Raw genomic sequence first — 69,090 nt, 5'->3', positions numbered from 1 at the left:
TACGATATAACTGCATGTTATAAAGGAGCGACTTAATGAAGTTTTAAGATCTTTTAAAATGGCAAGAGGTAGCTAATATACCTATGGCACTAAGAGTGACAAACTTGTTCTCTCTGGGGTTGATGTTGGTGTCGTAGGGCCGGTTGCCCCACATGTGGGCAGCACTGTTGACCAGCCAGGTAGCGTTCAGTACCAGGGTGTATCTCAGCAGACCTGGCACGAAGTAGCCCAACCACAGGCTCTCTCCCCACAGGCACCAAGGAACAAACATGGGGATGAAGAAGCACATCAGCACCACTGACATCTTGTAATACCTGTGGAGAAGACCAGAGTTCAGAGACATATCCTCCATGACATCTTGTAATACCTGTGGAGAAGACCAGAGTACAGAGACATATCCTCCATGACATCTTGTAATACCTGTGGGAAGACCAGAGTACAGAGACATATCCTCCATGACATCTTGTAATACCAATCATACGGAGGCAGCACAGATGATACATGTCTATTCAAACTGTCAGTGTAACAGCAGCTACTCCTCGTGGCGTCCGGCAACATTAAGGCAGTTATATGAAAAACACTACAATACATTCATAACAGATTTCACAACACACTAAGTGTGTGCCCTCAGGCCCCTACTCCACTACCACATATCTACAATACAAAATCCATGTGTACGTGTGTGTGTGTAGTGCGTATGTTATCATGTGTGTACATATCCATGTATCTGTGCAGATAGACTGTCAGTCTAACAGACCTCTCTCTACAGGACCCAACACAGCAGATAGACCTCTCTACAGGACCCAACACAGCATCTCTACAGGACCCAACACAGCAGATAGACCTCTCTCTACAGGACCCAACACAGCAGATAGACCTCTCTCTACAGGGCCCAAACACAGCAGATAGACCTCTCTCTACAGGGCCCAACACAGCAGATAGACCTCTCTCTACAGGACCCAACACAGCAGATAGACCTCTCTGTACAGGAACCCAACACAGCAGATCAAGGACAACAACCACCCGAGCCACTGCCTGTTCACCCCGCTATCATCCAGAAGGCGAGGTCAGTACAGGTGCATCAAAGCTGGGACCGAGAGACTGAAAAACAGCTTCTATCTCAAGGCCATCAGACTGTTAAATAGCCATCACTAACACATTAGAGGCTGTTGCCCTATATACATAGACCTGAAATCACTGGCCACTTTAATAATGGAACACTAGTCACTTTAATAATGTTTACATGTTTTGCATTACTCATCTCATTTGTATATACTGTATTCTATCCTATTCTACTATATCTTATTCTATGTCGCTCTGACATTGCTCGTCCATATATTTATATATTCTTAATTCCATTCATTTACTTTAGATTTGTGTGTATTGTTGTGAAATTGTTAGATATTACTTGTTAGATATTACTGCACTGTTGGAGCTAGAAACACAAGCATTTCACTAAATCCGCAATAACATCTGCTAAACACGTGTACGTGACCAATAAAATTTGATTTGGAGAATATTGATTAATCAATAGAACTTCATCATCCAAAGACAGACAAAAAGGTCAACGGAGAAGAGCTAGTTAGAACATCAACCTACTTCTGCTTCCAGCAGTTGCAGTTCTAAGAGTATGATGCTGGGGTTGTGGGTTCGATTCCCACACGGACCAACATACTGAACAGGTGTCACTGTCCACGCTGACCGTTCTAGAAGCCATGGAAGCGTCTGCTAAATGACCATGTTATTCTCATACTATTAAGTGAACGTACTCTGTTGTTTCTCCTTCCAGCAGTTGTTTCTGAGGTTGGAGATGTAGTCATCCTCCACACTCCTCTCCACAGTCTTCAGATTCAGTCCGTTGTACTCCCTGGAAAAGTGGTCTCCCACATAGTACGGCACCCTCAAGGTCTCTGTGTACCTCTTGTGGGTGTGTCCAATAGACCTGAATTTGATGGAGATAGATACAGAGAGAGATACAGAGAGACAGAGAAAGATACAGAGAGACAGCGTAATGAGTGAATTTTTATTTTATTTAACTAGGCAAGTCAGTTAAGAACAAATTCCTATTTACAATGACGGCGTAGGAACAGTAGGTTAACTGCCTTGTTCAGGGGCAGAATGACAGATTTCTTTTACCTTGTCAGCTCGGGGATTCAATCTAACAACCTTTCAGTTACTGGCCCAACGTTCTAACCACTAGGCTACCTGCCAACCCAGTGAAGCAGCTTCACATGAACCCAGCAACACCAATCCCTTTATCGTGGGATATGACAGTGGACTACTCTCTGACACAATCACTATAGTCTCCCACACGACAGTAACAGTGGTGATAACAGACAGACAGAGGAGTAGAGTATTGGTGGTGATAGCCTGGTGGTTAGGTGCGTTGGGCCAGTAACCGAAAGGTTCTGGATCTAATCCCCGAGTTGACATGGTAAAAATCTGTCGTTCTGCCCCTGAGCAAGACAGTTAAACCCACTGTTCCCCGGGCGCCGATGACGTGGATGTTGATTAAGGCAGTGGCCCGCACGTCTCTGATTCAGAGCGGTTGGGTTGAATAAGAATGACACATTTCAGTTGAATACATTCAGATGTACAACTGACTAGGTATCACACTTTCCCTGATTGCACAAGTTGACTGCAGGTATTCATTTAAAAAGTAGTTACAAATATTTACATTTATTGAGAAATTACAAATAAATAGTTTTGACGGTATTGAAAAACCCTACTGTGGCTTTTTCTAAATACCCTGGTATACTGCCCAAGCCTACCAGCCATCGCCGGGTCTTAACCACGGGCCAGCCATCGCCGGGTCTTAACCACGGGCCAGCCATCGCCGGGTCTTAACCATGGGCCAGCCATCGCTGGGTCTTAACCAAGGGCCAAAGAGCCCCTGCTGACGACTACTTTCCCCTAAAGTCAATCTATGACCTGTGACCTCCCTAAAGACTACCAGGCGGTGTCCCAAATGACACCCTAGTCCCTATTTAGTGTCCTACCATTGAACAGAACCCATAGGGATAATGCACTATATAGGGAATAGGGTGCCATCTCTCCACCTCAGTCAAACTAATGCATCTAGCAAACACAAAAAAAACTGCTGAAAAACCACCTTCCCAAACAATTTCCAGAAATAATCATTACTAGAGGATTACCAAATTGTGAAATGCATTGTTATAGCAGGATAACATAGCAACTGGAGGATAATCCGTCCCATCCAAGGCAGTTCAGCATTTTGTAATACAAAGAAAGAAGAATCATCAAATGATTGCATTACTTTGGCGGAAGTTGCTTAATAATACATCATAGTCAAATGTCTGACTATACGACTTTAAGACAGCACAGCTAGGGTTGCAAAATTCCAGTAAATTAGCCAAAATTCCAGATTTTCATTCATCCTGGTTGGAACATTCCCAAAACCTCTCTCATCATCACTCAATGCCTAGGTTTACCTCCACTGTACTCATATCCTACCATAACCTTCTCTGTACATTATGCCTTGAATCTATTTTTCCACGCCCAGAAATCTGCTCCTTTTACTCTCTGTTCCGAACGCACTAGATGACCAATTCGTATAGCTTTTAGCCGTACTCTTATCCTACTCCTCCTCTGGTGATGTAGAGGTTAATCCAGGCCCTGCAGCACCCAGCACCACTCCCATTCCCCAGGCGCTCTCATTTGTTGACTTCTGCAACCGTAAAAGCCTTGGTTTCATGCATGTTAACATCAGTAGCCTCCTCTCTAAGTTTGTTTTATTCACTGCTTTAGCACACTCTGCCAACCCGGATGTTCTAGCCGTGTCTGAATCCTGGCTTAGGAAGACCACCAAAAACCCTGAAATTTCCATCCCCAACTACAACATTTTCCGACAAGATAGAACTGCTAAAGGGGGCGGAGTTGCAATCTACTGCAGAGGTAGCCTGCAGAGTTCTGTCATACTATCCAGGTCTGTGCCCAAACAAATAGCTTCTACTTTTAAAAATCCACCTTTCCAGAAACAAGTCTCTCACCGTTGCCGCTTGTTATAGACCCCCCCTCAGCCCCCAGCTGTGCCCTGGACACCATATGTGAATTGATTTCCCCCCATCTATCTTCTGAGTTCGTACTGTTAGGTGACCTAAACTGGGATATGCTTAACACCCCGGCCATCCTGCAATCTGAGCTAGATGCCCTCAATCCCACACAAATTATCAAGGAATTTACCAGGTACAACCCTAAATCCGTAACCATGGGCACCCTCTTAGATATCATCCTGACCAACCTGCCCTCTAAATACACCTCTGCTGTCTTGAACCAGGATCTCAGCGATCACTGCCTCATTGCCTGCGTCCGTAATGGGTCAGCGGTCAAACGACCATCCCTCATCACTGTCAAACGCTACCTAAAACACTTCAGCGAGCAGGCCTTTCTAATCGACCTGGCCCAGGTATCCTGGAAGGATATTGACCTCATACCGTCAGTAGAGGATGCCTGGTTGCGCTTTAAAAAGTGCTTTCCTCATCATCTTAAATAAGCATGCGTCATTCAAAAAATGTAGAACTAAGAAGAGATATAGCCCTTGGTTCACCCCAGACTTGACTGCCCTTGACCAGCACAAAAACATGCTGTTGCGTTCAGCTATTTCAAACAGAAATTTGCAGACTGAGCACTAATTCCAAAAAGTTTTGGGACATTGTAAAGTCCATGGAGAATAAGAGCACCTCCTCCCAGCTGCCCATTGCACTAAGGCTAGGAAACACAGTCCCCACTGATAAATCTACGATGAGCGATCATTTCAATGAGCATTTTTCTACGGCTGGCCATGCTTTCCACCTGGCTACCCCGGCCAACAGCTCTGCACCCCCTGCAGCAACTTGCCCAAGTCCGCCCCCGCTTCTCCTTCACCCAAATCCAGAAAGTTGATGTTCTGAAAACGCTACAAATCAGCCGGGCTAGACAATCTGCACCCTCTCTAAAATTAGCTGCCAAAATTGTTGCAACCCCCATTACCAGTCTGTTCAACCACTCTTTCGTATCGTCTGAGATTCCCAAATATTGAAAAGCTGTCTGGGTCATCCCCCTCTTCAAAAGGGGAGACACTCTAGACCCAAACGGTTATAGACCTATATCTATCCTACCCTGCCTTTCTAAAATCTTCGAAAGCCAAGTTCACAAACAGATCACCGACCATTTAGAATCCCACCGTACCTTCTCCACTATGCAATCTGGTTTTCGAGCTGGTCATTGGTGCACCTCAGCCACGCTCAAGGTCCTAAACGATATCATAACCGCCATCGATAAAAGACAGTACTGTGCAGCCATCTTCATCGACCTGGCCAAGGCTTTCGACTGTCAAATCACCTCATTCTTATCGGCAGACTCAAGGGCCTGTTGTCTGGACCTCTGGAAGTCTCTATGGGGGTGCCACAGGGTTCAATTCTTGGGCCAACTCTTTTCTGTATATATCAATGATGTAGCTCTTGCTGTTGGTGATTCCCTGATCCACCTCTACGCAGACGACACCATTCTGTATACATCAGGCCCTTCTTTGGACACTGTGTTAACTTCTTTGGGATAGGGGGCAGTATTTTGATGTCCGGATGAAAAGCGTGCCCAAAGTAAACTGCCTGCTACTCAGGCCCAGAAGCTATGCATATGCATATATTTGGTTAGAAAACACTCAAAAGTTTCTAAAACTGTTAAAATTATGTCTGAGTATAACAGAACGTATTTGGCAGGCGAAACCCTGAGGACAAACCATCCAGGAATTTTTAGTTGACTGTGTTTTCAATTAGCTTTCTATGGTAAACTAGATTTATGATGCACCTGGTTGCAGTTCCTATGGCTTCCACTAGATGTCAACAGTCATTAGAAATTGTTTGATGTTTTTCCATTGAGAAATGAAGAAGTACAGAATGAGAGTCAAGCCAAGTGACCTGTTTGGGGCACACGACCTGTAGCTCGCTCCACTTTGATTTTATCCGCTATTGAACACAGTATATTCAGTCTTAAATTTTGTCGATTATTTATGTTTTAGGATACCTAAGGATGGATTAGGAAAGTTGTTTGAAATGTTTGGACAAAGTTTACAGGTAACTTATTAGATAATTTATAGTCATGTTGGGCGAGTTGGAACCGGTGTTTTTCTGAATCAAACGCGCCAAATAAATTGACATTTTGGGGATATAAAAAGGAGTTTATCGAACAAAAGGACCATTTGTGATGTTTCTGGGAAATATCGGAGTGCCAACAGAAGAAGATCTTCAAAGGTAAGGCATGAATTATATCGTTATTTCTGACTTTTGTGTCGCCACCTGCCTGGTTGAAAATAATTTTTATGCATTTGTATGGTGGGGTGCTGTCCTCAGATAATCGCATGGTTTGCTTTCGCCGTAAAGCCTTTTTGAAATCTGACATCGCGGCTGGATTAACAAGTTAAGCTTTATTTTGACATATTGCATGTGTATTTTCAAGAATGTTAAATATTTACAATTCTGTAGTTTGAATTTGGCGCCCTGCACTTTCACTGGATGTTGGTCAGGTGGGACGCTACCATCCCACCTAGCCTAGAGAAGTTAACAAACCTCCAAACAAGCTTCAATGCCATACAATCCTCCTTCCATGGTCTCCAACTGCTTTTAAATGCTAGTAAAACTAAATGCATGCTCTTCAACCGATCACTGCCCGCACCCCTGACTAGCATCACTACTCTGGACGGTTCGGACTTAGAATATGTGGACAACTACAAATACCTAGGTGTCTGTTTAGACTGTAAACTCTCCTTCCAGACTCACATTAAGCATCTCCAATCCAAAATTAAATCTAGAATCGGCTTCCTATTTTGCAACAAAGCCTCCTTCACTCATGCTGTCAAACATACCCTCGTAAGACTATCCTACCGATCCACGACTTCGGCGATGTAATTTACAAATTAGCCTCCAACACTCTACTCAGCAAACTGGATGTAGTCTATCACAATGCCATCCGTTGTCACCAAAGCCCCATATACTACCCACCACTGAGCTGTATGCTCTCGTTGGCTGGCCCTCGCTACATATTCGTCGCCAAACCCACTGGCTCCAGATCAACTATAAGTCTTTGCTAGGTAAAGCCCGGCCTTATCTCAGCTCACTGGTCACCATAACACCCACCCATAGCACACGCTCCAGCAGGTATATCTCACTGGTCACCCCCAAAGCCAACACTTACTTTGGCCGCATTTCCTTCCAGTTCTCTGCTGCCAATGACTGGAACGAATTGCAAAAATCCCTGAAGCTGGAGACTTATATCTCCCTCTCTAACTTTAAGCATCAGCTGTCAGAGCAGCTTACCGATCACTGTACCTGTACACAGCCAATCTGTAAATAGCACACGCAACTACCTCATCCCCATATTGTTATTTATCTTCTTGCTCTTTTGCACCCCAGTATCTCTACTTGCACATCATCTGCAAATATATCACTCCAGTGTTGATGCTAAATTGTAATTATTTTGCCTCTATGGCCTATTTATTGCCTTACCTCTCTAATCTTCTACATTTGCACACACTGTATATAGATTTTTCTATTGTGTTATTGACTGTACGTTTGTTTATCCCACGTGTAACTCTGTGTTGTTGTTTTTGTCGCACTGCTTTGCTTTATCTGGGCCAGGTCGCAGTTGTAAATGAGAACTGGTTCTCAACTGACCTACCTGGTTAAATAAAGGTGATAAATAAAGAAAGACCAGGCTACTCCATGAGGTGATTATCCGGGGGGGGGGGGGGGGGGGGGGGTGTCAGGGGTTAGACTCACGGCCTGAAGCTGAGGCTGTAGGGGGCGGTGGAGACCATCATCTGACTGAGAGCTGACACAACCACCAGGATGACGATGGGCAGCAGCTGGACAAAGAGCGCAAAGCCTCCCTGAAAAATCACAACACACAGGTTTGTTAGACACAACAATGACAAACTGACATGGTAAACTATACAGGTTTGTTTGAGTTAACTGATAACACTGCAAAACCAACTACCGGTCTTAAGCCTAGCAATCCACTTTGCACAGGCTAATTTCACATACACTATATGTACAAAAGTATGTGGATAAACTTTCAAATTAGTGAATTCGGCTATTTCAGCCACACCCGTTGCTGACGTGTATAAAATTGAGCACACCGCCATGCAATCTCCATAGACAAACATTGGTAGTAGAACGGCCTTACTGAAGAGCTCAGTAACTTTCAACATGGCACTGTCATAGGATGCCACCTCTCCAAAAAGTCAGTTCGTCAAATGTCTGCCCTGCTAGAGCTGCCCGGTCAACTGTAAGTGTTGTTATATTGAAGTGGAAACGTCTAGGAGCAACAACGGCTCAGCCATGAAGTAGTAGGCCACACAAGCTCACAGAACAGGACCGCCGAGCGATGTAGCCCATAGAGCATAAAAAGTGTCTGTCCTCGGTTGCAACACTCACTACCATGTTCAAAACTGCCTCGGGAAGCAACGTCAGCACAAGAACTGTTTGTCAGGAGCTTCATGAAATGGATTTCCCTGGCCGAGCAGCCACACACAAGCCTAAGATCACCATGCGCAACGCCAAGTGTCAGCTGGAGTGGAGTAAAGCTCACCGCCACTGGGCTCTGGAGCAGTGGAAACGCGTTCTCTAAAGTGATGAATCCCACTTCACCTTCTGGCAGTCCGTCAGACGAATCTGGTGTTGGCAGATGCCAGGAGAACGCTACCTGCCCCAATGCATAGTTCCAGCTGTAAAGTTTGGTGGAGGAGGAATAATGGTCTGGGGCTGTTTTTCATGGTTCGGGCCCCTTAGTTCCAGTGAAGGGAAATCTTAATGCTACAGCATACAATGACATTCTAGACGATTCTGTGCTTCCAACTTTGTGGCAACAGTTTGGTGAAGACCCTTTCCTGTTTCAGCATGATAACAATGCCCCTGTTCACAAAGCGAGGTCCATACAGAAATTGTTTGTCGAGATCGGTGTGGAAGTGGAACTTGACTGGCCTGCACTGAGCCCTAACCTCAACTCCATCAAAAACCATTGGGATGAATTGGAACGCCGACTGCAAGTCAGACCTAATCACCCAACATCAGTGCCCCCACCTCACTAATGCTGTTGTGGCTGAATGGAAGCAAGTCCCCACAGAAACATTCCAACATCCAGTGGAAAGCCTTCCCAGAAGAGTGGAGGCTGTTATAGCAGCAAAGGGGGGGACCAACTCCATATTAATGCCCATGATTTTGGAATGAGATGTTGGACAAGCAGGTGTCCACATACTTTTGGTCACGTAGTGTAACAATACAGTTCTACCCAAGTAGACCATTCTCAGTTTGCAGTGCAAAAACAACAAGGACTCCCCCTGCTGTACAGCAGGCTAACTAACATACATTAGAAAACCATTAGAAAAATGGCTAAATTTATCTACTTAATAACCTGAACTGGAAAATGTGCAATCACAAAAAAAAACACTGGCATACCTCTCTCTGTTGTCCCTGTTGTCCCGCTGGCCTCTGATAACGCCCATTTCTGTATACATGAACGTTGCCTTGAGAAGCAAAACAGACAACCAATAGATAGAGCATTAGCAGTGGAGGTGTCAGTAAAATATGTAGATGCAATGGTTTCTAGTGACTGTGTCTGTGTGTGTGTGTGTGTGTGTGTGTGTGTGTGTGTGTGTGTGTGTGTGTGTGTGTGTCACTCACTTGCTGGAAAACCCCCTCCGAAGAACATATTGAAGAGGTCCTCAGGTGAAATATCAGCCTGGAAGTCTCCGTTGGTCTGTCCCTGTCTTGACGGATGTCTCTTCTCCTCACCACACTGGTCATACTGTTTCCTCTTGTCAGCATTACTCAAGCAGGAATAGGCATTTCCAATAGCTGGGGGAAAACAAACACCTTTTTGGGTACCTTCAAATTACATTAAATGATATACAATTCATTGGAGCGGTTTCCTGGACACTGATTAGACTAGAAAGCATTCTCAGTTGAACACGTTTTAGTCCAGGACTAGGCTTAACCTGTGTCCGGCAAACCGGCTCCTTTGAATGGTTATCGCATTAAAATAATGAAGAAAATAAGTCTGGTTTGGGGCGTACCTTTAAATGCCTCAGTGGCACCCGGGGCGTGGTTTTTGTCGGGATGGAATTTCAACGCTAATTTTCTATATGACTTTTTGAGATCATCTTCAGACGCATCTTTCTTCACTCCGAGAATCTCATAGAAGTCTTTACACTGTTTGATTCTGTAAAGACAGAAGAAGAAAACTATAAAGACAAAACACTCAATTGTTTCCAAGATATTTTCATTTTTCCGATAGGGAAGATTCAATGTGGAAAGTGGGAGTTAAACAGATGTTTGATGTTAATGTTTTAGAAGCAGTTTCAATATAACATGCCATTTAGCAGATGCTTTTATCAACAACTACAAAAATATATACATGTGTGGTCCCAGCTCAGCAGGAACATTGGACGACAGGTAGCCTAACGGGTAAGAACGTTGAATAAAAAAAATCGGTTCGAATCCGAGCCAGCGACCATTTAACCCCCAACAACTGCTCCCCGGGCACCGAAGACATGGATGTCGATTAAGGCAACCCCTCACACCTCTCTGATTCAGAGGGGGTGGGTTAAATGCACCTCTCTGAATCAGAGGGGTTGGGTTAAATGCACCTCTCTGTTTCAGAGGGGTTGGGTTAAATGCACCTCTCTGATTCAGAGGGGCTGGGTTAAATGCACCTCTCTGAATCAGAGGGGTTAAATGCACCTCTGATTCAGAGGGGGTGGGTTAAATGCACCTCTCTGAATCAGAGGGGTTGGGTTAAATGCACCTCTCTGATTCAGAGGGGTTGGGTTAAATGCACCTCTCTGATTCAGAGGGGTTGGGTTAAATGCACCTCTCTGATTCAGAGGGGCTGGGTTAAATGCACCTCTCTGTTTCAGAGGGGTTGGGTTAAATGCACCTCTCTGATTCAGAGGGGTTGGGTTAAATGCACCTCTCTGTTTCAGAGGGGTTGGGTTAAATGCACCTCTCTGATTCAGAGGGGTTGGGTTAAATGCACCTCTCTGATTCAGAGGGGTTGGGTTAAATGCACCTCTCTGATTCAGAGGGGTTGGGTTAAATGCACCTCTCTGATTCAGAGGGGGTGGGTTAAATGCACCTCTCTGATTCAGAGGGGCTGGGTTAAATGCACCTCTCTGATTCAGAGGGGCTGGGTTAAATGCACCTCTCTGATTCAGAGGGGCTGGGTTAAATGCACCTCTCTGATTCAGAGGGGCTGGGTTAAATGCAGGAGATACATTTTGGTTGAATGTATTCAGTTGTGCAACTGACTAAGTATCCTTTTCCTTCACTTTCCTTGCAATTACATTTTATATGATAATAATTGCAATGATAGTAAATTCCATGCATCCTACTTCTTGACAGCGTCCAGTTGATCTGAGGTGTAGGATTTGGCTGTCTGCGAGGCCTTCTCTCCTTGGTCCTCCTCTCCAGGTCTTCGCTGCCTTGGCCCAGTGCCATCACTGGATCCTGACTGGTTGTCATGACCAGGGGTGAAACCATTTCTTGCAATTAAGTCGAGCAGTGCTGGAAATACAAATAGAGTAACATTTAGAGGAACATTTGAGTATGGTAGTTTCCCCCAGAAACGTCTCCACTGAACAGGCCCATTGGGGGCAAATCTCTGATGACATCTCCCTCTTGTGAATTATTCGAAGTAACAGCGTCAAAGACCGCTAACTATGCAGCTACACCGTTTGTATTTAGCTAGCAACATGAGATTGAGTGCAACTGAATGTACTGACTACACAGTTTAACGTTAGGTAGCTCGCTAGCTAGCTAATATAACCAGAATTAAACGGACTGTGTATACTACAACTACAACAGTGACAATGCAAAATCGAGCCAGATTAGATGTTTTATATGAAAAATCGGCGATAATTAGCTAGCTATAGCAGTGAGAATGGTAACGTATTAACGCAACTATAGCGGGCCCTCCATTTCCCAGGAAAAAATATACCCTGGATGCTAGCTGACATTCATGTCGCTTCTCAAGCGGCCGTCTCTTACCTCTCGCCTTATCCGTCGGAAAAAGTTTCTGTGCCTTTTCTAGAAATCTAACGGCCTTCTCTGCTTGATTGTTTGTTAATGCAGCAGTTGCAATGTCAATGCAACGCTCTGCTTCGTCCCTGTTTACTTCCATTGCGGGACGCAGCTTGAGGTAAATAAAAAAATAACGCTAATAGCCGTTGTAGGGCGCTTTCTAATGACGTCACGCATTATGTAGTGACGTAGAGGTGTGGTCATGTTGGTATTGCCTACTAGATGGAGCCAAACTTTCCATAACAAAGCCATCACCTACAGAGATGAACCTGGAGAAGCAGGCTGGTCCTGGGGCTCTGTTGACAAACACAAACAGAGCCCCAGGACAGCAGCACAATTAGACCCAACCAAATCATGAGAAAACAAAAATATAATTACTTGACACATTGGAAAGAATTAACATAAAACTGAGCAAACTAGAATGCTATTTGGCCCTAAACAGAGAGTACACAGTTGCAGAATACCTGACCACTGTGACTGACCCAAAATTAAGGAAAGCTTTGACTATGTACAGACTCAGTGCGCATAGCCTTGCTATTGAGAGAGGCCGCCATAGGCAGACCTGGCTCTCAAAAGAAGACAGGCTATGTGCACACTGCCCACAAAATGAGGTGGAAACGGAGTTGCACTTCCTAACCTCCTGCCCAATGTATGACCATATTTTTTATTTGATTTCTTTACCTTTATTTAACTAGGCAAGTCAGTCACATATTTCCCTCAGATTACACAGACCCACAAAGAATTCGAAAACTCCCATATCTATTGGGTGAAATACCAGTGTGCCATCACAGCAGCAAGAAAAGGGCAACCAGTGAAGAGCAAACACCATTGTAAATACAACCCATATTTATGTTTATTTATTTTCCCTTTTGTACTCGTTGCAACACTGTATATCGACATAATATGTCATTTGAAATGTCTCTATTCCTTTGGAACTTTTGTGAGTGAAATGTTTACTGTTCATTTTGTATTGTTTATTTCACTTTTGTTTATTATCTATTTCACTTGCTTTGACAATAAAGCCCTTTGAGTTGAATAGCCCTTATGGGGCCCCATGATGGAGCCAGATGATGTTTTAAGTGGAATCAAATCTAATTGAAGTATGGCTACGTACAGTCTTATCTCAGGTCCAGCAAAATGCTTATGTATCTAGTTCAAACAGTGCAGCAATATCTAGCAATACAAATGACAATACACACATCATCCAAAGGTTAAATAAATAATAATAAAGAACAAGATAATAAGACGTCAGAATGAGCCAGAGGTGGCACCACGTGTTCAAAAGTGGTGTGGCAAAATTAGTACGTGTCTTTTCTCGGGCCTGGAGTTTTTCCTGATCTCATGACCTGGTCTCTGCTGTCTCCTGTAGTCCACGATCAACTCCTTCCTTTTGTTGACGTTGAGGGAGAGATTAGCAAACTGACCTGTATATTTGTCTAGAGATTTTAACCGCAAAATAAAAATGTGATTCACATTTAAAATAATAATATTTTCCAACGGGGCTATACATTTGGGTGAGGTTTTTTCTCTCGCCTGAGTCGCCTCGTTTCACTGTCATTTTTTTTTTTTTAACCATCTAATGTTCAGCGAAATAACAACACAGTGTCAAATACAGGAAGCCTAGTCAAATATTTAACATCCAATCACATTAACCGTTACTCTCTCACGGGAATTCCACTAACCGCCTGTACGTAGCCAAACGTGGCTACTGCTCATGTTGGTATCTGTACTGATGACGTAAAAGCCATGACAGGGAGACATAGTGGAGTCATAACGCGCGTGCAAGCGGTTGCCCCCGACGCCACTTGGGTACATTGCAGCATCCACCGAGAGGTTCTTGCTGCCAAGGGAATGCTTGACAGCTTGAAAGACGTTTTGGACACTACAGTGAAAATTGTTAACTTTGTTAAAGAAAGGCCCCTGAACTCTCGTGTATTTTCTGCACTATGCAATGATATGGGCAGCGATCATGTAACGCTTTTACAACATACAGAAAGAAGTCCGCTGGTTATCAAGGGGTAAAGTATTGACACGTTTTTTTTAATTGAGAGAAGAGCTTAAAGTTTTCTTTACTGACCATAATTTTCACTTGTCTGACCTCTTGCATGATGACGAGTTTCTCACACGACTGGCCTATCTGGGTGATGTTTTTTCTCGCCTGAATGATCAGAATCTAGGATTACAGGGACTCTCCACAGCTATATGAAATGTGTGGTCAAAATTGAGGCTCTGATTAATTCGGGATCCGCCTCTTTAAAAATTTTTTTTTGCCTAAAATGACATACCCAAATCTAACTGCCTGTTGCTCAGGACCTGAAGCAAGGATATGCATATTCTTGGTACCATTTGAAAGGAAACACTTTGAAGTTTGTGTAAATGTGAAAGTTGGCTACTGAAAGGAATGTAGGAGAATATAACACAGTAGATCTGGTAAAAGATAATGCAAAGAAAAAAACAACTGTTCTTTTGTATTTTTTTGTACCATCATCTTTGAAATGCAAGAGAAAGGCCATAATGTATTATTCTAGCCCAGGTGCAATTTAGATGTTGGCCACTAGATGACATCAGTGTATGTGCAAAGTTTTAGACTGATCCAATGAACCCTTGTATTTCTGTTCAACATTTTGTGTGAAGACTGCCCAAATGTGCCTAATTTGTTTATTAATAACTTTTCATGTTCAAAATTGTGCACTCTCCTCAAACAATAGCATGGTATTATTTCACTCTAATAGCTACTGTAAATTGGATAGTGCAGTTAGATTAACAAGAATTTAAGCTTTCTGCCAATATCAGATATGTCTATGTCCTAGGAAATTTTCTTGTTACTTACAACCTCATGCTAATCGCATTAGCCTACGTTAGCTCAACCGTCCCATGGAAGGGACACCGATCCCGAAGAAGTTTTAAGAAGTTGGAGCTCTTCTCTGTCTGCATTAACAAGGACAACACACAGGTCTTTCCATCATTGTATGATTTTTTGTATGCAAATTAACTCAAGTTTACGGACAATGTCAAATGTGATATATAGTGAAGCACCTGAGTGAGTTGGGTGCGCAAATACGCAGGTACTTTCCAAAATGGATGACACTGGATTCATTATATAATTATCCCTTTCATGACCTGCCTCCAGTCCACTTATCGATATCTGAACAAGAGAGCCTCATCGAAATTGCAACAATCGGTTCTGTGAAAATTTAATCGGAAGCCACTACCAGATTTCTGGATTGGGCTGCGCTCAGAGTATTCTGCCTTGGCAAGTCGCGCTGTTAAGACACTGATGCCCTTTGCAACCATGTACCTATGTGAGAGTGGATTCTCGGCCCTCACTAGCATGAAAACTAAATACAGGCACAGACTGTGTGTGGGAAAATGATTTAAGACTGAGACTCTCTCCAATACAACCCAACATTGCAGAGTTATGGGCATCCTTTCAAGCACACCCTTCTCATTAACCTGTGGTGAGTTATTCACAATTTTTGATGAACTAATAAGGTTTTATATGTAAGATGGTTAAATAAAGAGCAAAATGATTGATTATTATTATATTATTATTTGTGCCCTGGTCCTATAGGAGCTCTTTGTCACTTCCCACGAGCCGGGTTGTGACAAAAACTCACACTCATTCTTATGTTTAATAAATGTATCGTATAGTGTGTGGCAGGCTTACAATGGCAAAAAAAAAACATTTGAGTGTGCTGACCCTGGTGCTAGAGGGGGTACAGCTGGAGGTTGAACGTGTGAAGGGGTACAGGACTATAAAAAGTTTGGGAACCACTGATCTACTGTAACTTGTCCAATAAGAAACGTTTGTTTTCCTTTTCTGTTGCAAAAGGTTTTGAAACAGTGCGCACTGGTGAATACATGACTCAGTTAATTTCCCCTCATCTTTGAAGTGTTGATTGTGCTTTTGCTTATTATCAAATCTGTTATTATTGGGATTATTATATAATACACTGCTCAAAAAAATAAAGGGAACACTTAAACAACACAATGTAACTCCAAGTCAATCACACTTCTGTGAAATCAAACTGTCCACTTAGGAAGCAACACTGATTGACAATAAATTTCACATGCTGTTGTGCAAATGGAATTTGTGGCCTGCACATTTGTGGCCTGCTGGAGGTCATTTTGCAGGGCTCTGGCAGTGCACCTCCTTGCACAAAGGCGGAGGTAGCGGTCCTGCTGCTGGGTTGTTGCCCTCCTACGGCCTCCTCCACGTCTCCTGATGTACTGGCCTGTCTCCTGGTAGCGCCTCCATGCTCTGGACACTACGCTGACAGACACAGCAAACCTTTTTGCCACAGCTCGCATTGATGTGCCATCCTGGATGAACTGCACTACCTGAGCCACTTGTGTGGGTTGTAGACTCCGTCTCATGCTACCACTAGAGTGAGAGCACCGCCAGCATTCAAAAGTGACCAAAACATCAGCCAGGAAGCATAGGAACTGAGAAGTGGTCTGTGGTCACCACCTGCAGAATCACTCCTTTTTTGGGGGTGTCTTGCTAATTGCCTATAATTTCCACCTTTTGTCTATTCCATTTGCACAACAGCATGTGAAATGTATTGTCAATCAGTGTTGCTTCCTAAGTGGACAGTTTGATTTCACAGAAGTGTGATTGACTTGGAGTTACATTGTGTTGTTTAAGTGTTCCCTTTATTTTTTTGAGCAGTGTATTTACAACTTTACTTACAGATTAGACAAAAGGTACAATGTATTTTTATTTGACTGGGCATTTGAACAATATATTAATTCATATCAATGTGGCATTTAAATACAGGAACATACAGTATCTTCAACACAGTATATTTCCCACCTGTAGAAAATCTTCTGTTTACAGTGCATTACAACATTCCTCGCAAAATGTGTCAGTCTGTTGCTAAGGCATTTCAAGAATACTGGAAAAATAACTGCACTGCAAACAGTAGAGCAACAACAATTCATTTAATTATACATTTATTGAAAATATCTCTGAATTTTACTTCAGAATATATTTCACATTTTACATATACCAGAACATAAGAATGAAAACAGTTTTGCTTCCCTCAACAGGACAGAATTAACAATATTTATTTTGGGATCGTTGTATAATACAGCAAGAGAAGTATTTGAATGACTTGTATTAATTCAGAGTTCAGTAAACTCTACGATTAGTTCTCACTAGCATTTCACATTAAAGTATCCTGTTCCCAGATCAATGTGCGCTGTATAGCCAACTCCTACAGCTGTTTTAATATACAGCACAAACCGATCCGGAACTGGGACCAGGATAACATTAAAGCCCCTTTTTGTTCAAAAGTTCCATGCAGATGCCATGTCCTGTCTCTGTATCCCTCCTTCAGGTTGGCACGTCTATCGGACTCGGCCATTGTCCACTAAAGTACATTAAATACAGTAAACCACCAATTTATTCATATCTGATGGAACTAAAACACTTAGATCTGCATTGTGGTATATGTCATTTCTGCCTTTCACTTTGGCTGTTTTTAACAAAACTAAATGGGATGTGAACACAGAAAGGATCAGGAATGGATTGAAGTAGTCATAAGGCATTGGGCAGTAGTAGAGTATCCTGACTCAGTCTTTTTAAAGGTCCGGTACAGTCAACAACGTGATTTCCTGTGTTTTACATATATATTTCCTTTTAGTGTAAGAGCTGTTTGAAAAGACTGCCTGAAATTTCAGCCTGTTTTGGTGAGAGGGAGTTTTGGCCTTACATGGTGACATCACCATGTAGTAAATGATTTGTTAATAGACCAATAAGAAAGAGAGTTCCAAACCTCTCTGCCAATAACAGCTAGTTTTCAGTTTCCCCTCCCCACTCAGACCACTTCCAGACAATTCTAGCTAAACATTTGCTTGAGAAATGTCTCTTTGCTACAAAGCTATTTTTGTTGTTTCTTTTTGACCATTTTAATTGAAAACAATCACATTAAGGTACTTAATTGTTACCCAAAAATGATAGATATTGCGATAAAAATAGCTGCATTCGACCTTTAAAATCGATTAAAAAGGTGCTCAAATAATTCTGTCCATTTTAGAAGTCCTGTGCAATTGCCAAAGGAAAAAAGCACTAAAAGCAATACATTTTCATGCCATTTTCTTTCAGTAAATGAAAACCACAATGGCAAAAAATACACAATAAATGCATACAGAACATTTTTGTCAAGTTAACATACAAACAGAATCTTTCAAGTTGAATGAAAAGTAACTCCCCTACTGAACAATCTCCTAAGTCACAATCTGAGCCTCTGTAGAACATCCAAAGGTTCTTCTATTGACCAAATAACACCTGGGCTTACTGCATGTGTTACTACCTCACTGAGGAATACACATCTTTTGTTATCTTTTGCATGCTATACGACTGTCTCAGGTAACAACTAATTGACTTTATTTAGCTAGTGTCAGGGAAATCAGGGCAGTTGTTTAGGTTATGACAAAGACCACACTTTTAAGCGTTGGCCCAGTAACCGAAAGGTCAATGGTTCGAATCCCAGTGCCGACTAGGCGAAATAAATATATGCCTCTGTGCCCTTGAGCAAGGCACTTAACCCTAATTGCTCCTGTAAGTTGCTCTGGATAAGAGCGTCTGCTAAATGTCTGAAAACGTTTAAAAATCTTGTACAATCTTATGACCTAAGTAGCTTGCTAAACAGCATTATCCAGCTACAAGGGGCTAATAATGACTCTATGGTATGGCTGCACTAGACATGTCCAACCAACGGCACATTATGGGTACATAGAGGTAACTGACTGAATAAAAGCAACACCAACATCGTCTTAATAGGACGCTGGCCCACCACGAACCAGAACAGCTTCACCTTGGCATAGATTCTACAAGTGTCTGGAAGTCTATTAGAGGGATGCGACACCCTTCTTCCAGGAGAAATTCCACCAGTTGGTGTTTTGTTGGCGGTGGTGTAAAACGCTGGTCTCAGGCGCCGCTTCCAGAATCTCCCATAAGTGTTCAATTGGGTTGAGATCTGGTGACTGAGACAGCCATGGCATATGGTTTACATCGTTTTCATGCTCATCAAACCACTCGTGCCCTGTGGATGGGGGCATTGTCATCCTATGGGGACATAGCCATGGTAACCATAATAATGGCCTGCCCAGCATTTTTATGCATGACCCTAAGCATAATGGGATGTTAATTGTTTAAATAACTCAGGAAACCACAACTGTGTGGAAGCACCTGCTTCAATACACTTTGTATCCCTCATTTACTCAAGTGTTATTATTTTGGCAGTTAGATTTATTATCAAATATTACGAGAAAATCAACTGACATTTTCATGTTATGGCAGAGGAAGGTATGGAAGAAATGTACCGTATGGTAGTTGGTGAATGTTTTAAACTAAATGTGGATTAGCTCCTTATATAACCGTGTTATCAATAAGTTAAATATTATGATACTGGGGATACTGGGGCAGGTAGCCTAGTGGTTAGAACGTTGGGCCAGTATCTGAAAGGTTGCTAGATCAAATCCCCGAGCTGACAAGGTAAAAATCTGTCGTTCTTCCCCTGAACAAGGCAGTTAACCCACTGTTCCTAGGCCGTCATGTAAAATAAGAATTTGTTCTTAACTGACTTGCCTAGTTAAATTAAGGTCAAAAGAAATACTGCAGGTCTCTCTTTAGGGATTCAGAAATACATTTTATGGCCATAATCCTAACAACTACATTTTACATTCACCTTTTACTAGTTTACTTTTATCAACTAATCATTTTTTACTGAGTCTTTTTGTCAATTAAATTAAAAAGTGCTGTAGACTACAAATATCTTGTAAAAAGGTACACACAGCCTACAGTAGCATGGCATAGGCAGAGAACTGTTTTATATTCATGGCCGGATTACCAACTGGGACATTAGCTTTAAAACGGCACCTTTTTATCTCTGCCCCATGGCAAAATGTGTACAACTGCAGGAAGTTAGCTTTAAAAAATGTCTTGCTCCACTGGCATGAGGGGAGGGGGCTTCAAAATATTCTTGCCTAGGGCCACAGATGTGGTTAGTCAGCCCTGCTTCTATAAGAAACAGCACATTCAAAAATATATTTTACTATATATATATATATTTTTTATAGCTCTAACCTGGTTGAAAATCTAGGGAGGGGGAAGCATGTATTCTTAATTTGTTTTCTAAAATGTATAAAATCTCTAATCTCTTTTTGTGACAGTACCGTCATGTCTGTGCTTTATTCAGTTCCACTGCGACCCCTCTCAATAAACTAAAGAGTCCTTCTGTATAATTTAAACACTTTGCTGTAAACTGTAACAATGTTGAATAAGAACCAAGTCAGTTGAAACCTAATAAATCTCATATACTCTATGAAATGGAACATGGTTTTCCACGTTTCAGGACTCTATTCCTTATTAATATCCAGTAATCATTGAGTATTAAAGTAACTGTCCACTGTTTCCAGATTTTTATGAAATATGACTTGTAATTAATTATAATATGAGTGAAATAGTTTTCCTTCCTATTTAAAAAATAAAAATAAATTAAGTCTGTTAAAAAGCAGCTTTTCTGTGTTGGAATGGTGTGGCCGTATATACCGATCATTAAAAATATTAACGCGAGTAGACCGCTGATTGGCCAGAACATCATCCTCGGAATGGTGGCCGTATATACCGGTCATTAAAAGTATTAACGCGAGTAGAGCGCTGATTGGCCAGAACATCATCCTCGGAATGGTGGCCGTATATACCGGTCATTAAAAGTATTAACGCGAGTAGAGCGCTGATTGGCCAGAACATCATCCTCTACGAGGAAATAGCAAGCATTTTTTTAAAACCGTCTGTTTGAGAGTGTGGTTTTTGAAGTGGTTTTTTCTTCATTACAATTTATGCTTTGGTCACAAATACAAGTATAGGACGAGTCCGCAACATTATTTGGGTATGAGTAAACAGAATATGAACTTTAAAATATATATTTTCACTGGACAGTTACTTGAAGACTAGAAAAGTATCTGTTTTGGTTACATGACTCACATTACATGAAAGCTATGGACACGACAGACAGCTTCACTTCAAGATGGAGATTTAAAGGTGTCACAACAACAAGTTTAAAATGTTTCTTATTTTTTTTAAAGCTTTCTTATTTTTCAAATCTCTCCTTTAATACTTGACTGCAGTTTAAGAAACTCTGGATTGATTGCCTATGCAACATCAATGTACCATTGCAGCAGAAGAAGCATTCACAGCTCAGGAAAACCTCCTCCAGCCTACTGAGGAAGGCTTGACCAATGGCAGCATACCAGCTTTGGCAACAGACAGATTTGTACCATTTCACACAACAGACTATTTGCTGAAGCGAAGTTGAAATGAAACAGTAGAACATAAGGTGATTAAAGTCCCTATTTTAAAAGCGAACATGAATCTTTAAGAAAGGAGAAGAGTGAAGCTTTGACTGTAGCTACAAGATAAGAGAAGCATCTCTCAAAATTACACTGCAAACTAAACTTTTGTCGGTTTTATATATATTTTCTTTTACATTGGTTTTGTTTTGGAGCTTTTTTGAGATTGGGGGAAAACCTCCTAGCCACTCCGGTTCCGGGTGCTTCCGTCCCCAGTGCGCTGAGCCCGGGCCAGCACTAGTTCAGGGGACACTCTCTTGCGGTCCTTTGCCAGGCCGAGGAAACACATCAAGTCGATGAAACAGGTGGTCAGGTTCAGGTTGCAGCCAAACTCACTCGATGCATAATCATAAGGAAAGGTGTGGTGATAGTTATGGAACCCTTCACCTGAAAGTGACAGGAAACCATAGTTAGGCTAACCGTTATCTACACAGAATAATATATACAAGATATCTTGTAAGATGTGAACACCCACACATGGTTTGATATAGAGCTACTATAAATATTATTTTCTGTCAAGCACAGAGTTGGGAACTCAAAACCTAAAATTCATGGTCTGCATAAACTTGCTCTGCTCTACAATGAATAACAAATCCCCTTTCAATCTCTTTGACAAACAGGTAGAATCAAAGTAAACTGACAGCAGGTAAAAACATATTACATGTTCAATATCACTCAGGAAGGTAATTACAGGAGCAGAAGTCAACGCTCGTTCTGTTAGGCTACTGTTCTGAGATAACTGTGTAGTACAGAGTCATTCATTTACCCTGTTTTCTCCCCAATTGGTAGTTACAGTCTTGTCCCATCGCTGCAACTCCCGTACGGACTCGGGAGAGGCGAAGGTCGAGAGCCGTGCGCCCCCCGAAACACAACCCAGCCATGCCGCACTGCTTCTAGACACAATGCCCACTTAACCCGGAAGCCAGCCGCACCAATGTGTCAGAGGAAACACCGTACACCTGGTGCCCGTGTCAGCGTGCACTGCACCCGGCCCGCCACAGGAGTCGCTAGTGCGCGATGGGACAAGGACATCCCTGCCGACCAAACCCTCCCCTAACCCGGACGACGCTGGGCCAATTGTGCGCCGCCCCATGGGTCTCCCGGTCGCGACAGAGCCTGGACTCGAACCCAGAATCTCTAGTGGCACAGCTAGCAATGCGATGCAGTGCCTTAGACCACTGCGCCACTCAGGAGGCCCCAGTATAGAGTCATCTACGATATAACTGCATGTTATAAAGGAGCGACTTAATGAAGTTTTAAGATCTTTTAAAATGGCAAGAGGTAGCTAATATACCTATGGCACTAAGAGTGACAAACTTGTTCTCTCTGGGGTTGATGTTGGTGTCGTAGGGCCGGTTGCCCCACATGTGGGCAGCACTGTTGACCAGCCAGGTAGCGTTCAGTACCAGGGTGTATCTCAGCAGACCTGGCACGAAGTAGCCCAACCACAGGCTCTCTCCCCACAGGCACCAAGGAACAAACATGGGGATGAAGAAGCACATCAGCACCACTGACATCTTGTAATACCTGTGGAGAAGACCAGAGTTCAGAGACATATCCTCCATGACATCTTGTAATACCTGTGGAGAAGACCAGAGTACAGAGACATATCCTCCATGACATCTTGTAATACCTGTGGGGAAGACCAGAGTACAGAGACATATCCTCCATGACATCTTGTAATACCTGTGGAGAAGACCAGAGTTCAGAGACATATCCTCCATGACATCTTGTAATACCTGTGGGGAAGACCAGAGTACAGAGACATATCCTCCATGACATCTTGTAATACCTGTGGAGAAGACCAGAGTACAGAGACATATCCTCCATGACATCTTGTAATACCTGTGGAGAAGACCAGAGTACAGAGACATATCCTCCATGACATCTTGTAATACCCATCATACGGAGGCAGCACAGATGATACATGTCTATTCAAACTGTCAGTGTAACAGCAGCTACTCCTCGTGGCGTCCGGCAACATTAAGGCAGTTATATGAAAAACACTACAATACATTCATAACAGATTTCACAACACACTAAGTGTGTGCCCTCAGGCCCCTACTCCACTACCACATATCTACAATACAAAATCCATGTGTACGTGTGTGTGTGTAGTGCGTATGTTATCATGTGTGTACATATCCATGTATCTGTGCAGATAGACTGTCAGTCTAACAGACCTCTCTCTACAGGACCCAACACAGCAGATAGACCTCTCTCTACAGGACCCAACACAGCATCTCTACAGGACCCAACACAGCAGATAGACCTCTCTCTACAGGACCCAACACAGCAGATAGACCTCTCTCTACAGGGCCCAACACAGCAGATAGACCTCTCTCTACAGGGCCCAACACAGCAGATAGACCTCTCTCTACAGGACCCAACACAGCATCTCTACAGGACCCAACACAGCAGATAGACCTCTCTCTACAGGACCCAACACAGCAGATAGACCTCTCTCTACAGGGCCCAACACAGCAGATAGACCTCTCTCTACAGGGCCCAACACAGCAGATAGACCTCTCTCTACAGGACCCAACACAGCAGATAGACCTCTCTGTACAGGACCCAACACAGCAGATAGACCTCTCTGTACAGGACCCAACACAGCAGATAGACCTCTCTCTACAGGGCCCAACACAGCAGATAGACCTCTCTCTACAGGGCCCAACACAGCAGATAGACCTCTCTCTACAGGGCCCAACACAGCAGATAGACCTCTCTCTACAGGGCCCAACACAGCAGATAGACCTCTCTGTACAGGACCCAACACAGCAGATAGACCTCTCTCTACAGGACCCAACACAGCAGATAGACCTCTCTCTACAGGGCCCAACACAGCAGATAGACCTCTCTCTACAGGACCCAACACAGCAGATAGACCTCTCTCTACAGGACCCAACACAGCAGATAGACCTCTCTCTACAGGACCCAACACAGCAGATAGACCTCTCTCTACAGGGCCCAACACAGCAGATAGACCTCTCTCTACAGGACCCAACACAGCAGATAGACCTCTCTCTACAGGGCCCAACACAGCAGATAGACCTCTCTCTACAGGGCCCAACACAGCAGATAGACCTCTCTCTACAGGGCCCAACACAGCAGATAGACCTCTCTCTACAGGACCCAACACAGCAGATAGACCTCTCTCTACAGGGCCCAACACAGCAGATAGACCTCTCTCTACAGGGCCCAACACAGCAGATAGACCTCTCTCTACAGGGCCCAACACAGCAGATAGACTGTCAGTCTAACAGTCTCTCTCTCTACAGGACCCAACACAGCAGATAGACCTCTCTCTACAGGGCCCAACACAGCAGATAGACCTCTCTCTACAGGACCCAACACAGCAGATAGACTGTCAGTCGAAACAGTCTCTCTCTCTACAGGACCCAACACAGCAGATAGACCTCTCTCTACAGGACCCAACACAGCAGATAGACCTCTCTCTACAGGACCCAACACAGCAGATAGACCTCTCTCTACAGGGCCCAACACAGCAGATAGACTGTCAGTCGAAACAGTCTCTCTCTCTACAGGACCCAACACAGTAACACTGTCTCAGCTGGCAGCCTCTTCTTTGACAGATGATCACATTATTCAGTTAGAAATACACAACATGCAGGTTATGGATGTTCCAGATCTCCATTGTGACGAGGCTTCTCAAACCTTCATATTGATGATCTAACTATGAATAGGACAGGTTTAGTGGGGAGTGTCATCACAGATTATGGAGTGAACAGAAACAGTTATGGAAGAGAGAAAATTCAACAAATAGGGTTTAAAATGATCATCAGGAAGGAATACATACTTCCTCTGGAACATGACAACTTTGTCAGCCTTCAAGTCACTGAGCTCCAGCTTCTTCCCCTTCTCAATGACGTCCGGGTGTTTACGCACCAGGAGCCAACCGATGTGGGCGAAGAAGAACCCTCGGACGGCGTTGTGGGGGTCGGCATCGGTCTCTGAAAACTTGTGGTGAACTCTGTGGTCCCGAGCCCATTCAAAGATGTCATTCTGTAATGGGGTGGGGGAGCACAAAGACAAATATTTAAACATAGAATCCATAGAATGGGCCTGATGGCATAATGGGTGGACTTGGCAGCCATTTTGAGTGTACCCATGCCTAGGTCGTTAATATACTGGTTAAGACAGCGGAATAATTCCATGCGGAGCGTTTCGAAAAGAAACAAATTCATTGGACCAGACCGTTGCTGATTCTACAGGATCAGCATTGAACACGTGACCAGCGGTCGGGACATCAAGTCATCATGTGGATGTAGATCATTTGAAAAATGTTTAAATTACCAGAATGACAGTTTTTCTGTGTTTACTGAGTAGTTAGCTGAAATGAACTATGATTGTGTTTATTCTACACTTTCATGGTGAACTTTCAGTACTGCTAACATTCACTTCCAGTCATTTTTACTCGCTAATCCTGTAGAATCAGCTTCTGCATGGAATTATTACATTGGCCTAAACTTTGTTATCTTCAAACTAGACCAATCCAGGAAATAAAAATAGGAAGTGTACCTTTCAATCTTTGCTGTGTTGTCAACTCAAATTACATTACAAAAATATATCCCATTGCATGTGACATATACAGTGCCTTGGGAAAGTATTCAGAACCATTCACTTTTTCCAAACTTTTGTTAGGTTACAGCCTTATTCTAAAATTGATTTAAAAAATAATTCTAATCAATCTACACACAATACCACGTAATGACAAAGCAAAAACATATGTTTTGTTTTATACATTTTTGCTAATGTATGAAAAAACAACAACGGAAATATCACATTTACATAAGTATTCAGACCCTTTACTCAGTACTTTATTGAAGCACCTTTGGCAGCGATTACAGCCTTGAATCTTCTTGGGTATGACGCTACAAGCTTGGCACACCTGTATTTGGGGAGTTTCTCCCATTCTTCTCTGCAGATCCTCTCAAGCCCTGCCAGGTTGGATGGGGGAATGTCGCTGCACAGTTATTTACAGGTCTCTCCAGAGATGTTCGATCGGGTCCAAGTCCGGGCTCTGGCTGGGCCAGTCAAGGACATTCAGAGACTTGTCCCGAAGCCATTCCTGCGTTGTCTTGGCTGTGCTTAGGGTTGTTGTCCTGTTGGAAGGTGAACGTTCGCCGCAGTCTGAGGTCCTGAGCGCTCTGGAGCAGATTTTCATCAAGGACCTCTCTGTACTTTGCTCCGTTAATCTGTGCCTCGATCCTGACTATTCTCCCAGTCCCTGACGCCGAAAAACATCCCAACAACATGATGCTGCCACCACTATTCTTCACCGTAGGGATGGTTCCTGGTTTCCTCCAGACATGATGCTGCCACCACCATGCTTCACCGTATGGATGGTTCCAGGTTTCCTCCAGACATAATGCTGCCACCACCATGCTTCACCGTAGGGATGGTTCCAGGTTTCCTCCAGACATGATGCTGCCACCACCATGCTTCACCGTAGGGATGGTTCCAGGTTTCCTCCAGACATAATGCTGCCACCACCATGCTTCACCGTAGGGATGGTTCCAGGTTTCCTCCAGACATGATGCTGCCACCACCATGCTTCACCGTATGTATGGTTCCAGGTTTCCTCCAGACATAATGCTGCCACCACCATGCTTCACCGTAGGGATGGTTCCAGGTTTCCTCCAGACATGATGCTGCCACCACCATGCTTCACCGTAGGGATGGTTCCAGGTTTCCTCCAGACATGATGCTGCCACCACCATGCTTCACCGTAGGAATGGTTCCAGGTTTCCTCCAGACGTTATTCAGGCCAAAGAGTTTAATCTTGGTTTCATCAGAGATTCTTGTTTCTCATGGTCTGAGTCTTCAGGTTCCTTTTGACAAACTCCAAGCAGGCTGTTTGTATGTATTTATTTTGTATTTAACCTTTATTTAACTAGGCAAGTCAGTTAAGAACAAATTCTTATTTACAATGAAGGCCTACCAAAAGGACGCAACACTACATAAAGAGAGAACTAAGACAACAACATAGCAAGGCAGCAACACATGACAAAACAGCATGGTAGCAACACAACATGACAACAACATGGTAGCAACACAACATGACAACAACATGGTAGCAGCACAAAACATGGTACAAACCTTATTGGGCACAGACAACAGCACAAAAGGCTGTCATGTGCCTTTTACTGAAGAGTGGCTTCCGTCTGGCAACTCTACCATAAAGGCCTAATTGGTGGAGTGCTGCAGAGATGGTTGTCCTTCTGGAAGGTTCTCCCATCTCCACAGAGGAATTCTATAGCTCTGTCAGAGTGACCATCAGGTTCTTCGTCACAGCTCTGACCAAGGCCCTTCTCCCCCGATTGCTCAGTTTGGCCATGAGGCTAGCTCCAAGTAGAGTCTTGGTGGTTCCAAACTTCTTCCATTTAAGAATGATGGTGGCCACTGCGTTCTTGGGGACTTTCAATGCTGCAGAAATGTTTTGGTATCCTTCCCCAGATCTGAGCCTCAACACAATCCTGTCTCGGAGCTCTAAGGACAATTCCTTCGACTTCATGACTTGGTTTTTGCTCTGACATGCACTGTTAACTGTGGGACCTTATATAGAGGTGTGGGTCTTTCCAAATCATGTCCAATCAATTGAATTTACCACAGGTGGACTCCAATCAAGTTGTAGAAACATATCAAGGACGGCCAATGGAAACAGGATGCACCTGAGCTCAATTTCGAGTCTCATAGTAAAGGGTCTGAATACTTACGTAAATATATATTTTTTTTTTATAAATACATTTGCAAAAATATCTCAAAACCTGTTTTCGCTTTGTCATTATAGGGCATTGTGTGTAAATTGCTGAGGATTAAAAAATGTATATATTTAATCAATTTTAGAATAAGGCTGTAACGTAACAAAATGTGGATAAAGTCAAGGGATCTGAATATTTCCCCAAGGCACTGTAAATTAGCATAATTTGAATGAACATTCTACATTACAGCCTGATCTCGCGATAGCTCACATTCTGAGTGCATGCAGTCCTCTGCTTGACCAGGCTAACAGAATGATACTTCGGGAAAGTTTGTTCATCATAACAAATAAAGATGTTTTTGTGTGTATACCGCTACTGTCTGTCTTCTGATGTTCAACCCGGTTAAATAAAGGTGAAGTGGGAAAGACATGTTTTACCTGAAAGGCCATGGAGTTGGCAGTGGCAAGAAAGATTCTGAGAGGTAACGAGGCCTTGTAGGACCTGTGGCTCCATAGCCGGTGAGCCCCCGCAGTCACTCCTAAAGCACTTGTTAAAAAGCAAAACACAGCTGTGTGGAAAGAGAGAGAGAGAACAAGGAAGATAGAGGAACAAAATCTATTTAATGGTCAGATGACAACAGCTCCTCGGGCAGAATCATTTGCATGATAAACAGTGGAAACACGACCATAAACATGCATAGCATCAAGTAGCAGAGATCAAGAATGGGTCCTGTACTCTCTGTTTTTCCTAAAACATTCATTCATTTGTTTGCCATCTATTCCAGAAAAAAAAATCTGCTATTCCATAACAGGGTATAAACGAGCGATAGTGAACATTAATAATAATATACACCGTGAAACGGAGTGGTAGGGTCACAGATTAGAATGTCTCTTTTCCATAGAATCATTCATTTGGAGCTTATCTCCGGGTTACAATAATCATATTTGGTTAGGACTTTTTCATGAATGCATAATAACCATTGTTTCTAGAACTTTCTACATGTCTGGTTATTATAGTATTACAGTTGCATAGAAATGACAACCATCCGTGTTCACCAGCAGGGGAGAGAGAAAGAGGCTGGGAGCTTGCGCCTACGCAGCACTGAAGACTGGCGAATCCAGCTGTGCTGTGTGCCCAATTCGATGTGAAAATTAACTACGCCATAAAAACTATTTGAATGTAAAACTCAGTTAATTTGAAATAACATGTCGGTTAGCTTTATCATACTTACACCAAGCCCAGGTCAAAACATGAGCAGATGGGACGAGGGAGATGCCGTACACGGCTCCAATGTGCAAGAAAGTCATCAATATGATATTTTTCCACACGATTATCATTGAAGGTTTAGGACCTTCTTTCTCTTTGTACGTTTCATCAAACACATCATCTCTTTTTGTCGCCGATTCTGCGAGCACATCACCGTTCCCGTGTCTCCCCGGACCCTCTATCTCTGTGTCAGTCATCCTCGCCGTGATTTTGTTGATGAATGAAACTGGCAACGAAAGCAGACATTTTGTTACCTTCAAAATAATGAGACAACACAACAGTCATAAAATAGTGGCATGAATGTGAATTAAATGTAACGTTTCTGCAGAAACTGACATTTGTAGCTAATGTCACTCGAAATCGTGGTTAACGTTGCACGATGATAACAACACCTGTCTGTTGCTGGGTGATGCTGAACACTGGCATCAAGACACCGCGTACGTTAGCTAGCTAATGGTGGATGAAAAGTCCCAGTATTATATTACATAAAATAGCAAACGTACCTTATGAAGACTACTTCTGTTGATTGATGCGAACAAATATGCCAGAACCAAGTTTCAAATAGTGTTAAACGGCACTGAATTGAAAATAATATCTGGCACTGTGATGACCTAACTTACAGTGTTGCTGAAGCAGTTTACCTTGCTACGGGTTTGGAGAAGATATTTGCGAGACTGTAATTGGACAAGCTGGGTTTGATACCACCTTTCTCGCTACGTGTCATTGGTTGCCCTGTTATCTGACGTTCACGTTGTTATAAGAACTTGTTATAGAATATTCTCATCATTTACATAATAATATACGACAGTCTGGTTTTCATGTCTATGCATAGTCACATGTACAAAATACCTCGACTAACCTGTACCATCGCACACTGACTCAGTACCGGTACCCCCTGTATATAGCCTCGTGATTGTTATTTTATTGTGTTACTTTAGATTTTTTAAAATTACTTTAGTTTATTTGGTAAATATTTTCTTAACTCTTTCTTGAACTGCACTGTTGGTTAAAAGAGCTTGTAAATCCGCATTTCATGGTAAGGTCTACACATCTTGTATTGGACGCATGTGACAAATAAAGTTTGATTTGATTTATGACTACAGTACAGTTCTGGGTTATTACACAGCCCCCCCCCCCCCCCCCCCCCCTATTGGGGGATGGAGAAAGTGTAGGCCTACTTTAGTCACATCTCATTAATACAATATTGATCAATAATAATCTATTGTACAGGTTTACACAAATAGTTTATGTTTGATTGGATACGTTTGATTGGATTGGCATTCTAGAAATGGAATGCAATACTGACAATACCAGTAGCCCAGAATAAAAACATCTTATAAGAACCAAACGGTTGGTTTGGATCATCATGAGGGGAACGGCACCTCCGTACCTTCAGGCTCTGATCAGGCCCTACACCCAAACAAGGGCACTGCGTTCATCCACCTCTGGCCTGCTCGCCTCCCTACCTCTGAGGAAGTACAGTTCCCGCTCAGCCCAGTCAAAACTGTTCGCTGCTCTGGCACCCCAATGGTGGAACAAACTCCCTCACGACGCCAGGTCAGCGGAGTCAATCACCACCTTCCGGAGACACCTGAAACCCCACCTCTTTAAGGAATACCTAGGATAGGATAAAGTAATCCTTCTAACCCCCCCCCCCCCCCCCCCTTAAAAGATTTAGATGCACTATTGTAAAGTGGCTGTTCCACTGGATATCATAAGGTGAATGCACCAATTTGTAAGTCGCTCTGGATAAGAGCGTCTGCTAAATGACTTAAATGTTAAATGTAATCAGTGATGACGACACTGTCAGCATGATGGGGCACTATCTTCAGCCATTAGATAGTAGGTAGGCTACAGTCGTTCTCCCCCTCTCTTCTTCAGCTATGCCAAGTGATGTTACCACGTCTAGTGCTGTGCTTCCCACACCTATATGATGAATGCCACAGGAAGCCTCAGAATGTCACACCACATTTCAGTGGCTTCGGTGGTTCATGAGCTTTGTGATAATAGGCTTATCTCTTATGTGCTTGATTCATTCATCATATCTTTTTTTAATATCACCATTTTCATTCATACACCGAAGAAAGAGAAGAATACTTTGTCCATTGATACAGCCACACCCACACCCACACGGTTGCCCTGCAATGATGGGAATGCAGTGAGAGATAATGTCTAAGATTGCTTGACTTGGGCCGGAGCTGTCCAGAGCGCCGTACCCAGACTTCACATTTTTTGGTAATTGCAAACCAGCTCCTCTATAAAACAAAGTAGCATGTCTCAGGCGCAGAGTCACACACCTAGGCAAAACACGGTGATCAAAGCGGAATGACGGGCGGGATCTGCATTGAATAGCAATGAAAATTGGGCATTCATTTCCTGATTCTGCTTTGTTTAAATTGATTTGCCGTAGTCTGTGAAACTGTGCATGACTGTAGGCTGTTCCAGATTGTGCAGATTGAAAATGCGCCACCCTGAATGGCATGATGCGCTGATCCAAGTGTCAAATTAGGGTTTTTAAGGTCATGAAAGGTAATTTAAATTAGTTTCATAATTTTTGTTAATATAATTAATGAAGGCACACTTTTAAATGTGATCAATCACTTAAAAATCGACATATCAGCCATTTCCGGAATGACCATTCATTGCGTGACTGCGTATGCTGCACGTGTGCCAATATGAGTGTGCCAATATGAGCCAATATGATCTGTTGCCCGAGGAGAAAGAGCGCGGCAATTCAGCAGCAGGTATCAAATAATGACAGACAACAGACTAACTACACTGAACTAAAATATAAACGCAACATGCAACAGTTTCAACGATTTTACTGAGTTACAGTTCATATAAGGAAATCAGTCAATTGAAATAAATTAATTAGGCCCTAATCTATGGATTTCACATGACTGGGAATACAGATATGCAACTGTTGGTCACAGATACCGTGTGGATCAGAAAACCAGTCAGTATCTGGCAGGGGCGCAACATGTCCCCACCACATTCCCCCATTGTATCATTGGAATGTGATACAAACATAGGAAAGGGTGTGCTTTAGGACCATGCAGACGCCTCCGAGCGGTTAGGGAGGCTGTTTGGAGTGTTTATCTCTCTGGATTTGACAAAATAATACATAAATAAAATATATATATATATACATTTGAAGTTGGAAGTTGTTAGTAAAACAGTTACTAGAGACAGGAGATCAAGTTGAGACATAGGACGAGGTGTATAATTGTATAATAAGGCAGTTTTATTCAAGTGTAAAAATATCTGGCAAAGCGTGCAGCACGGCCCCTTCTGTCTGATTCGTATGGAATCGTCGGAAAAAAGAGCGCTCTAAACAGTTCATACAGATTATATAGGCAACAAGCAAAGTAGGTTGATCTTGTAGTCTGGCCTTCCGATTGGTCGATCTGGGTCGTGGGTAGTCCTGTCCGGGCCTGATGTCGACATTCCATTGGCTCTTCACACAGTTCTTTGTCTTAGTCTCATCCAAAAGCATCCTGCATGTGCGTTTGTTTTCACAGGGCCCTATTCATGGGGGAGGGGAGTGTGTGTGTGGGTCTGCGGTTATTTATAAGGGTACAAAGTAGTGGGGGTATAGTGGGGATGGGTGCATGTTGTGCCAAGTATAGCTTGTGTTGAGAAGTTGTAAAACAAGTTACCAGTATCTAATACAATTTCTTACAAAGTTTACATACACTTAGGTTGGAGTCATTAAAACTAGATTTTCAACCACTCCACAAATTTCTTGTTAACAAACTATAGTTTTGCCAAGTCGGTTAGGACATCTACTTTGTGCATGACACAAGTAATTTTTCCAACAATTGTTTACAGACAAATTATTTCACTTGTAATTCACTGTATCACAATTCCAGTGGGTCAGAAGTTTACATACACTAAGTTGACTGTGCCTTTAAACAGCTTGGAAAATTCCAGAAAATTATGTCATGGCTTTAGAAGCTTCTGATAGGCTAATTGACATAATTTGAGTCAATTGGAGGTGTACCTGTGGATGTATTTCAAGGCCTAGCTTCAAACTCAGTGCCTCTTTACTTGACATCATGGGAAAATCAAAAGAAATCAGCCAAAACCTCAGAAAACAATTGTAGACCTCCACAAGTCTGGTTCATCTTTGGGAGCATTTTCCAAATGCCTGAAGGTACCACGTTCATCTGTACAAACAATAGTACGCAAGTATAAACACCATGGGACCACGCAGCCGTCATACCGCTCAGGAAGGAGATGCGTTCTGTCTCCTAGAGATGAACGTACTTTGGTGCGAAAAGTGCAAGTCAATCCCAGAACAACAGCAAAGGACATTGTGAAGATGCTGGAGGAAACAGGTACAAAAGTATCTATATCCACAGTAAATCGAGTCCTATATTGACATAACCTGAAAGGCCGCTCAGCAAGGAAGAAGCCATTGCTCCAAAACCGCCATAAAAAAGCCAGACTATGGTTTGCAAATGCACATGGGTACAAAGATGGTACTTTTTGGAGAAATGTCCTCTGGTCTGATGAAATAAAAATAGAACTGTTTGGCCATAATGACCATCGTTATGTTTGGAGGAAAAAGGGGGAGGCTTGCAAGCCGAAGAACACCATCCCAATTGTAAAGCACGGGGGTGGCAGCATCATGTTGTGGGGATGCTTTGCTGCAGGAGGGACTGGTGCACTTCACAAAATAGATGACATCATGAGGGAGGAAAATTATGTGGATATATTGAAGTAACATCTCAAGACATCAGTCATGAAGTTAAAGCTTGGTCGCAAATGGATCTTCCAAATGGACAATGACCCCAAGCATACTTCCAAAGTTGTGGCAAAATGGCTTAAGGACAACAAAGTCAAGGTATTGGAGTGGCCATCACAAAGCCCTGACCTCAATCCTGTAGAAAATGTGTGGGCATAACTGAAAAAGGGTGTGCGAGCAAGGAGGCCTACAAACCTGACTCCGTTACACCAGCTCTGTCAGGAGGAATGGGCCAAAATTCACCCAAGTTATTGTGGGAAGCTTGTGGAAGGCTACCTGAAACATTTGACCCAAGTTAACCAATTTAAAGGCAATGCTACCAAATACTAATTGAGTGTATGTAAACTTCTGACCCACTGGGAATGTGATGAAAGAAATAAAAGCTGAAATAAATCATTCTCTCTTCTATTATTCTGACATTTCACGTTCTTAAAATAAAGTGGTGATCCTAACTGACCTAAGACAGGGAATTTTTACTAGGATTAAATGTCAGGAATTGTGAAAAACTGAGTTGAAATGTATTTGGCTGAGGTGTATGTAAACTTCCGACTTAAACTGTATGTCCCCCCCACTTCTAAAACCAAAGTTGTGCCCCATGTATCTGGTGTGACTACCATTTACCTAATGCAGCAAGACACATCTCAAATCAAATCAAAGTTTATTTGTCACGTGCGCCGAATACAACAGGTGTAGGTAGACCTTACAGTGAAATGCTTACTTACAGGCTCTAACAAATAGTGCGAAAAAAAGGTGTGTGTGTGTAGGTAAGTAAGTAGAGAAATAAAGTAAAGAATCTCATTCTCATGGAGTTGATCAGGCTGTTGATTGTGGACTGTGGAATGTTGTCCCAATCCTATTCAATGGCTGTGCAAAGTTGCTGGATATTGGCGGGACCTGGAACACGCTGTTGTACACATAGATCCAGAGCATCCCAAACATGCTCAATGGGTGACAAGTCTGGTGAGAATGCAGGCTATGGAAGAACAAACACATTTTCAGCTTCTAGGAATTGTGTAAAGATCCGTGTGACATGGGGCCGTGCATTATCATGCTGAAACATGAGGTGATGGCGGCCGGAAGAATGGCACGACAATGGACCTCAGGATCGCGTCACGGTATCTGTGTCCATTCAAATTGCCATCGATAAAATGCAATTGTGTTCGTTGTCCACAGTTTATGCATGCCCATACCATAACCCTACCACAACCATTGGGCACTGTGTTCACAACGTTGACATCAGAAAACGGCTCGCCCACACGACGCCATAAACGTTGTCTGACATCTGTCTGGTACAGTTGAAACTGGGATTCATCCATGAAGAGCACACTTCCCCAGCCTGCCAGTGGACATCGAAGTGATCATTTTGCCCTGTGAAGTCAGTTATGACACCGAACTGCAGTCAGGTCAAGACCCTGGTGAGGACGACGAGCACACAGATGAGCTTCCCTGAGACGGTTTCTGACAGTTTGTGCAGAAATGTTTCGGTTGTGCTAACCCACAGTTTCATCAGCTGTCCGGGTGGCTGGTCTCAGACGATCCCGCAGGTGAAGAAGCCGAATGTGGAGGTCCTGGGCTGGCGTGGTTACACATGGTCTGCGGTTATGAGGCCAGTTGGACGTACTGCCAAATTCTGGAGGCAGCTTATGGTAGAGAACATTAGATTCTCTGGCAACAGCTCTGGTGAACATTCCTGCAGTCAGCATGCCAATTGTACACTCCCTCAAAACTTGAGACATCTGTGACATTGTGTTGTGTGACAAAACTGCACATTTTAGAGTGGCCTTTTATTGTCCCCAGCACAAGGTTCACCTGTGCAATGATCATACTGTTTAATCAGCTTCTTGATATGCCAGACCTGTCATGTGGATAGATTATCTTGGCAATGGTTAAATGCTCACTAACGGGGATGTAAACAAATTTGTGCACAAAATTTGAGAGAAATAATATGTTTGTGCATATGGAACATTTCTGGGATCTTTTATTTCAGCTCATGAAACATGGGACCAACACTTTACATGTTGCATTTGTAACGGATGTGAAATGGCTAGCTCGTTAGCGGTGGTGCGCGCTAATAGCCTTTCAATCGGTGACGTCACTTGCTCTGAGACCTTGAAGTAGTGGTTCCCCTTGCTCTGCAAGGGCCGCGGCAGAGCAAGGGGAACCACTACTTCAAGGTCTCAGAGCAAGTGACGTCACCGATTGAAAGGCTATTAGCGCACACCACCGCTAACTAGCTAGCCATTTCACATCCGTTACACATTCATATTTTTGTTCAGTGTAGATAGCCAATTCAAAACAACGTGTAGCAGTTATCTCGCTAGTTAATTATAACTAAGCATTAATGTCGTTGTCGACTTTCCACCGGCACTAGCCTAAATAAATCTGCACCGTTGGAAAACTGGGATTACCCTCTATTAAACCGTAGCCGTGTAATTGCGACAACAAAAATGGTAAGAATTGACAAATGACTTGCTGTGCATCACAGGAGATTGGTGGTACCCTAACTGGGGAGAACAGGCTTATGGTAATGACTGGAGTGGAGTCAATGGAATGGTATCAAACACATGGTTTCCAGGTGTTCGATGCCATTCCATTTGCTCCGTTCCTGTCATTATTATGATCCGTTCTCCCCTCAGCAGCCTCCTATGCTGTGCATAGATATCAAATATGAATATTTGAGCCTTAAATAGAAACAGTTAAGCCGTGTTCACATTGGCAGTTTGAAGTGACTCAAATCCTATTTATTTGCATAATCTTAGCTTGCTACATGACGTCTGAGTGATAGGAAGCACAAGCACCACCACTAATCAACCTACACCACTATGGCATACACCTGTTGTTACTATGACGACTAGGGTAGCCTTGTCTGCAAATGACTGCTGTCTGAACACACACAAATCCGATTTGGCCACGCTGTTTGGACAGTCAGTAGTCCAAAACGGATTTGAAAAACAAAACTGATTTGAGCATTAAGGCCTGCAGGAACAAGGCTTTAGATACCTTGCTTTGAAGTATCCTACCTTATCCATCTGATCCCTGATTCATTGAAACAAACAAAAGTATTTGGTTGTAATGTTGCAATATTTTATATCAAGGTGGCAACCATCCTCCAGGATGCAGTGGTGGAAAAAGTACTCAATTCTCATACTTGAGTAAAAGTAAAGATACCTTAATAGAAAATGACTCAAGTAAAAGTGAAAGTCACCCAGTAAAATACTACTTGAGTAAAAGTCTAAAAGTATTTTTAAATATACTTAAGTATCAAAAGTGAATGTAATTGCTAAAATATACTTAAGTATCAAAAGTAAAAGTACCAATAATACAAAATTCTTTATAGAAATTCCTTATATACAGCCAGGGTCAAACGCCAACACTCAGACATCATTTAAAAACAAAGCATTTGTGTTTAGTGAGTCCACCAGATCAGATGCAGTAGGGATGACCAGGGATGTTCTCTGTTTAGTGAGTCCACCAGATCAGAGGCAGTAGGGATGACCAGGAATGTTCTCTGATTAGTGAGTCCACCAGATCAGAGGCAGTAGGGATGACCAGGGATGTTCTATCCTGCTAAGCATTTAAAATGTAACGAGTACTTTTGGGTGTCAGGGAAAATGTATGGAGTAAAAAGTACATAATTTTCTTTAGGAATTTTGTGAAGTAAAAATTATTAAAAATATAAATAGTAAAGTACAGACACCCCCAAAAAACAACTTAAGTAGTACTTTAAAGTATTTTTTTACTTAAGTACTTTGCACCACTGCAGGATAGCTACTGGGTGTGCAGGCTTTTGTTCAAGCCCTGGTCTAACCACATTGTAGCCTAAACATCAGCTGCTCAACAGGACCTTGATAAGCAGACTTGGGTGTTTCAGGGATAGATCAAAAGCCAAGCCTGAACACCCAGGAGCTCTCCAAATGGAGGGTTGACCACATGTTGACAACATGTGACTAAGAGTACAGTTCTACTTTGTGGAGGTTAAGTGCCTTGATCAATGGCACAACGGTCTACATGGGATCAGACACCGCAGTCTTCCAGAGTCAATAATGGTTACTTTTTCATGTAGCCTATAATAATAGTAATGGTAATGTGGTTAAGTCATGGAAAATGTGTATGAACCCTTAACAGTGAATAATCAAAGGTCTCTACAGCATCATTTAATTTGTGAATTTAGTTGGAAAAAAACAACAACAAATGAACCAACTTGGAAAAAGACAGCTGCTGCACTTCTTTCATCCCAAGTCAAGCACTGGAGTAGGCTTATTATTGAACTGGATTGGGGGATACCTAGTCAGTCGTACAACTGAATGCATTCAACTGAAATGTGGGTTCCACGTTTAACCCAACCCCTCTGAATCAGAGAGGTGCGGGGGGCTGCCATAATCGACATCCACGTCTTCGGCACCTGGGGAACAGTGGGTAAACTGCCTTGCTCAGGGGCAGAACAACAGATTTTTACCTTGTCAGCTCGGGGATTCGTTACAGCAACCTTTTGGTTACTGGCACAATGCTCTAACCACTAGGCTGGCTGCTAAGGGCTTGTAAGTAAGCATTTCTGTTGTATTCGGTGCAAATAGATTTTTATTTGTTTACTAAACAGATCCATGGCTGTGCTATCTTTGTCTTTGAGGCCAAAGCTCTCAGTAAATTGCAAGTGAAGGGTTCCCTAAAATTCAAAGCTGACTAGAGCTCTAGGAATCATGTCTGGGTAGGACTATGAATGGAGATATATCCTGCTCCCCAAATGGCACTCTATTGCTGATATAGTGCTTAACTTGACCAGGGCCCTCTATTCAAAAGTAGTGCACTATATAGGGAACATGGAGCCATTTGGGATATAACCATATGACTCTGACACACCCCACCAACACAATAAGACTGTGTTCATTTCCCATTGGTGAATGTAGGATAATTACATATGCATTGTGTTTGATGGAGGTTATGGTTACATCACCTTGTCAAGAAGAGGTTACTTTAGGTCATAATGGCACTAGAGCGGTCACCTGGTAAAATCACCCACACAACAGCTTACGTCGTCTGATTCAACACAACCAATCAGCAGCAGTTCTTCAACATGTGTTCCCCTCTGACCAATCCTACGACATGCCTGCAAAGTGAGTGAAAACCTTAGCAAGGCATCACGTCTGAAGTAAAAGAAAGAAAAAAAATCCAATTTATAATTTCCGGTCATTCCTATATGAGCTCATTGGGACGTCCCTACCCTAAACCCGAACCTTATAATTTACATTCCCCTTGGATGATAGTGGCACAGATGGAACAATGAGCCAGATATTTCACTGGATGTATAAATGTGAAGAAACCGGTTGGCGTTTCCACTCATGACCAAATATGGTGATGAGAGGAACCCCAATAGCCGGCTGTGGGAGAAGATGGAGCCAGAGGGATTTTGGCCTACAATCTGCACATTTTCTCATCGATGAAACATTTGATCTCCATACGGTTTTCTGTTTCCAAAACTAGAGTCTGTAACAAACATATTAGATGTTTTGTAGATTTTACGCTTTGCCAAATGTTTTAAAAATGCCGTTGTTTAGAAGGAGTGCAAGGGCGAATTTTGTTATTGTACACGTACACTTCAGAGTAGGCGTTCCCATAACAGAAATATGCAAATAAACTCTAGAACACGCCAATAGGATTTCACTAGCTCGAGCTTGGCTCTGCCCACCTTCTTCCTTGTTCTGTGGTATATCTTGGGTTAGTTATAGAAATCTTTGATAGTGGGGTGACGCGTTCCCACCTTAAAACCTCCAGCTTTGTTGTATGGCTATAGCTCAGTTTTGGCGCAACCTACCTGGCAAGACACAACATGACAAGTCAGAACATTCATAGTATCACGGTCTCGTAATTGGGTGATTCTGCAACTACGGGCATTTCTATGTCGTCAAGTCAATTTTGGGGATATTATAAAAAAATAAAATGTAACAAAAAGGTATTCCTTATATGTTAAGCTCACACTACAAGCGGTTCCACACTGCCAGGTTCCATACCGCTGCCTGGTTCCATACTGTTGGTCCGCTCCATACTCACCACTCAGTTCAGTTCAGCCTGACCTGCTGTTGTTAAGTCTCTCGTGCCATTCATTCATTCATTCCCCTTCTCTCCTGTAGACCCACATGTACATTACTCTGCTGAAGAATCAACCTAACACAATCATCCCTTTATACACTTTCTGCACTAAACATTGACACTTGCTTATTTATACAAGTCTGAATTAAAATGTTTTTATTTCAAAACAAAAATATATACAGCAAAGGATGGCAATGTAAGCATCAATGGATTGTATAAATATTTGTGCAACAAATAATGAGCACTGGGTGAGGTACTTCAATGCCTTCTGCTGCCACATGATGTTCTCTGTTTGCTCTCTCTGGCCAACCTGTTTGACTGACTGACATCTCTTCAACCAACCTATAGTACAGAATTAAACTAAATCCCAACAGGGTGTAACATAGCACATCAGATAGTAAATTACATTACCAAAAGTATGTGGACACCCGCTTGTTGAACATCTCATTCCAAAATCATGGGCATTAATATGGAGTTGGTCCCCCCCTTTGCTGCTATAACAGCCTCCACTCTTCTGGGAAGGCTTTCCACTAGATGTTGGAATATTAATACAGGGACATGCTTCCATTCAGCCACAAAAGCATTAGTGAGGTCGGGCACTGATGTTGGGCGATTAGTCCTGGTTCAAGGTCGGCGTTCCAACTCATCCCAAAGGTGTTCGATGGAGTTGAGGTCAGGGCTCAGTGCAGGCCAGTCAAGTTCCACTTCCACACCGATCTCGACAAACGATTTCTATATGGACCTCGCTTTGTGCACAGGGGCATTGTCATGCTGAAACAGGAAAGGGTCTTCCCCAAACTGTTGCCACAAAGTTGGAAGCACAGAATCATCTAGAATGTCATTGTATGCTGTAGCATTAAGATTTCCCTTCACTGGAACTAAGGGGCCTGAACCATGAAAAACAGCCCCAGACCATTATTCCTTCTCCACCAAACTTTACAGTTGGCACTATGCATTCGGGCAAGTAGCGTTCTCCATGGTATCCGCCAAACCCAGATGCGTTCGTTGGACTGCCCGATGGTGAAGCGTGATTCATCACTCTAGAGAACGCATTTCCACTGCTCCAGCTCTCAAACATTTAATTTGAATTAGCACATTAGATCTAGACTAATATTTAGTACATAAGTAATCATAGGCCTCTCCCAATGAGAACAAAACACTAGAATGGATCAGCTTTGGTGTGATCATTGTTTGGGCACAAACCCCCTCCCGAAAAAGAACAAGGTGGCGTGGGAAGGTCGTTTCTATGGCGATGCACAATTAGAAACTAAATATAGGATGCAACAGGTCAAATAAGAAATGTCTAAATTCCTTATTAAACTGGGGGAATAGCTAATTACTTATTAAAACACTGGGAATTACTAATTCATTATTAAAAACGGGGAAATACTAATTCTTTATTAAACAGGGAAATCGTCAACAACAAAAAATAGGGGGAGTGTAGCTTACGCACCACTTCCAATTCACAAAAATATTTCAAGAGATTTAATCATGGGTTTCTTTGCCATAAATCATATTTCAGTCGATAACTGCCACGTTCTTCAATCAGCATGAAATGTCAAGTGTAACCACACCAAAGCTGTTTAGTGGTGTGGTTATTACAGTTTATACACAACAGACGCCAGCACACTATAAACAGGGGGCAAAGCCAACAACCAGGACACACACAGTTCTCATACAGTATCTCAATCACACAAGCTAGCTGACAGCAGCGGGCCGCTCTATAGTGACTAACGAGGACTGACTATAAAAATCCAGCAACGCCACAAGAATCATCAAATGACATTCTGTTGTTGCATAGCTCTGGACCAGGGCGTAATGTGCAGGTGCTGACACAGCTCTGAGTCAACAAGCTGCACGTAACACCCTGGATCAGAGCTAGTTGTTGCAGTGCTTTGGTCTGAAAACGTAACAAACTAAGAGATGGCACACCGGCCTGTAGAACACACGGGTCTGTAGAACACACGGGTCTGTAGAACACACGGGTCTGTAGAACACACGGGTCTGTAGAACACACGGGTCTGTAGAACACACCGGCCTGTAGAACACACCGGCCTGTAGAACACACCGGCCTGTAGAACACACGGGTCTGTAGAACACACGGGTCTGTAGAACACACGGGTCTGTAGAACACACGGGTCTGTAGAACACACGGGTCTGTAGAACACACGGGCCTGTAGAACACACGGGTCTGTAGAACACACGGGCCTGTAGAACACACCGGCCTGTAGAACACACCGGCCTGTAGAACACACCGGCCTGTAGAACACACCGGCCTGTAGAACACACCGGCCTGTAGAACACACCGGCCTGTAGAACACACCGGTCTGTAGAACACACCGGTCTGTAGAACACACCGGTCTGTAGAACACACTAGTCTGTCAGTGAACAAGTACCAATATCAGCACTGTGGTACAGTATGTATTACAAGAGTGTATATAACTCATTCACTCTTCTTAACTATTCTAAAAGCAGCTGGACGTTGTGTGGTTTGTTAAGGAAAGATGAGGTATGAAGGTGGACAACACAACCTCGCTCTCCCAAGTCTTCCCTTAGTGGGATGTGTTACCATGTTTATAACTACTGACAGCCAAAGAATCCAAGTCCACATTGTTCAGAGACATTGCGTATCTTTCTCCACTCTCAAACATATGACATTTAAATCCTCAGCCATCTACATCATCCCACATCAGTAACCCCCACCCCCATATATATATATTTAACATCAGGTATCTTCCCATCAAAAAGCTAAAGGACTCAACTTGTTTAATAATATTGGGTGTTTTGCTGTTGATAACCACCACAGTAACTCATCTTCTCAGAGAGAAGAACACCTCTCATCATCAGCCAAGTCAGAAACCTTTCAACGAGTCGGCTTTAGTCAAGCGAAAACCACACATCTGCAATCATGTTTTTTTATCAAAGCACATTTCAACAGCTGAAAAAGAAATAAATATCTAATCTATAACATTGTGATCCATCCATATGATAACACTGAAGGCTGTTTTATCTTGGTGTGTTTTGGAGTGTTCCAAATGGCACTCTACTCCCTATATAGGGCACTACTTTTGACAAGAGCCCTCGGGGCCCTCATAGAGCCCTCGAGGTCCCCTCAGAGCCCTCGAGGGCCCTTCATAGATCATAGGGCCCTCGGTGCCCTCAGATCCCACAGGGCCTGTAAAGAGCCCATAGGATCTGTTCAAAAGTAGAGCATTATAGGAAATAAGGTTTATTCTAGAAGCCTGCCTTGGTGTGGGATCAGGGGTCAGACGCCCAGCTTGTTGGCGATGGTCATGACCACTTTGAGGATGGGCATGAAGGCTTGGATCTCGCTGAAGTTGCTGCTGGTGACCACAGCAGTGTGGACCTCTAGGCCACGCTGGTAGTTCTTGCCCGCCACACAGCGGCTTATCTCATGTAAACCCCCCAGGATGTTGTTAGACAGCTACAGGATGAGGGGAGAATTTAAGTTACTATAGGCATGTACACATTTCCTTTACAATCTGTTATGTAGTGGAGTAACTTGACTGGGCCTGTTATGTAGTGAAGTAACTTGACTGGGTCTGTTATGTAGTGGAGTAACTTGACTGGGTCTGTTATGTAGTGGAGCACCATGACTGGGTCTGTTATGTAGTGGAGTAACTTGACTGGGTCTGTTATGCAGTGGAGTAACTTGACTGGGCCTGTTATGTAGTGGAGTAACTTGACTGGGCCTGTTATGTAGTGGAGCACCATGACTGGGTCTGTTATGTAGTGGAGCACCATGACTGGGTCTGTTATGTAGTGGAGTAACTTGACTGGGTCTGTTATGTAGTGGAGTAACTTGACTGGGTCTGTTATGTAGTGGAGTAACTTGACTGGGTCTGCTATGTAGTGGAGCACCTTGACTGGGCCTGTTATGTAGTGGAGTAACTTGACTGGGTCTGTTATGTAGTGGAGTAACTTGACTGGGTCTGTTATGTAGTGGAGTAACTTGACTGGGTCTGTTATGTAGTGGAGTAACTTGACTGGGTCTGTTATGTAGTGGAGTAACTTGACTGGGTCTGTTATGTAGTGGAGTAACTTGACTGGGTCTGTTATGTAGTGGAGTAACTTGACTGGGTCTGTTATGTAGTGGAGTAACTTGACTGGGTCTGTTATGTAGTGGAGTAACTTGACTGGGTCTGTTATGTAGTGGAGTAACTTGACTGGGTCTGTTATGTAGTGGAGTAACTTGACTGGGTCTGTTATGTAGTGGAGTAACTTGACTGGGTCTGTTATGTAGTGGAGTAACTTGACTGGGTCTGTTATGTAGTGGAGTAACTTGACTGGGTCTGTTATGTAGTGGAGTAACTTGACTGGGTCTGTTATGTAGTGGAGTAACTTGACTGGGTCTGTTATGTAGTGGAGTAACTTGACTGGGTCTGTTATGTAGTGGAGTAACTTGACTGGGTTAAAATGAGAACTAACTGACATCATGGTACAGGAGTCGCGTTAATACAAAATTGTGTGATTTTCACGCAGGAAAAAAGATAAAACAAATAAGAAATATCTTGCTGTGTTTTGTACAGCAAATCTAAAACGCTTCGTATTGTAATTTCTGCTCGGCATCAGACTCATTTTGTGCTTCAGTTGCCCTTCTCCACTGGGATGAGAATTCAGGAACGGCATTCTATCAGCCGATAGCGCTCTGACTGATGTGGAGCTACTTTCCACTTTCTACCCGTGTAGCCAACTTTTCTCTGGTAAAATACAAGATTAACTTCAAGCAAAACATTGGGAAATGTAGCTGGCTACATTCTTTCTATGCTAAACAGAAATATGATGGCCATGCATCGTTTTTAGCAAAAAAAGACAGTGCTTTTTAATTGTAAACTCATTTACTTGTGTGGCTGCCAGCCAAATGGCGTTCCACTTCTGTTGTCATCTGATGAAAATGAAGCTATTTTCTACCAGAATGTGTTGCACTAATGTATTTTCTGTGAAGGAAAACTATAGCTAACTATAACTATCCCTGATCACTCTATTGAAGCCAAAAAAAACCTCAGCTGACTTTGAATATAAAACGCAGGTGAAATGGTTTAAAAAGCAGATTTTGTTTTGAAGGTGTGTGTTTTGAAACAGCAGATTTGTGAACTCTAAGGCTGGGCCCCGTGGTAGAGTATCTGGTACATGTTCTCACCGTTTGCTCTCTCAGCTTGTCATACAGGTAACCAAGGCGTTTCGATGCATCGTCAAGTTTTCTTTTTGTTTGCTGAGAAAAAAATATATAGAATATTAGGATGTCAGACTGGAACAGCAGCACCTTCAGAATGTCTCTGTGTGTCTTATGCAGATAAATGGGTAGAAATTCTGTCTTTTGAATCACAAGAGCTGATACTACGGTCCTGTGTAAAGACTTACTGGGTCTTGTGCGGCTAGCTGGCAGCGTTGAACCAGGCTGTCGAAGGTCTGCTTGAGGACCATGTGCTCCGCAGGGATCTCTCTCTGCTCCACCCTCTCAGCCGGCAGCGCCTGGAGGAGCTGAAGGGACACACAGGGCTTAGAGGTCTGCCTACCTATAAGTAACTGGTATTCTGACTTTAGGGCTTAGAGGTCTGCCTACCTATAAGTAACTGGTATCCTGACTTTAGGGCTTAGAGGTCTGCCTACCTATAAGTAACTGGTATCCTGACTTTAGGGGTTAGAGGTCGGCCTACCTATAAGTAACTGGTATCCTGACTTTAGGGGTTAGAGGTCTGCCTACCTATAAGTAACTGGTATCCTGACTTTAGGGGTTAGAGGTCTGCCTACCTATAAGTAACTGGTATCCTGACTTTAGGGCTTAGAGGTCTGCCTACCTATAAGTAACTGGTATCCTGACTTTAGGGGTTAGAGGTCTGTCTACCTATAAGTAACTGGTATCCTGACTTTAGGGCTTAGAGGTCTGCCTACCTATAAGTAACTGGTATCCTGACTTTAGGGGTTAGAGGTCTGTCTACCTATAAGTAACTGGTATCCTGACTTTAGGGCTTAGAGGTCTGCCTACCTATAAGTAACTGGTATCCTGACTTTAGGGCTTAGAGGTCTGTCTACCTATCAGTAACTGGTATCCTGACTTTAGGGGTTAGAGGTCAGCCTACCTATAAGTAACTGGTATCCTGACTTTAGGGGTTAGAGGTCTGTCTACCTATAAGTAACTGGTATCCTGACTTTAGGGGTTAGAGGTCAGCCTACCTATAAGTAACTGGTATCCTGACTTTAGGGGTTAGAGGTCTGCCTACCTATAAGTAACTGGTATCCTGACTTTAGGGGTTAGAGGTCTGCCTACCTATAAGTAACTGGTATCCTGACTTTAGGGGTTAGAGGTCTGCCTACCTATAAGTAACTGGTATCCTGACTTTAGGGGTTAGAGGTCTGCCTACCTATAAGTAACTGGTATCCTGACTTTAGGGGTTATAGGTCTGCCTACCTATCAGTAACTGGTATCCTGACTTTAGGGGTTAGAGGTCGGCCTACCTATAAGTAACTGGTATCCTGACTTTAGGGGTTAGAGGTCTGCCTACCTATAAGTAACTGGTATCCTGACTTTAGGGGTTAGAGGTCGGCCTACCTATAAGTAACTGGTATCCTGACTTTAGGGGTTAGAGGTCAGGCTGCCAGGCCTTTAATAAGAAAGTAAATGGTAGCCTGACTTTAGGGGTTAGAGGTCAGGCTGCCAGGCCTTTAATAAGAAAGTAAATGGTAGCCTGACTTTAGGGGTTAGAGGTCAGGCTGCCAGGCCTTTAATAAGAAAGTAAATGGTACTGGGTTAGGTTGGCACTAGTCTCATGCTACCAGAAATCCCACTGTATTCTGGCTCCAGAACTGGGCATGGAGAAACACAGAAGGGCTTGAGACAAGGTTGTCACTGACCTGTACGCTGGGCTCCTGAGGGGCCCCAGGGGGGAACTGCTGCGTGCGGCTGGGGTCGTGGCCCTGCTGGGTGCGACTGGGGTCGTGGCCCTGCTGTCCTTGGGGCTGATGATGGCCCTCCATGGGGTAACCCCCCATAACAGGGGCGGTGATGGGAGCAGGAGGGGTGTAGTTGTCTGGGATAACCTGAGACACGGACAGAACACAGATTCACACACTAGCAGGTTTCTTACAGACATAAAACCTTCACCTTATACTGGTTAATATACAGCTAAGATCTTAATGCATGTTTAAACACGTGAAAGTACTGAAATACCAAAGACAGTCTCCAACATCTGGAGAACATAGATTCACTGAATACTGGTTTACATACAACTAAGATTGTAGCTATTAACATTTCCAAGATGGTCTACTGGTCCTGGACTGGGTTGGACAAATTGGAACTGGTCCACATTTCTCCAGTCTGAGCTAGTCCATGTTATCAGAGAGGATGGGGAATCCGGTATGAAGGTAATTTATCCAGAGGAGATACCTTTTTCTTCCTAGAACCCCCTCGTACTGCTGGTGGGTCATTCCAGCCATCTTGTCCTATAGATAGTGAAAGATGAATAGTCAGCCACAAGACACTTGTGGCTTTTTAAGAATCCAGACAGCAGCCAAAGCCAGGTCACTTCAACAGACAGCAGGCCACGGCCAGGCAGCAGGTCACTTCAGACAGCAGGCCACGGCCAGGCAGCAGGTCACTTCAACAGACAGCAGGCCACGGCCAGGCAGCATCACAGTGCAGTTAGATTGGACACACCGACTGACAATAATAACACATTATTGTTGTTGCATTATTTTCACTACTTGGCATAGCCTAATACTGTGGTAAATTGACATTTAAATTGACTCAAATATCATAAACTTAAAAAACAGATACTTCGGTATTAAAATAGTAAATGTAAATCACCAACAACAGTGATTTAGCATGGATTATTTCACTACATGGTTACATTGTTTGTTATAAATCAAAGACCGGTTCAACATGTTCCTGTAAAATCATGTGACGGCACAAGCAAACACCTTTCTACCTGTCTCCATTAACAGTCTTATCCAAACCTATCCCTGTCTTATCCAAACCTATCCCTGTCTTATCCAAACCTATCCCTGTCTTATCCAAACCTATCCCTGTCTCCATTAACAGTCTTATCCAAACCTATCCCTGTCTTATCCAAACCTATCCCTGTCTTATCCAAACCTATCCCTGTCTTATCCAAACCTATCCCTGTCTTATCCAAACCTATCCCTGTCTTATCCAAACCTATCCCTGTCTGCATTAACAGTCTTATCCCAACCTATCCCTGTCTTATCCAAACCTATCCCTGTCTTATCCAAACCTATCCCTGTCTTATCCAAACCTATCCCTGTCTTATCCAAACCTATCCCTGTCTTATCCAAACCTATCCCTGTCTGCATTAACAGTCTTATCCCACCATATCCAAACCTATCCCTGTCTGCATTAACAGTCTTATCCCAACCTATCCCTGTCTGCATTCAGTCTTATCCCAACCTATCCCTGTCTGCATTCACAGTCTTATCCCAACCTATCCCTGTCTGCATTAACAGTCTTATCCCAACCTATCCCTGTCTGCATTAACAGTCTTATCCCAACCTATCCCTGTCTTATCCAAACCTATCCCTGTCTTATCCAAACCTATCCCTGTCTTATCCAAACCTATCCCTGTCTTATCCAAACCTATCCCTGTCTTATCCAAACCTATCCATGTCTTATCCCAACCTATCCCTGTCTTATCCCACCGCATCCAAACCTATCCCTGTCTTATCCAAACCTATCCCTGTCTGCATTAACAGTCTTATCCAAACCTATCCCTGTCTTATCCCACCGCATCCAAACCTATCCCTGTCTTATCCAAACCTATCCCTGTCTTATCCCACCACATCCAAACCTATCCCTGTCTGCATTCACAGTCTTATACCAACCTATCCCTGTCTGCATTAACAGTCTTATCCCAACATATCCCTGTCTGCATTCACTGTCTTATCCCAACCTATCCCTGTCTGCATTCACTGTCTTATCCCAACCTATCCCTGTCTGCATTAACAGTCTTATCCCAACCTATCCCTGTCTGCATTAACAGTCTTATCCCAACCTATCCCTGTCTGCATTCACAGTCTTATCCAAACCTATCCCTGTCTGCATTCACAGTCTTATCCAAACCTATCCCTGTCTTATCCAAACCTATCCCTGTCTGCATTAACAGTCTTATCCAAACCTATCCCTGTCTGCATCACAGTCTTATCCAAACCTATCCCTGTCTTATCCAAACCTATCCCTGTCTGCATTAACAGTCTTATCCAAACCTATCCCTGTCTGCATTCACAGTCTTATCCCAACCTATCCCTGTCTTATCCAAACCTATCCCTGTCTGCATTAACAGTCTTATCCCAACCTATCCATGTCTGCATTCAGACTTATCCAAACCTATCCCTGTCTGCATTAACAGTCTTATCCAAACCTATCCCTGTCTGCATTCACAGTCTTATCCCAACCTATCCATGTCTGCATTCACAGTCTTATCCCAACCTATCCATGTCTGCATTCAGTCTTATCCAAACCTATCCCTGTCTCCATTAACAGTCTTATCCCAAACAATCCCTGTCTGCATTCACAGTCTTATCCAAACCTATCCCTGTCTCCATTAACAGTCTTATCCAAACCTATCCCTGTCTGCATTAACAGTCTTATCCCAACCTATCCCTGTCTGCATTAACAGTCTTATCCCAACCTATCCCTGTCTGCATTCACAGTCTTATCCAAACCTATCCCTGTCTGCATTCACAGTCTTATCCAAACCTATCCCTGTCTTATCCAAACCTATCCCTGTCTGCATTAACAGTCTTATCCAAACCTATCACTGTCTGCATTCACAGTCTTATCCAAACCTATCCCTGTCTTATCCAAACCTATCCCTGTCTGCATTAACAGTCTTATCCAAACCTATCCCTGTCTGCATTCACAGTCTTATCCCAACCTATCCCTGTCTTATCCAAACCTATCCCTGTCTGCATTAACAGTCTTATCCAAACCTATCCCTGTCTGCATTCACAGTCTTATCCCAACCTATCCATGTCTGCATTCAGTCTTATCCAAACCTATCCCTGTCTGCATTAACAGTCTTATCCAAACCTATCCCTGTCTGCATTCACAGTCTTATCCCAACCTATCCATGTCTGCATTCAGTCTTATCCAAACCTATCCCTGTCTGCATTAACAGTCTTATCCAAACCTATCCCTGTCTGCATTCAGTCTTATCCAAACCTATCCCTGTCTTATCCCACCACATCCAAACCTATCCCTGTCTGCATTAACAGTCTTATCCCACCATATCCCTGTCTCCATTAACAGTCTTATCCAAACCTATCCCTGTCTGCATTAACAGTCTTATCCAAACCTATCCCTGTCTGCATTAACAGTCTTATCCCACCATATTCAAACCTATCCCTGTCCGCATTAACAGTCTTATCCCACCATATCCCTGTCTCCATTAACAGTCTTATCCAAACTTATCCCTGTCTGCATTAACAGTCTTATCCCAACCTATCCCTGTCTGCATTAACAGTCTTACCCCACCATATCCAAACCTATCCCTGTCTGCATTAACACAGTCTTATCCAAACCTATCCCTGTCTGCATTAACAGTCTTATCCCAACCTATCCCTGTCTGCATTAACAGTCTTATCCCACCATATCCAAACCTATCCCTGTCTGCATTAACAGTCTTATCCCACCATATCCAAACCTATCCCTGTCTGCATTCACAGTCTTATCCCACCATATCCAAACGTATCCCTGTCTGCATTAACACAGTCGTATCCCACCATATCCAAACCTATCCCTGTCTGCATTCACAGTCTTATCCCACCATATCCAAACCTATCCCTGTCTCCATTAACAGTCTTATCCCACCATATCCAAACCTATCCCTGTCTGCATTCACAGTCTTATCCCACCATATCCAAACCTATCCCTGTCTGCATTAACAGTCTTATCCCACCATATCCAAACCTATCCCTGTCTGCATTAACACAGTCTTATTCCACCACATCCAAACCTATCCCTGTCTGCATTAACACAGTCTTATCCCACCACATCCAAACCTATCCCTGTCTGCATTAACAGTCTTATCCCACCATATCCAAACCTATCCCTGTCTGCATTAACAGTCTTATCCCACCATATCCAAACCTATCCCTGTCTGCATTAACACAGTCTTATCCCACCACATCCAAACCTATCCCTCTCTGCATTAACAGTCTTATCCCACCATATCCAAACCTATCCCTGTCTGCATTAACAGTCTTATCCCACCATATCCAAACCTATCCCTGTCTCCATTAACAGTCTTATCCCACCATATCCAAACCTATCCCTGTCTGCATTAACAGTCTTATCCCACCATATCCAAACCTATCCCTGTCTGCATTAACAGTCTTATCCAAACCTATCCCTGTCTGCATTAACACAGTCTTATCCCACCATATCCAAACCTATCCCTGTCTGCATTCACAGTCTTATCCAAACCTATCCCTGTCTGCATTAACACAGTCTTATCCAAACCTATCCCTGTCTGCATTAACAGTCTTATCCCACCATATCCAAACCTAACCCTGTCTGCATTAACAGTCTTATCCCACCATATCCAAACCTATCCCTGTCTGCATTAACACAGTCTTATCCCACCATATCCAAACCTATCCCTGTCTGCATTAACACAGTCTTATTCAAACCTATCCCTGTCTGCATTAACAGTCTTATCCCACCATATCCAAACCTATCCCTGTCTGCATTAACACAGTCTTATCCAAACCTATCCCTGTCTGCATTAACAGTCTTACCCCACCATATCCAAACCTATCCCTGTCTGCATTAACACTGTCTTATCCAAACCTATCCCTGTCTGCATTAACACAGTCTTATCCAAACCTATCCCTGTCTGCATTAACAGTCTTATCCCACCATATCCAAACCTATCCCTGTCTGCATTAACACTGGTCTTATCCAAACCTATCCCTGTCTGCATTAACACAGTCTTATCCAAACCTATCCCTGTCTGCATTAACACAGTCTTATCCAAACCTATCCCTGTCTGCATTAACACAGTCTTATCCAAACCTATCCCTGTCTGCATTAACAGTCTTATCCCACCACATCCAAACCTATCCCTGTCTGCATTAACACTGTCTTATCCAAACCTATCCCTGTCTGCATTAACACAGTCTTATCCCACCATATCCAAACCTATCCCTGTCTGTCTCTCTCACTGTCACCTTCATCATCGTCAACAAGGGGAGTACTCAGCCAAGGGAAGTACCCTGAAAGTTAAACAAGGGGGACAGCTCAATCAAAAGCATTTATAAATTAACATTACGTTATTCACTTCTCAAATCTCACTACACATGATTTAGTATTTGTAAGAGAGACAAGTGTCAAACAAGAACCCACCATCCGCCTGTGTCCCAAATGACACCCCATTCCCTTTATAGCGTCCTACTGACCGTACGAGCCCCGGTCAACAGTAGAGTCCTACTGACCGTACGAGCCCCGGTCAACAGTAGGGTCCTACTGACCGTACGAGCCCAGGTCAACAGTAGGGTCCTACTGACCGTACGAGCCCCGGTCAACAGTAGGGTCCTACTGACCGTACGAGCCCAGGTCAACAGTAGTGCACTATATCAGGCATAGGATGGCATTTGGGACGCAACACACCACTTGCATCATGGTCAGTACCTGTAGGAGGAGGAGCAACCGACGGAGCAGAGAAGGACTTGACGGCCGGGGCTCCAGGACCTCCTTGTGGGTACCCAGGTCCCAGGGGAGGGTACGGACCAGAGGGGGGACCTGCAGGAGGGCCCTGGCTGTGAAGGTGAGACCCCCCTGGTGGGTACATGCCGACGGGGGCCCCAGGCTGCTGGTAGCTGGGTGGCATGGGGCCTGAAGGGAGCGAGGTGGGGGTGAAGCCTGACGGAGGTAGCCCTGGGCTGGGCATGGTGGGGAGGCTGCCAGGGGCAGAGAAGGGAGGCAGGGGAGGTCCAGACAGGTTGGAGCCTGGCATAGTAGGTCCTGGAGGGAAGGCAGAGAGGCCGGGGCCACCTAGTCCTGCAGACATGGGCTGCTGTTGTGGCTGGAATGGCTGGAGTGGAGAGAACCCTGAGCAGACAGAAGACAGACATGTTACATCAAGACCAGTCTGGAGTCGTGTCTGGGACGTGACAGAGTCGTACCTGGTTCAGCACGGCACAGCTTGTATATGACGTTCAGATAGAAATATATTATGTACAACAAACATGTTTCAAGTTTTAAATGTCACATACACAAGTACAGTGAGATGCCTTTCTTACAAGCTTCCAAACCCAACAATGCAGCAAATCAATATCAATAAAATAACAAGGTAGAACAAAAACACAGGCTAGAAAAACAACGAGATAAAGTCAGTAAGCATTCTACAACACAGGGTCAGTTCCAGACAGCTGCTGAACACGGCCCTGGACGGAGGGCGAGTGCCTACCTCCTGGACGGAGGGCGAGTGCCTACCTCCTGGACGGAGGGCGAGTGCCTACCTCCTGGACGGAGGGCGAGTGCCTACCTCCTGGACGGAGGGCGAGTGCCTACCTCCTGGACGGAGGGCGAGTGCCTACCTCCTGGACGGAGGGCGAGTGCCTACCTGGGGTAGTGGCAGGATGTTGAGGGTAGGCTGGTCGTAGTCCTGTACGTGGCAGCCCACTAGGTGGAGGAGCATGGGAGGAGGGTGGCAGACCACCATACGAAGGAGGAGGTGGCCCTCTGGAGTTAGTAAAAGCTTGAGGAGTGAAGACTGTAGTCATAGGAGGCTGGCCAGCCACTGGCATCACAGGAAGTGGAGGCTGGTAGGGCCCCTGGAGAGAAACATCATTTATACACAGCCGGCGTCCGAACCGGCACCCTATTCCCTTTATAGTGGACTACTTCAAAAGTAGAATGGAACGCAGCCACAGAAAATACACCAAGATGATGTTTCACAACATGTACTGTAGCAACTGTTACGATGTCCTCAAGTGGAGGTTAGATTCATCAATGTATAAATCAATGGAAATGCATCTGTTTACTTTGTGTTTTATAATCCTCAATCATTTTTATGTGTGTACTGTTGCATTCTCATGTCTGAGGCAAAAGTGTCAAATAAAATGCATGAATTCCTAAATACCGGTGTCTGTGTTGTCTGTGCTGGTGGTTGTGCTTGGGCGGGGACAGCAGGGGCCTGAGCGGGGTCAGGGTCGCCCCCCGTCACCCTGACTACGTTGTAAGGGAACGGTGGGGGCTGTTGACCCCCCGCTGCTCCTCCCCCTCCCTGGGCGTGGAACAGCCGGTCTCTCATCATCATGATGCAAGCCTGCAGGAAGACAAACACCACAGAACAAAACCACAACACAGATATAATAGTACTTGAAATATTTCAAACAGTTTGATGCGTCAGCCTGCCTGAGGGGTAAACTATAAACCAGGAAGTTAGCCGGCTAACTCGCCTAAATATTATCATAATATTTTTTTAATAAACTTGAAATGGGCATGGTTTTATTGACTCAACAGCCAAGAACACATGGACGTTTAGCTTTGTTAACGAACTTAATTGATTAAGTTAATTAAGTTAATTGATCCTGCTTTGCAGTACAGCCCTCTGGAGTAACAGATGGTGGGAAATACCCTTTCTGGACTACATCATTAGTTCCCTTTCACCAGGCAAGATCAACGAAGCACAACTTCCATATTAAAATGCAGGTCTGAACACAATCCAGGAGAGAGAAAACATTTGGTCTTTGAAGCACGATGACACGTTTAAACATGTCCTAGTTGATAAGGTATCTGAAGAGTAGTGGAGGTTGTGTTTACCTGGTCTGAGGAGTCTGGCAGGTAGGACAGGGCTGTAGCCAGGCTGCCTTGTGAAGCTAGGAGACCAGCATAGTGAGTCAGCTTGTCAGCCAGGATAGGACTCTGTACAACCACCTCGCTGTTCCTCAGACGCTCCACAGACTTACGCAGAACCATCATCTTCTCTACCAAGTCCTGGCGGTCAATCACACAGACCACATAACGTTACTACCTGGTTCCTACCACGTCAATACAGATAGTATCTGTGGCCAGTTATCACATCATCATAACACTATGGGTTCACTTGGAAAAGTGACTTCCATGGTTAAATATATAGATAAAAAACTATGTGTTACCTCTAAAACCAGGGGAGATGAGCAGTCCCTCTGCAGGGCCCAGCATTCCACTAGTTTTTCAATGTTCCCAGAGCAAATGTAACAGAGACATGCCTGCAGACAGCGTTTCTCTGTCCTCTCCCCCTCCAGACGCGACCCCAGGGTCTCTACAGTAGCAGGAGAGGGAGGGAGAGCAAGGAAGAGAGGGAGAGAGAGTAGTAAAGGTTAGATAGATGTAACAGAGACATGCCTGCAGACAGAGTCCTCTCACCCTCCAGATAGTCTATATAGCATAGAGATCAGTTATAGTTCTACCAGGAGAAAGGGAGGGAGGGGTTAGGAACAGGAAGCAGAAGAGCTACACAGCATAGAGATCAGTTATAGTCCTACCAGGAGAAAGGGAGGGAGGGGTTAGGAACAGGAAGCAGAAGAGCTACACAGCATAAAGATCAGTTATAGTCCTACCAGGAGAAAGGGAGGGAGGGGTTGGGAACAGGAAGCAGAAGAGCTACACAGCATAGAGATCAGTTATAGTCCTACCAGGAGAAAGGGAGGGAGGGGTTAGGAACAGGAAGCAGAAGAGCTACACAGCATAAAGATCAGTTATAGTCCTACCAGGAGAAAGGGAGGGAGGGGTTAGGAACAGGAAGCAGAAGAGCTACACAGCATAGAGATCAGTTATAGTCCTACCAGGAGAAAGGGAGGGAGGGGTTAGGAACAGGAAGCAGAAGAGCTACACAGCATAAAGATCAGTTATAGTTCTACCAGGAGAAAGGGAGGGAGGGGTTAGGAACAGGAAGCAGAAGAGCTACACAGCATAGAGATCAGTTATAGTTCTACCAGGAGAAAGGGAGGGAGGGGTTAGGAACAGGAAGCAGAAGAGCTACACAGCATAGAGATCAGTTATAGTCCTACCAGGAGAAAGGGAGGGAGGGGTTAGGAACAGGAAGCAGAAGAGCTACACAGCATAGAGATCAGTTATAGTCCTACCAGGAGAAAAGGAGGGAGGGGTTGGGAACAGGAAGCAGAAGAGCTACACAGCATAGAGATCAGTTATAGTTCTACCAGGAGAAAGGGAGGGAGGGGTTAGGAACAGGAAGCAGAAGAGCTACACAGCATAAAGATCAGTTATAGTCCTACCAGGAGAAAGGGAGGGAGGGGTTAGGAACAGGAAGCAGAAGAGACCATCAGGTACAATCAGGTCTCTCTTGTGAAATAGATTTCTAGTGACTGCAGAAATAAGTGCTGAACTCAAGGTAAAAGCAAGTCAGGGTTTACTGATTCCTTTGTTACAATCCTCAACATCCTGGTGTTCTTACCACACAGATGAGCAAACTGTTTGGGATGAGCGTAGGTCAGAAGAGCAGCGAGGGCCTCCTTCCAGTTATCCAAGTCACAGCTCTGCACCATGTCTCCCCAGTTCTGGGTCACCACGGATGAGATCAGCTGAGGACAGTCGATAGTAGACTTAACCATGTTGGATTTATTCATGTTGACTCAGTAAATCAGATTATTTTGCACTCTTGATATAAAATAACTATATTCTGAACGAAACTAACTTTGCTAGCTAGTAATCAAGTCATACAAATATAATATAAATCAAATAGTCGTGTGGGTAAGTCCCAAATTGGCCCCGGTTCAAAAGTTCCCCGTCTTACCATAGACATACCGTTCCTCTGCTCGTCCAGGTATGTCCCCCGTCTTACCAGAGATGCTGTTCCTCTGCTCGTCCAGGTATGTCCCCGTCTTACCATAGAGATGCTGTTCCTCTGCTCGTCCAGGTATGTCCTCCGTCTTACCATAGACATACCGTTCCTCTGCTCGTCCAGGTATGTCCCCCGTCTTACCAGAGATGCTGTTCCTCTGCTCGTCCAGGTATGTCCCCCGTCTTACCAGAGAGATGCTGTTCCTCTGCTTGTCCAGGTATGTCCCCGTCTTACCATAGAGATGCTGTTCCTCTGCTCGTCCAGGTATGTCCCCCGTCTTACCAGAGAGATGCTGTTCCTCTGCTCGTCCAGGTATGTCCTCCGTCTTACCATAGAGATGCTGTTCCTCTGCTCGTCCAGGTATGTCCTCCGTCTTACCATAGACATACCGTTCCTCTGCTTGTCCAGGTATGTCCCCTGTCTTACCATAGAGATGCTGTTCCTCTGCTTGTCCAGGTATGTCCTCCGTCTTACCATAGAGATGCTGTTCCTCTGCTTGTCCAGGTATGTCCTACGTCTTACCGTAGAGATGCTGTTCCTCTGCTCGTCCAGGTATGTCCTACGTCTTACCATAGACATACCGTTCCTCTGCTCGTCCAGGTATGTCCCCCGTCTTACCATAGAGATGCTGTTCCTCTGCTCGTCCAGGTATGTCCTCCATCTTACCATAGACATACCGTTCCTCTGCTTGTCCAGGTATGTCCTCCGTCTTACCGTAGAGATGCTGTTCTTCTGCTCGTCCAGGTATGTCCTCCGTCTTACCATAGACATACCGTTCCTCTGCTCGTCCAGGTATGTCCCCCGTCTTACCATAGAGATGCTGTTCCTCTGCTTGTCCAGGTATGTCCCCCGTCTTACCATAGACATACCGTTCCTCTGCTCGTCCAGGTATGTCCCCCGTCTTACCATAGAGATGCTGTTCCTCTGCTTGTCCAGGTATGTCCCCTGTCTTACCATAGAGATGCTGTTCCTCTGCTTGTCCAGGTATGTCCTCCGTCTTACCATAGAGATGCTGTTCCTCTGCTCGTCCAGGTATGTCCCCAGTCTTACCGTAGAGATGCTGTTCCTCTGCTCGTCCAGGTATGTCCTCCGTCTTACCATAGAGATGCTGTTCCTCTGCTTGTCCAGGTATGTCTGCTGGGTCTTCTGCAGTAGCTCCTGTCCTCCACTGATAGCCAGCAGGATGGCCTCAGCGTATCGCCCGTCGCTCAGACACAGATCCACCGCTCCCTCAAAGTTTCCCACCAGCAGAGCCTGGCTGATCAGACCATCTGCATCTGCCACAACAGAGGCATAAAGCAACTGAATGAGATACGGAGAGTTACAGGCATACAAAGGGCCAGTTACCAGGCCAACAGATTCATATTAAGCCTAACGCCGGACTAAAAAGGTTTTACATTGAACGTGCTTTTTGTTATGTGTCCGGGAAACCAGTCCGTACTGTTTAGATTTCACAGGAAGAGAGAGCTGAAGTCACGTCCAACTGCTGTGATACTGAACCGAAGACAAGCAGTACCTGCTGAGACAGGGATTTGGAAGCTGATCTTCTCCTTGTCCTGTGGTTGTGGTGGGATCTGACTGAAAAAGTCAGATGGGGAGGATGAACCCGGAGTCTTGGTGGAGTCGACCGCATCCCCAGATTCTTCTGACCTCTGGAAACAAAACGAGGACAACGTACTTTTATGGAAGGTTACTGGTGATAATATAAAAAAGGTGACAGGATTCATGTTGTTATGAAAAAGAGACCACATATCACTGCTGATACTCGTCACTGCCCTCTAGTGGACGGTGGAAGATATGCAGTCTAGACTAGAATTAGGAGTACTATAAAAGAGAATGGGCTATGTAGAGGTATGTTCCTGGACTGACCTGAGTAGAGAGGAGCTGTATCTTCTCAGCCAGATCGTTGGCATCCACTCCATGTCCGTTAGGCTGCAGGTTCTTCCCCAAGCAGGTGGATATCTTTCTCTCTAAATCCACTTTGCTGAAACCCAAAAGTCTCAGGAATTTGACCCGGGCTTCATCTTCAAAGTTGACCTGCAAACGTCAGGAGGTGGACAACATTAGAAACCTAAACAACCCTTGCAGAACTTGTGTTCATCATATGTCGGTCTTGGCTCCTGAGTGACGTTCTACCCAAATACATTGTACAGAGAAGCCTACTGTTCATGGAAATGAGTCATCTCCATGGGTGTTCTGTGAGTCCTACTACTGTTCAGTCTGAAGGACAGACAGGACCACAGATGTCACAGATAACTGGACTTTTTAAAAAACATTTTGGCAATTAAGCAACGTTTCTACTTAACGAGGGTCAGATGAACTCATGGATACCATTTTAGCATGCTAACAGTTCCAGGAGACTTCCAGTCATTGTGCTAACGCTAGTTAGCAATGGCTCCCGAAACTACCTTCAAAACTGCATGCAGAGGCAAAAATGGTATCCATGAGATCATGTGACTCTGGGTGAGTAGAAACAGGGATTAAATGCCAAAATATCACACTGTCTCTATAATATTACATTGTTTGACCCTGGGGTATGTAGAAAAGTTGCTTAATTGCCAAAATCGTCCATTATTCCTTTAAAATGAACCGTTCATGCCACTGTGCAGTGTCATAACACCTACCAGGAGAAATTTCCATATGTCCTGTTCAGAGTCTGTGGGGGCCTTGTGGATCTTGGCCTGGCAGTAGTCTGACAAGGATCCAGATTGCAGAGCAGCCTGCAGCTCCCTGGAACGTTGGAGGAGCTCTGTTTCCGTGGTGACTTGGCTCACAAACACCTGCCTGGGGACAGGGACGGGCTGTGGGCTCTGGACTGGAGCCTTAGGACTCTCAAAGGTGATCAGCTTCCCACCAAACTACAAGGAGAAGAGGATGGGGGGGAAATGTACTATTACTATGATGCAGTCAGTTATAATACATTGTAAGACTTGTCATAAGCACATATAGTCCCTTTATAAGTAGAGCGTGACCGAAGAGTAACACTTTACGTCATGCCCAAGTACACACTTTAACCGTGTGTTTCCACCATAATCCACAGGTTGTCATGCCCAAGTACACACTTTAACCGTGTGTTTCCACCATAATCCACAGGTTGTCATGCCCAAGTACACACTTTATCCGTGTGTTTCCACCATAATCCACAGGTTGTCATGCCTAAGAATACACTTTAACCGTGTGTCTCCACCATAATCCACAGGTTGTCATGCCCAAGTACACACTTTATCCGTGTGTTTCCACCATAATCCACAGGTTGTCATGCCTAAGAATACACTTTAACCGTGTGTTTCCACCATAATCCACAGGTTGTCATGCCTAAGAATACACTTTAACCGTGTGTTTCCACCATAATCCACAGGTTGTCATGCCTAAGAATACACTTTAACCGTGTGTTTACACCATAACCCACAGGTTGTCATGCCTAAGAATACACTTTAACCGTGTGTCTCCACCATAATCCACAGGTTGTCATGCCTAAGAATACACTTTAACCGTGTGTCTCCACCATAATCCACAGTTTGTCATGCCTAAGAATACACTTTAACCGTGTGTCTCCACCATAACCCACAGGTTGTCATGCCTAAGAATACACTTTAACCGTGTGTCTCCACCATAATCCACAGGTTGTCATGCCCAAGTACACACTTTAACCGTGTGTTTCCACCATAACCCACAGGTTGTCATGCCTAAGAATACACTTTAACCGTGTGTCTCCACCATAACCCACAGGTTGTCATGCCTAAGAATACACTTTAACCGTGTGTCTCCACCATAATCCACAGGTTGTCATGCCTAAGAATACACTTTAACCGTGTGTCTCCACCATAATCCACAGGTTGTCATGCCTAAGAATACACTTTAACCGTGTGTTTACACCATAATCCACAGGTTGTCATGCCTAAGAATACACTTTAACCGTGTGTCTCCACCATAATCCACAGGTTGTCATGCCTAAGAATACACTTTAACCGTGTCTCCACCATAACCCACAGGTTGTCATGCCTAAGAATACACTTTAACCGTGTGTCTCCACCATAACCCACAGGTTGTCATGCCTAAGAATACACTTTAACCGTGTGTCTCCACCATAATCCACAGGTTGTCATGCCCAAGTACACACTTTAACCGTGTGTCTCCACCATAATCCACAGGTTGTCATGCCTAAGAATACACTTTAACCGTGTGTTTACACCATAACCCACAGGTTGTCATGCCTAAGAATACACTTTAACCGTGTGTTTACACCATAATCCACAGGTTGTCATGCCCAAGTACACACTTTAACCGTGTGTTTCCACCATAACCCACAGGTTGTCATGCCTAAGAATACACTTTAACCGTGTGTTTACACCATAACCCACAGGTTGTCATGCCTAAGAATACACTTTAACCGTGTGTTTCCACCATAATCCACAGGTTGTCATGCCTAAGAATACACTTTAACCGTGTGTTTCCACCATAACCCACAGGTTGTCATGCCTAAGAATACACTTTAACCGTGTGTTTCCACCATAATCCACAGGTTGTCATGCCTAAGAATACACTTTAACCGTGTGTTTACACCATAACCCACAGGTTGTCATGCCTAAGAATACACTTTAACCGTGTGTTTCCACCATAATCCACAGGTTGTCATGCCTAAGAATACACTTTAACCGTGTGTCTCCACCATAATCCACAGGTTGTCATGCCTAAGAATACACTTTAACCGTGTGTCTCCACCATAATCCACAGGTTGTCATGCCTAAGAATACACTTTAACCGTGTGTCTCCACCATAATCCACAGGTTGTCATGCCTAAGAATACACTTTAACCGTGTGTTTCCACCATAACCCACAGGTTGTCATGCCTAAGAATACACTTTAACCGTGTGTCTCCACCATAATCCACAGGTTGTCATGCCTAAGAATACACTTTAACCGTGTGTCTCCACCATAACCCACAGGTTGTCATGCCTAAGAATACACTTTAACCGTGTGTTTACACCATAACCCACAGGTTGTCATGCTTTACTGCTTAAACGTATTGGGGTTCCTCACAATAGGCATTTACTTATGTTATTTACCTTCTAAAATACAAAAGATGGATATAAAAAGCAACAAAAAAAAGTCAAGTACATTGTACTTACAGCGAATGAGGCTCCTACGGGCCTACGAACCCACTTGGGGGGCTTCTTCAGCGGAGCGACCAGGGTGGTCTGAGGGGTGGCTTGGGGAACTTGCAGAGGGGGCAGCACCTGGCCTGTCCCAAATGGATCCATGGTGTCAAAGGACGAGGAGATCTGTGGCAAAGTACCACACAAAGACTGCATTCCAATCTAAATATTATATAAAAAGGTAAGAGAAATGAGCAGAGGTCTTTAAATGAGGTCTACAACCATACCCTACCATTATAGCAGCAGTAGCAACCACATTCAACACTAGGCTAGACGCCTGACTACGCCAAAATGTTACAACAATCAAATCACATCTATTCCATAAATAGTGCACTACTTTTGGCCCCTGTTCAAAAGTAGTGCACTACACAGGAAAGAGGGAGCCTTTGACGTTTTAGCATTTAGCAGACACTCTTATCCAGAGCGACTTCCAGTGGCAACATGGGATTGTGGGTGGTTTCCTTTCGACAGTAAATAGACATGGCCACAGATAGAGCTGTAAGACAGATGGAGCGCTCTACCTGATCAGCCCTGCTCTGCTGCTGGGCCTCCAGGCTTCCTCCCATCACGCTGTAAACACTGATCCACCCGTCAAACGAGGCCGCCGACAGCAGCGCTGGGTTCCTGGGACACCACTGGATGTCAAAGCACCACTGGTTGGTGGTTGGTAATTCATAGATCACCTAGAGAGACGGGAGAGAGATTGGATCACCACGACATTGTAGAGACAGATCACCTAGACAACAGAGGCATCTGAAGAAACCCTGGGCAGGGAAAGATGGCGGGGGCCTTGTGATGGAGGCCATATACACCACATGACGCGATGAGGCCTTCAGAACAGAGCCGAAAAGCAGGTACCTCTCCAGTGTTTGGGTTCCAGCAGAGGATCCTGTTGTCTTTAGCACTACTGAGCAACAGCTCTGGGTCTGCTTGGCTCCACGCTATGGACAGAAGTCCCCTGAGGAGGAAAAACATCAAGCCATCATCACTGACAGTCGAGGCTTTCTCTTTTAACTTCAACTATGAAACACAACAGCCGCCGAGCTAGAAGAACTAATTATACTTAATTATTCCCTAAAAAGAAAATGTGATTGAACCACTTAATACATACACTATTAAAAACACAACAAACGACATAGACAATTAAAGTAGCACATCTCCAACATATAAAAAAACCAAACAAAAAATTATTATGTGGACTACTATTGTTAGATATTACTGCACTGTTGGAGGTAGAAACATGAAGTATTTAGCTGCACCTGCCATAACAGAGACCATATCATCACCATCATACACAACAATTCCATTTAAAGCAATGTGTGGCACAATGTCCCAAAGGCTCACCTTGTGTGGTTCTCCAGGACTTTGAGAGGGGACGTGGCAAAGCGCAGGTCCCACATCTGAATGACTGGCATGCGGTCATCTTCTGAGGCCAGGACCAACTGTGTGGCCACCTCAGGGTGCCAGAGCATCCCTGAACAGTGCATCTACAACACAACACTACATCAGACCAGAGCATCCCTGAACAGAGCATCTACAACACAACATCAGACCAGAGCATCCCTGAACAGAGCATCTACAACACTACATCAGACCAGAGCATCCCTGAACAGAGCATCTACAACACTACATCAGACCAGAGCATCCCTGAACAGAGCATCTACAACACAACATCAGACCAGAGCATCCCTGAACAGAGCATCTACAACACTACATCAGACCAGAGCATCCCTGAACAGAGCATCTACAACACTACATCAGACCAGAGCATCCCTGAACAGAGCATCTACAACACAACACTACATCAGACCAGAGCATCCCTGAACAGTGCATCTACAACACAACACTACATCAGACCAGAGCATCCCTGAACAGAGTATCTACAACACACCAGAGCATCCCTGAACAGAGTATCTACAACACACCAGAGCATCCCTGAACAGAGCATCTACAACACAACATCAGACCAGAGCATCCCTGAACAGAGCATCTACAACACTACATCAGACCAGAGCATCCCTGAACAGTGCATCTACACCACACCAGAGCATCCCTGAACAGTGCATCTACAACACTACACCACACCAGATCATCCCTGAACAGAGCATCTACAACACAACATCAGACCAGAGCATCCCTGAACAGAGCATCTACAACACAACATCAGACCAGATCATCCCTGAACAGAGCATCTACAACACTACATCAGACCAGAGCATCCCTGAACAGAGCATCTACAACACAACATCAGACCAGAGCATCCCTGAACAGAGCATCTACAACACTACACCACACCAGATCATCCCTGAACAGAGCATCTACAACACAACATCAGACCAGAGCATCCCTGAACAGAGCATCTACTACATCAGACCAGAGCATCCCTGAACAGAGCATCTACAACACAACAGCCTTTCAACATTTCTACATGCCATGTTGTGTGTTAACTTCTGGTATCCATGTCACACGGTTAACTTCTGACTAGAGTCAGTATGAGAGGGGAGCTAACATGATACAGTCCAGTCTCACAGTGGTTCCTCAGGACAGACTAGTGTACCCACCCGGTTGCTGTGGTCACCAATCTACTGTACCCACCCGGTTGCTGTGGTCACCAATCTACTGTACCCACCCAGTTGCTGTGGTCACCAATCTACTGTACCCACCCGGTTGCTGTGGTCACCAATCTACTGTACCCACCCGGTTGCTGTGGTCACCAATCTACTGTACCCACCCGGTTGCTGTGGTCACCAATCTACTGTACTCACCCGGTTGCTGTGGTCACCAATCTACTGTACCCACCCGGTTGCTGTGGTCACCTATCTACTGTACCCACCCTGTTGCTGTGGTCACCAATCTACTGTACCCACCCGGTTGCTGTGGTCACCAATCTACTGTACCCACCCGGTTGCTGTGGTCACCAATCTACTGTACTCACCCGGTTGCTGTGGTCACCAATCTACTGTACCCACCCTGTTGCTGTGGTCACCAATCTACTGTACCCACCCTGTTGCTGTGGTCACCAGTCTACTGTACTCACCCGGTTGCTGTGGTCACCAATCTACTGTACCCACCCGGTTGCTGTGGTCACCTATCTACTGTACCCACCCGGTTGCTGTGGTCACCTATCTACTGTACTCACCCGGTTGCTGTGGTCACCTATCTACTGTACTCACCCGGTTGCTGTGGTCACCAATCTACTGTACTCACCCGGTTGCTGTGGTCACTAATCTTGATGATGGGCTCGTTCTTCCTCAGGTCCCAGACCACTGCTTTCCCACTGGGGTTTGCAGAGGCCAGGATGTGTTGGACCTGTCTGTTCCACGACACTACACTGATATCTTCAGGAGGCTAGGTGGACGGGGAGAGAAGGAACAGCACTGTTACAAATATAGATATTCCTCCAGGAATTATTGATTGGAGAATGTCACGGCACACATTTTAGAGATTAACAAAAAAGAAAAGTGTTATTACACATCAAAAAGCAAAGCCAAAATTCCCAACACTGCCAATTCCCAACACTGCCACACTGTGGAAGAGTATCGCCACAGGCTATTTCTTTGAGACTTCAGTAACATCTTGATAGGGGGAAGTGTTATGTTATTTAACATTCCCACCAGCCCACACATGTTAAAGCCACCACACAACAACCACACACACAGGCTTTCACTCTTACCTCACAAAGCTACAAAGAGGGGAAACATGGAGAAAACGGTTCAAAATTCAATGAAGACTCATTCCAGGGATTTAAATCACCCTGGAATACCCACCATTTTGATTTAGAGAAGAAGTTCAATGGAAACAGAAGAGAACGGGACAAACTTCCCCAGAGACATTTACCTGTGACTTTGTCCCGGGTGTCATTGGATTGCTGAAATTGTTCAGATCCCAGATGTAGATCTCTGAATCGTTTGCCCCTGACGCCAACAGATTACTCTGAGAGAGAGTACATTCAAATGAGAAAACAACACATGAGGGGAATATGATACTGTACAGAACATTGGATTGAACATATCCTTTAAGTGTTCATATTAAAAGCTTCATTTAATGTAATTTAGTAGCTATTTTAAATTGCATGCCAAACTACAAGTGAGAATTGGCTAAAGACTTGACGGGCTGCTACCATTATTACCTGAAAGGGGTTGAAGTCTAGTGCTCTGACAGGCCCAGTGTGTTTGTCAGACTGTCCTATAATTGCCTCTTCCCCTGATGTTACGATGGCTTCTGGGCTATACACCGTTACCGTGCCATTATCACTGCCTCCAATCAGTCTCCCTCCCAAACCGTCTTCTCCTGCTCCAAAGTTTACCCACACCAGACTATGCAGCCTTGGGCACAGAGATCAAATCACATTTTATAGGTTGAATCATATGTATTGATACAATAATATATTAACTTGATAACTCGTATAGTATTGGGTTAGCAGCTCATTTTGTTGCTTACCTGTTAGAAGTAGGTAGGGACCCCTTGAGTTTCATGTCCAGGGAAGGATCGGCAAAATCCACCTGGAATATTTCCAAGGCGGCAGTGGTGTTGAACGACGCATCCAGCTGCTGAGCTGACGTGCCTGTTTGTCAACAAAAACAGACCAAGAAAGAAATCTAATAAATCACAAGAACTCAAGGGTATGTTATTCAGAACTCAAAGTGAAGCCTGTTATCATCAGTTACAGGTTACAGGTCACAGTTGTAAATGAGAACTTGTTCTCAACTTGCCTACCTGGTTATTAAATAAAGTTGAAATTAAAAAAATATATTAAAAAAAACATCACTCCTGATTTTAGAAGCCTGCTCCCAAATCTGTTTATGCACACTTGCCAAATTAGGCAAGTTGGCTAGATAGCATAAACAGATCTGGGAGGCTACTGGCAAGAATGCCTAAACATCTGTAACTATTTACTGTATAAGTGCATGACAGTCCTGATACACAAAACAGTTCTACCCTACCTAAGGTTAGGTAGAAGAGTTAGGGTTAGTGCAGGACAGGTATGTACAGGCCTGATACAGGTAACATTTGTGCCCTACCTAAAGCCAGGCAGATAGGGTGGTGGGGGGCAGGACTCCATGCTGGATGAGCTGTCCTCTGGATCTCTTTCAGCCTCATCTTCCTCTATTGGGATAGGATGCCTCTATCAAAGTCCTAAATAATGGAAAACAAGCACTTTTAATGACGTTTCAATACTGGGGTGCATTCAGTTCAGTTCAACGTTTGCTACATTGTGTAGCAATGGTATGCACCAAACGGTGCGCACCATTCTTCAACAGCTTTTGAGGTCTGTTTGCTGCTGTTTGGTGGGTGTACCCTGATCAATATGGGTGTGACACACTGAGATACATACATCACCAGTGTGACCATTTGTAGCTAATCGCACAATATTGTGCAGCCCACCATACACAATAGCCCTCTGAGCCACCATAATCACACCGTTCTTCTCTTCAGCACCGTTTCCCTTGACTAAAACGTTTAACATAGCCAAAAACATTTCGAAATGTTTTTGGCTATGTTGAACATACCCCTGACGTTATGACCCCTGGTCATTCATTACGGAAATTCTGTTGCAAAAATGTTTCCTCCAAACTGAAAAAGTTTTGCAACGAAAACGAGAGTTTCTATCGGAAAAATTCAGGTAGGTCTCTCTCAGTTGACTTCTTAAAACCCAAGGTACGCGCATTGCATTGGCCAGTAATGGATGTCATATGGGACTAGACAACTTCTAAACACTAAGAACCCACCTACACCTAACTGTCAAACGTTAATCGTTTCTGAATAATCAAAACAAAATATTGTAGGGCGTTACAGTGTGGGTATGGTTAATAACCTGAAACATAATTTACTAACGTTAGAAGAATCAATTCCAATCACGTCTCATGAATCAACAACACTAGAAGCGAGCGTACCGTTAGATAGCGTTAGATGGATAGCTGCTGGGTGATGGGAAAACGTTGAGCTAGCTAACATCCATCATTTGGTTAGCTAGTAATACACGTCTGCTAACGGCTTTTCTTCGCCGTAATGTATATGTTCTATAATGTTAGCTAGATAGGTAATGCTGGTTGAGCTATTAGATATAAACCATCCCTGGTTCAACCAGTTTCTTTAGCTAGCTAACGGTAGATAGCTAGGCTAGTTACCGATACGTGTCATTGGCTTCTGCTAGAGCTACTAATGCTAGCTTGACAGCTAAATCATGCAGACGTGTCGTTCAGCTTATAAATCTAGTAAACTAGCTAAAAGCTAGAATAAATATATTCTAACACTATATTATTAGTACCCCCATATCTTCATATAAAAATATAAAATACATACGTCGGAATTGATGATTATCAATCTTTCTAGCTACAAATGATGTAGAAAACCACCGGGCACTCCCAACGTAATCATGGATGTTTAGCCTCTTCTACGGTGGCCGACATGGTATCAAATATCACAGCAGTCAGTATCTTGATTTGACCTGTAGCTGTGTTTTGCAATGTTTTCAGTTCAGCAAAGATTGTCTCGCCTCTTACATGTCAGTAGTTGTATCCGTACTGGGCTTGGTTGATGAAAGTACTGAATACATATTTTTCATTTTTTCAAAACAGTATTACATCTATAACTATAAATTGTAATTTCCTGATGAACAATGTTGCAACTAGCTTCAGCCAGCCAAACGTACAGTACCTTCAGAAAGTATTCATACCGCTTGATTTAGTCCACATGTTGTGTTTTTTTTACACACAATACCCATAATGAAAACATGTTTTAGACATTTTTACTAATGTATTGAAAATAGAAATATAGATATCTAATTTACATAAGTCTTCACATCCCTGAGTCAATACAAGTTAGAATCACCTTTGGACGTGATTACAGCTGTGAGTCTTT

At 43.9% G+C, this 69,090-nt stretch overlaps 3 protein-coding genes across 5 annotated transcripts; all 3 read right to left on the bottom strand.

Annotated features, from left to right (window-relative positions):
* Positions 1–212: 212 nt before the first annotated feature.
* LOC120017454 (dnaJ homolog subfamily B member 12-like) lies at positions 213–12,227 on the bottom strand. The gene is made up of 8 exons (XM_038960207.1): positions 12,039–12,227; positions 11,384–11,555; positions 10,067–10,212; positions 9,675–9,848; positions 9,450–9,517; positions 7,773–7,882; positions 1,770–1,942; positions 213–314 (listed from the first exon to the last, which is right to left on the bottom strand). Exons 1-8 carry the CDS (start codon positions 12,169–12,171, stop codon positions 289–291), a joined length of 1,002 nt encoding a protein of 333 aa, XP_038816135.1. The 5' UTR covers positions 12,172–12,227; the 3' UTR covers positions 213–288.
* An 8,882-nt stretch (positions 12,228–21,109) lies between these two features.
* Positions 21,110–30,052, bottom strand: scd (stearoyl-CoA desaturase (delta-9-desaturase)). The gene is made up of 6 exons (XM_038960206.1): positions 29,923–30,052; positions 29,385–29,645; positions 28,591–28,721; positions 25,249–25,454; positions 22,723–22,955; positions 21,110–21,815 (listed from the first exon to the last, which is right to left on the bottom strand). Exons 2-6 carry the CDS (start codon positions 29,614–29,616, stop codon positions 21,610–21,612), a joined length of 1,008 nt encoding a protein of 335 aa, XP_038816134.1. The 5' UTR covers positions 29,617–29,645; positions 29,923–30,052; the 3' UTR covers positions 21,110–21,609.
* An 11,566-nt stretch (positions 30,053–41,618) lies between these two features.
* On the bottom strand, positions 41,619–68,653 carry sec31b (SEC31 homolog B, COPII coat complex component). Of its 3 annotated transcripts, none has more exons than XM_038960202.1 (25): positions 68,533–68,653; positions 67,251–67,365; positions 66,670–66,793; positions 66,359–66,554; positions 66,067–66,162; positions 65,437–65,577; positions 63,574–63,716; positions 63,088–63,187; positions 62,751–62,912; positions 62,203–62,391; positions 59,698–59,931; positions 58,943–59,110; positions 58,590–58,725; positions 58,172–58,350; positions 56,687–56,813; positions 55,389–55,534; positions 55,054–55,227; positions 54,371–54,556; positions 53,852–54,062; positions 52,918–53,337; positions 47,659–47,714; positions 47,127–47,312; positions 45,636–45,755; positions 45,415–45,486; positions 41,619–43,698 (listed from the first exon to the last, which is right to left on the bottom strand). In XM_038960202.1, the coding sequence occupies exons 2-25, from the start codon at positions 67,327–67,329 to the stop codon at positions 43,519–43,521; spliced, it is 3,825 nt and encodes a 1,274-aa protein (XP_038816130.1). In that variant the 5' UTR covers positions 67,330–67,365; positions 68,533–68,653; the 3' UTR covers positions 41,619–43,518. The 3 variants fall into 3 exon arrangements, with proteins under 3 accessions (XP_038816130.1, XP_038816131.1, XP_038816132.1); XM_038960203.1 differs by having other exon boundaries at positions 62,203–62,355; XM_038960204.1 differs by lacking the exons at positions 41,619–43,698; positions 45,415–45,486; positions 45,636–45,755; positions 47,127–47,312; positions 47,659–47,714 and adding an exon at positions 47,741–47,931.
* Between the last annotated feature and the right edge of the window lie 437 nt (positions 68,654–69,090).

Source organism: Salvelinus namaycush, chromosome 22 (genome assembly GCF_016432855.1).
Source record: "Salvelinus namaycush isolate Seneca chromosome 22, SaNama_1.0, whole genome shotgun sequence".
In the NCBI taxonomy this organism is placed as follows: Eukaryota; Metazoa; Chordata; class Actinopteri; order Salmoniformes; family Salmonidae; genus Salvelinus; species Salvelinus namaycush.
Note: the sequence above shows the minus strand (reverse complement) of the source record. Positions and strands in the feature narration are given on the sequence as shown.

Excerpts from the sequence above, each read along its gene's own strand:
- LOC120017454 (XM_038960207.1), bottom strand. The coding sequence starts at position 12,171 with ATGGAAGTAAACAGGGACGAAGCAGAGCGTTGCATTGACATTGCAACT. Across the intron at positions 10,213-11,383 it reads CAACTGGACGCTGTCAAGAA|AATCAAACAGTGTAAAGACT; the intron begins GTAGGATGCATG and ends CTGTCTTTACAG. Across the intron at positions 9,849-10,066 it reads TGCCACTGAGGCATTTAAAG|CTATTGGAAATGCCTATTCC; the intron begins GTACGCCCCAAA and ends GTTTTCCCCCAG.
- scd (XM_038960206.1), bottom strand. The coding sequence starts at position 29,616 with ATGACTGACACAGAGATAGAGGGTCCGGGGAGACACGGGAACGGTGAT. Across the intron at positions 25,455-28,590 it reads CCAACTCCATGGCCTTTCAG|AATGACATCTTTGAATGGGC; the intron begins GTAAAACATGTC and ends ACCCCATTACAG. Across the intron at positions 22,956-25,248 it reads GTTGTCATGTTCCAGAGGAA|GTATTACAAGATGTCAGTGG; the intron begins GTATGTATTCCT and ends TCTTCTCCACAG.
- sec31b (XM_038960202.1), bottom strand. The coding sequence starts at position 67,329 with ATGAGGCTGAAAGAGATCCAGAGGACAGCTCATCCAGCATGGAGTCCT. Across the intron at positions 66,794-67,250 it reads CCCTATCTGCCTGGCTTTAG|GCACGTCAGCTCAGCAGCTG; the intron begins GTAGGGCACAAA and ends GTTGACAAACAG. Across the intron at positions 63,717-65,436 it reads TTAGTGACCACAGCAACCGG|ATGCACTGTTCAGGGATGCT; the intron begins GTGAGTACAGTA and ends GTTGTGTTGTAG.